Genomic DNA, 72089 nt, shown 5'->3' with positions numbered 1-72089 from the left:
CTTTAGATTCATTTATATTTGTGTTATTTGAGCCGGCTATTATTTCGAAAATGTTTTTTATATTTTATAATTTAAAAATTTGTACCCACTCCCAATTCTTTTTTATTGACGAAAAATCTTTTTTAACATATTCTCGCGTTGGGCATTTGTGCTCCCATTGTAGAAAACACCGGCGTAATTATAAGCAAACCATAAAAGAATCCATTCGAGTATTGTCGAGTTCTGAAACCATCTTTAAAAACAAGAGGTCTGCAATTTCCACAATTTCAGGCACGAAAATTCTAATATGCTAGAATTCAAAAAATTCTGTCAATGCGTGTGAGTATGGGGGTTACACACCTTCTGATATTGATGGGACCTTTGTGTGAAGAAAAAGTAACCACATATTTAACTATACACGACTCTGCTTTCGTGATTCAGGCTTTTGGATCCTCAAAACTTTGTCTGCACCTACAATTTAAGATCCAATATCAGAAAAAACCATCTGGACAGGGCTGAAATTATCCCAAGTTGAAAACATGTCATTTAAATTAGAGTCTATGGTATGTCTGAAAATGCATTCAGACATTAATTTTGGATTCAATTCTAGAAACCCAATTGTGTAGGGTCGAAATAATCCCAATATTTACATTACTTCTGATAAGAGTCTATAGCATGCCTATCCCAAAATGAAAGAAAATGACTTTTTAGGATTCAATTTAAGAAAACCCAATCAGGAAGGGCCGAAATTATCCCAATATGAAAGAAAATGGTATTTTAGGGTTCAATTTAAGAAAAACCCAATCGGACAGGGATGAAGTTATTCCAATAGGAAAGAAATCTCCTCACCAAAAGCCATTGAATCAAACACTGGGTTCCTTAATGGCGATGTGTAGGCAATATAATGGCAGAGTGCAGCCCTCTACCTGTGCGTATAGTTTCTATCTGCATGCCATAGTTTTGACGATAATCAGAACCAATGGAAACAAGAAATACAATGGCAGAGAAAGAAATGCAAGCAAGACAACTCAAGAAAATTTCAGACAAAGAAATGTGAATAGCTAAGAAAATGCAAGTGCAGCTATCTACCAGACATTGGAGAACGACCATACTATCAGCTCCTTTGAAAGCTCCCGTCCAAAGAGCTCAACCCCAAACCATTTCGATATCGGCAAGATGTAAATTTTTCGTCACAAGCAGTAGCCTTTGAAAAATCCGGCGGGCTCTAACCCTAGTCTGTACCGGCTAATTATTCTTCACAATTTGTTTGCTCTTTCTATTTTACCTCTTTTCGCTCTTCACACTATTTATATTTCTCTCTTTTATATTTTTCCTCCTTTGTTCTTCACAACATTTTTTCTCCTTCTTTTACATTTTCCCTCTTTTTCTCACAATAATTTTATTTTCCCTCCCTTTCTTTTTGGTAGAAGTTTATTATACAAAGAAACTTAAATTATATATTTATTTGACAATATATATTAACATCTATAAAAATATACATTTATTTTTACATATTAATATTTTTATCAATATAAAAATTATAAATTTAATATATAACAAGAAATTACAAAATAAAATATGTATTTGAATAATTTAAAATAAGATTTTTAATTATAATACAAGTTAAATAATTATAGTTTAGATATATCCATAAGTTCTAGTGTGTCACAATCTCCTATCAAAACTATATATAGAATTACAAAATATGAATTATATATATATAAACATAAATTTATTAGATTGGTCAAACATTTTATGCCTCTTTATGTGTTTTTTAAGTTTTAAAGTTCTCTTCGTATTAGCAAGGATGTCACCGCATCATAGACTAGCAGTTGCATGCTTTTGTGCTTGCAACGATAAGTTGATAGATATTTTCGTAATAAAATTATTTTTTAAATATATATTCATGTGAATAAATTAAATTATACTTATTTGAAATACATGAAATAATATGAGAAAAAATAATAAAGATAAAGATAATAGGAAAGAATAGGTATAGAGGCAAAAAAATAAATATTGAAAAAATTGCATGTTACCAAAAACAATTGTAGTTAAAAAAAGAGTAAGTTAAAAAAGGGTTTATAAAACTTTATTTTCAATGTTTGGTTAAAATATAAAATCTTATAATAAAATATATATAATATGTAAAAAAAATTCTATTAATCACCATTTAATAAATAATTGAAATAGTTTAACATACAAATTATGGTATGGATCCTCCCTCCACCCTGCTAAAATAGGCCCCAGATTTTGAGCAGTTGTGAAATCCCAGAATGGTTGTGTCATTCTTTAGGAGGACGTTTCTCTTTTGATGGAACCCGATGTCGTTCCTAATGACTATGCTTGTTTAGGCCCCAAGCCCTTGGGTGGTCCCACGATAATGATGACCCCAAAGTCAAATTAGTTGGGGGTTGTTGTTGGATCCAAGACTCCTATAGATTCTGGTGCTAAAACCACGTTCTCTTTAGTACCCACTAGACCTTTGATTTCCCTTCTTGATTCTATGGTGGATTTGATTTCCTCAGGGTTTACCCCATGACTTGTAGGAAAGTTTGTCTCTTTTTGACCTACGGTGGATATGGTTAGAAAATGGTGCTTGACAAAGTGGAAACTTACGGGCTTTGTTTCCATCTCTGCAATGACTGGGGCCCTCTTCTTGTTCATTTTCATGGCTGAAAAAGACAGGGATGCGATCATGGCTGGATTTTGGAACTTTGGAAAACATCACTTGATGCTGACGAAATGGATATTGGGTTTTAACTTGAGAGTGACCTTTACATATTCACCTTGGTTTGGGTATGCTTACCTGGGCTCCCCTTGGAATTCTAGGATGAGTGATTTTTCAAATGGATTGATAGCTCCTTTGGACAGTTCACAAAAATGGACTCTATGATTGGCTCAAAGATCTAACTAGGTTTCACAAGGATCTATGTGAACATGAGAATAAATAAACCCCTACCAACCATGATGGACCTAAATTCTAAATGGGGAACTTGGTCACAACTGTTGGTTTATGAGAAAGTTGCTCCTTTTTGCTAGAAATGTAATAGCTTTGGGCCTTTTTTTTTAGAATGCTCAAAGAGTGAGAAACTCAAGAACAAGGTCTCATCCCTAGGTGTGGAGGTGGTTGAAAGCTCAAAAAAAACTAAAAGGAATGTTGTACCCAAAATCCAAGAAAATATGGAACTGGGTGGTTCCACCAAAACTTTTGTGGGGATCCTGAGCTGAATGGAACCCCTTGCATGGATGAGAGCACAAGAACCTTGACGAAAGAGAAGGTTGTAGTACAAGGTGAGGAGATGACTAATTTAATGGATGTTACTGCTAATGAAGATGGGGAGATTGTTGACATGCAGATCTTGGGAAAACCACATCTGGGTGATGGTTTGTTGGAGAAAGAAATGGTTTCTGAGGGGGTTGGGAGCTACTACAACCCACCCCTCAACTTGGGGGTTGGCTCACCACTGGCTCACCCCTTGTGGTTTCCCTTCCAAGTATTGTAGAATTCTTTTCCCCTATTTTTGAGGGCCCAAGCCTTGATTTCCTTGACAATGAAGTTGAATGGATGGTCCCGAAAAGAAAGATTAGAGGAGGGAATAGGGTAGATGTTGGATCAATTGCAAGGATAAGGAGACCTCTGATCAGGAACATCCATCAAAAGGTAATAGAAAAGGATATTGCATAGGGAAAATAAAGAACCATGAAGGAAACCCAAAACCATAAAAGATGAAGATCATATCCTACAATGTGAGAAGGTTGAATAGTCCTAGGAAGCAATACAAAATGAAATAGAAGATCATTGAACTTAACATTGATACGATTCTTTTGCAGGAAGTGAAAATGACTATGCATGTCTTTTCAAGAGTGGCTAATTATATTTGGCCAAGTGCTAAATATACCTATAGTGATGCTAATGGAGCTTCTGGTGACATTGCTACGATGTGGAATCCTGACAATGTTGTGGGTGTGGGTATTTCCATTAGCACCCATTTTGTTGCCACAAATTTCACCACCCAATTTGATAGCTGGACTGCTTTTAATTTCTATGCCCCTAACACTCATAATGGTAGGCTTGATATCTGGAATGAGGCTACCATTGTGGTTGATTCCATGAGACAAGGAATTTTTTTGTGTATGGGTGACTTTAATAGCCCATTGTACAAGTCGAGGAAATTGGGGGGATTGGAGGATTTTTTTGGATACCATGCAGGACTTGGAGGATTTTTTAAGAAGAAATGATTTGATCGTTATTGATCTCCAAGGTTCTACTTTTACTTGGTCTAATAATAGACTAGGGAAAAACTTGATTCAAGTTAGGCTTGACAAGGCTCTAATCTCTTTAGGATGGGACATTCTCTAGAACACCTTGCTAAAGGTGTGTCTGAGGACCATCTCAGATCATTCTATACTACTACTCTCCTAGACACAAAGAGCTACTAGAAAAAGGCCTTGAGATCATGTGGCACTCACATAATAAATTCAAAGACTGTATTGCATGGTGGTGTAGGGATCTGGTGGAAGGCATGGCCATGTTTCGTATTGCTAAAAAACTTGACAGAATCAGAAAGGAGGTGAGTGAGTGGAGAAAATCCTCATTTGGGATTTTATCCAAAGAAAAGATGCTACTAAAAGAAGTTGGAAGCTCTCCAAATGCAACTTGCACAAAGAAATGTGCAGATTGAGTAGCAGCATGAGGAGAGGAAGTGTAGAGAAAAATGAAAAACCCTCCTGAATGGGGAGGAAGATTTCTAGAAACAAAGATCTAGTGTCCAATGGTTGAAGGAGGGAGACAAAAACACAACATTTTTTCATAGATCAGCCTTGAGAAGAAAAAAGTGAAACACTATCAACATGTTGATGGATGATAATGACCACGAGGTCACTAAAATGGAACAGATAGAAGATAAAGGTAATTCCTATTTCCAAGAAATTTACAACCCCCGAACTGCCTAGGTTAATAGCAAATTACAAAGTCATATCCTAAGGTCATTTCAACTAGTGATTAATGACTAGATGAATGAGAAGATGATGTGCAAGGTCAAAGAAGAGGAAGTCAAAATGGTTGTCTTCAACATGGATCAATATAAAGCCCTTGATCTTGATGAATTTCCTCCTAATTTCTTCCAAGAATTCTAGGACATTATCAAGTATGATTTCATCCATGTTGTTCTTGACTTTGTTAGGATGGGAAAGCTACTGAAGGAGCTTAACCAGATCTTCATTGCTCTCATTCCTAAGATGGAGGACAATTACTAGCACAACGTTAGCCAAATTGGAATAGCCAACAACCACAGCAACCCATGTATAGTGTTGATGCTTAGCAATATCCTACTTACACCTTGAATGTTGTTGATATACATCTGAGATCAGGTACAACTTTACCAGCACCTAAACTACCTCTTATAACTGAAATACTAGATTCTCCTGTGGCATCAAAACCTTCAGTTGCTGAACTTATTGACTCACCTAATGTCACCATGTTGAACCCAGCCCAACCAATAGTAGAACCTCCTTTTCCAGAAAAAATGATACAAAAGAAACTTGAACAAACTAAGAAATAGCCTTTTGACATTGTTGATCAGTTGAAAAATATACATGTCCAAATACCACTATTTCAAGCCATTAAGGATATTCTAGTCTATGGAAAAGCTATTAGGGAAGCCTTCTTGAAGAAACCTAGAAGGAAAAAGAAGGACCCCACCATAGTTCATGTTGTGGGACAATTGGCTAACATCATGCTAGGGAAAGTGATTACACCAAAATATTCTGATCCAAGAATTCCAGTAGCGAATGTCAGCATAAATGGTTAGTTTGTTAAAAATACTTTATTAGGCCTTGGAGCTGCTATAAATGTTATCACCAAAGATACCATGAAGAAGTTGAAAATAGAAGGACTAAGGGCTACTCCAACAATTTTATAGCTTGTAGATAGTTCTACTATCACCCCTGATGGGATGATAGAAAACATAGTTGTAAGCTTAGATTCTCTGGAGTATCCTACAAACTTCATGATTTTGTCCCCTAAAGTTAATCTATCTAGTTATCCTTTCATCTTAGATAGACCATGGTTAGCCACAACTGATGCAAATATAAGTTGCAGATCAAGGAATATGACTATATCAAATGGCCAAGCAACAAAGCAATTTGATTTGTATCCTCCAGCCCAACCATTACCATATTTGAGTACATTTGTTTGGCCAGATTTAGGAGATGAAGAAGAAGAGTTGAATTCTATAGTACAACTCATGATGTTGCATATACAGTCTTTTCTAAAATTACAAGAGGAAGATTTAGTACTTCAGAGTATCCTCACTAACACCTCTGTGGTAGAAAAAGATGTATCTGAAAGTCCTATGTTAGTATTGATCACATATGAGGAATGCGATAAGAATTATACGTTGCTCAAAGAACCCAAAATTCTTTATCCACTTTTACCTTGTGAATTAGAGGCAAGTCCAATTTCTAAAATTGCTATGATAGACTCCACTACTATTGTTGAATTGACTAAAGGTCATAAACTTCATGTTAACCCCAAATTAATACCCACATAGATGGAATAGTTAAAAGGATTGTTTCAAAGGCATGAAAAGGTCTTTACATGGGATTATAGTGATATGAAAGGGTTGAGTCCTACATTATGCACTCATAGGATATACATTAATGAAGGTTATCTACCACTCTGTCAACCCTTGTGAAGGATACATCTAAGCCTTAGAGAAATAGTTAAAATTGAATTGTAGAAATTACTTGATGTTGGTTTTATTTATCCTATATCTGATAGTGGATGGGTGTGACCCCTGGTTATATTTCCTAAAAAAGGAGGGGAAATGGACAATCTACGTAGATTATAGAGAATTAAACAAGGCTACTAAAAAGGATAATTTTCCTTTACCATTCATAGACCAAGTTTTGGACACTCTAGCTGGAAAGAAGTATTTCTCTTTTCTAGATGGGTATAGTGGTTATAAAAAAATTAGTACTACTCCTAAAGATCAAGATAAAACCATATTCATGTGTCCATGGGGTACTTTTGCATACTCTATTTTACCATTTGGTCTATGGAATGCTCCTGCAACATTTCAAAGAGTAGTTATTAATATTTTTGCTAATATATCACATGATTGTATGGAAATCTACATGGATGACTTCACAAAATTTGGAGTCACTTTTCAAGAAGAAATGGTAAATTTTGAAAAGGTTTTGGTAAGATGTCAAGAACATAATTTGGCACTTAATAGTGTAAAGTGTTTCATGCTCATGCAGGAGGGCATCATACTTGGTCATTTCATATCTGCTGCAAGAATAAAAGTGGATCCAGCTAAGATAGATGTAATTCAAACATTTCCCATACCTACAAAATCAAAAGATGTAAGATCCTTTCTAATTCATGCTAGATATTACAGTCATTTCATAAAATATTTCTGCAAAATAGCTAGTCCTTTGTATAAGTTACTCACAAAAGAAGCTAAATTTAGTTGGGCATCTGAATGTGATGAAGCCTTCCTATAGCTTAAGAAACTTGTGACCATAGCCCCAGTTTTACAAGGCCCTAATTGGAATTTACTTTTTCACATATATACAGATGCCTCTAATTATGCCATTAGTGCAATCTTAGCATAATAATGCCAAAATCTTTAAAATGCCATCTATTATACCAGTAAGAGCCTTCATGGTCAAGAGCTAAACTACACTGTAACTGAAAAAGAATTGCTAGCAATAGTTTATGCCCTCAACAAATTTTAGAATTACATAACTGGCTATTCCATATTTTTTCATACTAATCATGCATCAATTAAATATCTCATGAACAAACCTGCTATAATAGGTAGGTTAGCAAGATGGTTATTATTGTTGCAAGAATTTGATATAACTATTGTTGATAAGCCTAGAAAAGCCAATGTTGTAGCAGATTATTTATTAAGAATCCATCATGATGATGTTGACACTACTTTTTGTTGGATACAATTGTTTAGTTATGTATTGTCTTTGATGTTACACAAATGTCATATCAGTTATCAATCAGAGTCTATCGAGCTTAGTTGGTCAGCAAGGAAAAAAACAAAGTCTACAAAGTTCAGTTGGTTAGAAAAGTGAGTTTACATTATCTACCAAACTTACTTGGTCATCAAAGGACAATATGGAAAAAAATAGTTCTTACCAAGTTCACAAGGTTAGTAAAGGAAATTCAGTTCTTATCGAGTTAACTCGGCAACCAAAGGATTTTGCAAATATCACAAAGTTAATTGAGTTGAGATGATTAACTTAAGAAATTGTTTTTGGAGTAGTCTTTACCAAGCAAGGTCGGCCAATGAAGGATTTCATTTTTTTGAGAAATAAAGTTTATGTAATATTTGTAGCCGACTGATGTATGGTTTATTGGTTAATGTAGTTGTAATATAGCTGACTTGACAAACTTGTATGGTATAAATAAAAGGTCAAGTTGTGAATTCAAATGTATGGATGAGTGTAATGAAAAACATGCAAGCATATTGTTTAGAGAAAATTATTAGGAAGGATTAGATATCCTGAGGAGAAAAAAAGTTATATTTTATCAGTGAGGATCTATTGAAGTAGACAAGAGATCTGTATCAGCAAAGTTAAGTTGCATCTCATTCAGGTCACTTCATTATTACTTTTTCATCATTGTAGTAATGATTTCTAAATCTCTTAACAGAGTTGGTTTAACAAACATTTTACAAATCCTCTAACAAGATGATAGTTCATTTGAATTGATCTAAAGACCTCTAGCAAGGCCACTCCTAATAGGATGATTAAATCCTCTAATAGGGTCACACCTAATAGTGTGTTTTGTAACTTTTAACTAGGTTGGCTCCTAATAGAGCTCACTTTAGGAGAGTCAAAATTGGTAGCTAGTTACTTGGTGATTTTTTCCATATTGAGTTTCCACATTAAATCTGGTGTCTCTTGTGTTCATGTTAATTCTTTATGCATACATGTTAAATCTCTATGAATGCTTAATAAGTTAATAGTTCATCTACTGAGTTTCAACATTTTTTTGTCTGTCTACCGAGTTGCAGCAGATTATGTTTTAAGACATCTAAAGGATCTATGGATTTATTTTTGAAGTAACTGATTCATGGAAACCCTCCCCCCCCTCTTAGTTACTCCATCTATATTTACAAAAATTGGTATCAGAGCTTTTGTGCTTGCAAGAAAGATTTCAAGGATATAAGCTAAAGATCAAGATGCCTTACAAAAGGGAAATTATAAGACTTAATTGAGATAAATTTTCAGCATCGCAAGGTCTCATGGGACTCCATCTAGCTTCCATTGAAGATACATGATTGAAATATCTTGATGAAAAATATGTGACACCTAGTACTCTATCTGTCAATGACATTGCTAAGAAAAGGACTCATAACACCATGATGATAGATATTGCATCTGCCCTAAGCTATGAAGAATTTGATGATGTTAAGGACTGCAAAACTACTTTTGAAATGTGGAACAGACTGAAAGATATCTATGGAGGTGATGAGAATGTGAAAAGAGCTAATGTAGAAAGTTTAAGAGGACAATTTGATCAAATGAGAATGAGAGAGGATGAGAACATTGCTAAGTATGTTGAAAGAGTCAAAGCGAGTGTCAGTGCAATCAAAGCTTCTGGAGGAGATATCAAGGAGGAAATAGTTATAAGTAAAGTTGTTAGAGCCATACTTCCTATTTATGCAATTAGAGTTTATGCAATTTAGGAGAGAATATGTGAAGCAAATCATAAGATAAATTTAGAGGCTATAGTAGGAAGATTAACTGCATTTGAGCTAGACAACTATGACAACTATGTTTCAGCTTCCAAGAACATTGAATCAACATTTGAAGCCAAGCTTCCACTCAAAGATAAAGGCAAAAAGTTAAAGAAATTTCAGTCATAAAGTGAAGATGAATCAAAACAAAGTTCAGACAGTGATCTTGAGGTAATAGAAGCTCTATTATCAAAGAAATATTATAGAGGCAAAGGAAAATATAAAGGTAAAGTTTCTCTAATCTATTTTTCATGTGAGGAAATTGGTCATATAGCTACTAGGTGCCCAAACAAGCAAATCAAGGATGAAAAGAAAGGTCACAAATGGAATCGTGAGAAAGATTTCAAATCATTCAAGGACAAAGGTACGAAAACATATTTTATGGCTAAAGATTCTAAGAATTCTGACAATAGTGAAGATGAAATTGTCTATATTGTTGTGAAAGATGATTCTTATGATGATGAAGAAGATAAGATGACACTTATTTCTCATGTGAGAAAAAATGATACATGGATTATAGACAGTGGTTGCTCTCATCATATGACTGGTGATAAAACTAAGTTTGAACATTTTGAAGAGCATGATGGTGGTAGTTTGAGGTTTGGTAATAATGAAACTTGTTGTATAAAAGGAGGAAGAATCTCACTAACCAAAGAGCTTGTATGTAATAATGCCTATTGGGTAGAAGGTCTAAAGCATAATCTATTGAGTGTGGCACAACTACTCAATAATGGATTTAAAGTAGAATTCATGCATGGGAAAGTGAGACTACTGAATGGAAAAGGAAAGTTGATTGGATTAGGCATTTAGACAAAAGGTAACTTGTTCTATCTTGAACTTGGTGAATACTCATGTTTTATCACTCAAATTGAAGAAATTTGGTTATGGCATAGAAAATTATGTCATGTGAGCTTTGATAATATGGTAAAAATAAGAAAATTTAGGAAAGTAAGAGGCATTCCTAGAATAAAGAAACCTGAGATTGGTCTATGCAAGAATTGTTAGATTGATAAGATGGGAAAGACAAGCTTTAAAAGTAAAAACTATCAGTCTGATAATTTTTTGGAAATTGTGCATACTGATTTGTGTGGACCCATTGGAATTGAAAGTTATAATGGAGAAAAGTTTTTCATTCTTTTTGTTGATGATTACCCAAGAATGATGACTATCATGTACTTAAGAGAGAAATTAGGAGCATTTGAGAAATTCAAGTGGTATTTGGCTAGAGTAGAAAAAGAAATAGGCAAAAGACTGAAATGTTTGAGGTCAAACAAAGGTGGTGAATTCATCTCCCATGAGTTCAACAACTTTTGCATTGAAAGGGGAATCAAAAGACATGTATCAGCACCTGGAACTCTCAAGCAAAATGGTATAACTGAAAGAAGGAATAGATCTATCATGGACTATGCAAGAACCTTAATGATTGAAAGGAACATTGCTATCAAATACTAGAAGGAAGCTATCAGCATTGCAGTTCATACCTTGAACTGAGTACATCTGAAGAAGGACTCATTCAAAACCCCCTATGAGTTATGGTATGGCTATAAACCTAATGTGAGTTACCTAAAAGTATTTGGAAGAAAATGTTACATTCTGAAAGAATCTAGAAAAGACAAATTTGATGTGAAAGGTGATGAAGGAATTTCTTGGGATATTCTTGCAAAAGAAAAGCATATAGATGTTTGAATTTGTCTACTCACAAAGTCATAGAAAGTGCACATGTGAAAGTTGATGAGTTTGTAGAGAGAACTGAAAAAGAAAGAAAAAGGGAACCTAAAGACTATAGGAGATTTATTTTCATTGAACCTAATACAGTGTCAGTTACATTAATTAATCAAAAATCCTATACTCTTGAGTCTTCAGTAGCTAAGCTACAAGAAACTAAGTCTCATTCTGATGTTACCGAGCTAGTATCTACCAAATCTGAAGGACCTAAGCTAATGTCTACTAAGCCAGAACAACCAAAACCTGAAGATGAAGTGCAAGAAGATAACAATGTAGTTTGTTCAAAAGGTAAGGAGCCCATGTTAGCTAAGTATGTCAAGAAGCATCATGTACCAAATCAGATAATTGGAGATAAATCTGAAGGAACTATGACAAGAAGTAAGTTGAAAATTACTTGTTTACTTGCTAATTTTAAACCTAGAAGTGTCAAAGATGAATTATAAAATGAAAGTTGGATAGAGTCTATGAATGAAAAAATAGAGAAAAACAAAATATGGACTATTGTACCTAGGCCTAAAGGTAAAAATGTGATTGGAACTAAGTGGGTATTCAGAAATAAGTTAAATGAAGATGGTAAGGTATCTAGAAACAAAGCTAGACTAGTATGCAAAGGTTACTCTCAAGAAGAAGGAATAGACTATGGAGAGAATTTTGCTCCTGTTGTAAGATTGGAAGGAGTTAGGACCTTACTTGCATATGCTGCACATAAAGGATTTAAGGTATATCAGATGGACATCAAATCTTCATTTCTCAATGGTATTCTAGAAGAAGAAGTCTAAATTGAACAACTTGAAGGTTTTGTTGATCCAAAAAAAAAGGACATGGTTTGCCAATTACACAAAGCATTGTATGGTCTGAAACAAGCCCCTAGATCATGGTATGAAAGATTGCATAACTATCTTATTCAGATTGGTTTTCAAAGAACTAATGATAATAGTAGCTTGTATATCAAGGAAGGACCAGATAACAAAATTATTTTGGCAAAAATATTTGTAGATGGTACTTTGTTCACAGGTAATGATGATCTTTTTAAATAATTTTGAGAGAAAATGATCAAGGAATTTGAGATGTCTATGTTTGGAGAGATCAAATTCTTTGTTGGTCTTCAAATTCAACAAATTAAGAATGGTATCTACATTACTCAGTCAAAATACATCAAGGAGATACTAAAAAAGTTTGGTATGGATGATTGTAAACCAGTTGGAACTCCCATGTGTACTAGATTGAAGCTTACCCAAGATGATGAATCAAAAGAGGTAGATCAGACTTGTATAGGTCTGTGATTGGAAAGTTATAGTATGTAGTGCATACAAAACCTGATAATGCCCTTGCAATTGGTATTGTAGGAAGATTTTTAGCAAAACCAAGAGAAAATCACATGATGGCAATCAAAAGAATCATGAGATACTTGAAAGGAACTGAAGATTATGGTTTATGGTATAAATTTGGACATAATCTAGATTTGAAAGTATTTACTGATGCAGATTGGGTAGGAAACATTGATGATAGAAAAAGTACAAGTGGTGGAGCATTCTTTCTTGGAAAGAGGTTGGTTTCTTGGATAAGTAAAAAGAAAAACTGTACATCCCAATCTATAACTAAAGCAGAGTATGTTGTAGCAGCAGTAAACTGTTCTAATATTGTTTGGTTTAAGAAATTATTGGAAGGCATGAAGGTTGGAATCAAAGAACCTATTGTTATGTTTTGTGACAATACAAGTGCAATCAAAATTTCTAAAAATCTAGTGATGCATTAAAAAATCAAGCACATTGCAATAAAATATCATTTTGTCAGAGAATTGGTGCAGGATAAGGAAATTAGATTGGAATATGTCCATACAATGGAACAAATTGTTGACATATCCACCAAGCCTTTACCTAAGGATGCATTCTTGTACCTAAGAGGTAAGTTATGGGTCATTCCCCTATCTGAAGTTAACTAAAATATAGTTGTAGTGAGACATTAATAGGAACCGAATTGAAGATCTATTAGTTGATGTAGCAAAGAAATGAAGACATTGCATATGAATCAATACTTAAGGTACATTGAATTTCATTTAAGTTTGAAGTTGTATTGTCAAAGAGGGAGAGTTTACTGTCATATCTTTTTGAAATTTGTAAGAAAAAGAGAATTTATGCAAGAGGGAGACATTACTATGAAAGAGGGAGATTACTATATTTGAGGAGTTTTATGGATTGAAATGAAAGAAGGTGAAGCATTCTATCAGTGAAGACTTGTTTTCAAATTTCATTCTATTATGAAATGTTGTGTTGCCATCAATGCCAAAGAGGGAGATTGTTGGATACAATTGTTCAATTGTGTGTTGTCTTTGATGTTACACAAATGTCATATTAGTTATCAGTCAGAATCTACTGTGCTTAGTTGGTCAGCAAGGCAAAAGATAGAGTCTACTGAGTTTAGTTGGTTAGAAAAGTGGGTTTATAGTGTTTACTAAGTTTACTCAGTAATCAAAAGATAATATGGAAGAAAATAGTTCTTACTGAGCTCACAAGGTCAATAAAGGAAATTCAGTTCTTACCAAGTTAACTCAGCAACCAAAGAATTTTGCAAATATCACAATGTTAATTGAGTTGAGACAGTTAACTCAAGAAATTTTTTATGGAGTAGTGTTTATTGAGTAGGGTCGACCAATGAAGAATTTCATTGTTTTGAGAAATAAAGTTTATGTAATATTTGTAGCCAACTGATGTAAGGTTTATTGGTTAATGTAGTTGTAATATAGTTGACTTGACAAATTTGTATGGTAAAAATAAAAGGTCAAGTTGTGAATTCAAATGTATGGATGAGTGTAACAAAAAGCATGCAAGTATATTGATTATGTGAGAAAATTTTGAGGAAGGATCAAATATCTAGAGGAGCAGGAAAGTTGTATTTAATTAGTGATGATCTATTGAAGCAGACAAGAGATTTGTATCAGAAAAGTCAAGTTGCATCTCATTCAGGTCACTTCATTGTTACTTTTTCATCATTGTAGCAGTGATTTCTAAATCTCTTAATAGAGTTAGTTTAACATCCATTTTAAAAATCCTCTAACAAGGTGACAGTTTAGTTGAATTGATCTAAAGACCTCTAGCAAGGCCACTCCTAATAGGGTGATTAAATACTCTAATAGGGTCACACCTAACAGTGTGTTTTGTAACCTTTAATTAGGTTGGCTCCTAATAGAGCTCACTACAGAAGAGTGAAAATTGGTAGCTAGTTACTTGGTAGTTTTTACCATTTTGGATTTCCATGTTAAATCTGGTGTCTCTTGTGTTCATGTTAATTCTTTGTGCATGCATGTTAAATCTCTATGAATGATTAATAAGTTAACAGTTTATCTACCGAGTTTCAACATTTTTTTATGTGTCTACCAAGTTGCAACATATTATTTTTTAAGACATCTAGACAATCTGTGGATTTATTTTTGAACTAACTGATTCACCATGGACCATGCTCTTATGCTAGCTAACCAGGCCCTTTGCTTGTAGACGACCACCTAGAGTTTATGCTCTCTGCTTGAAAAAGAAATTTCTTTTGTTTCAATTAATGTTAACTCTAAAGAATGTAAATGTAGAGTTTAAATCAACACAGGAATTTTATGGACTGTATCAGACTCTGCCACCATGGTAGCAGAACTTATTGTGTGAATTATATGTTCATAATTTTGTTATTCCTTCAGAGACTGAATGGAATCCCTTTTTTTACATAGGAGATGTACATCTAAAAGCCCTTATGTCATGGATGTCTAATGAAGAAAATTATGATGGGTAGTTGAATAACTATAGGAATGAGGAAAGAATAGAACCTTTACCTTTAAGAGAAGAAAGTGGTAAGTTGTATGAAATGCTTAGGGATTGGTTTACATTGACCTATGGAAAGAAGAATCCAAAAGTGAGGGAGAAGATCTTTGCTGCTAGAACTAAGGTTTATGCTAAATATGAAAATTTTCTCTACTTTGCATTTAAAAGAGGCTTGACCAGTGCTAGGAGTAGGTGGGCCAGACTACCCGAATCTCTTAACAAGTCATAACCACATAGCCCTATTATCTTGAAAGCAACACTTTGTAGAGTTCTGAAATATTTAGAATTAGGGAAGTAGCCAAGACTGGAGTTGTGGTGTCCCTTAACAATGTCGCCTCCAATGTTCTTATGGCCCTTGTATGACAGTAATGTTGATAGACTTGACACATTGTAGGAAGATAATAGTAGAGAAGTGTGGGAGAGAACCAGAGGATTTTACTACACTTTTAAGAGCAACAAAAAAGGGGAGGATGAAAATCGGAGAGTTCAGGTCACTAACAAGGAAGTGCAATGCTTGAGGACAAGTATTAGTTTGGCAGGGGGTAGATGATGAAGCCAAAATTTGCCTTTATCTTATGATGTTTTAAGATACTTTTTTGATACTCTGTTCATCTTTGTTAAAACATTTGTGGACCTATGTTTACCGAACCTATGATAAACCTATGTGGTAGAAACTATGCCATCTTTTGCTAATATTATATATAGTATGCAGTATTTCATATAGTTATCAAAATTTGTGTTCTTATATTTGAATCTAATTGATAAATATTTAATTGCAAAAATATTTTGTGTTATAACTAACCTGTTAATGAAGATTGAAAGATGATTGGAGGAATTCAAAAGCTAAGTGTCAACGACATTTAAAGAGAAGAGAATGCCAAGGAGCAACCATGGTGGAGGAAGTTGTAACAGTCCCAAAAGACACAGTAGTGAGTAAGGAGGAATTATGAAGACTTGTTACCTTCTCTACATTTACTCTATGGTGGGTGGATTTTTAGACTTTATTATTCCCACCTTAAGTCATTATTCCTTCTTCTTGCCTTTAGTTGTTATCTTCCTATTTTCTCTCTTGCAGATTTTGAGCAAGGACATTTACTTTTCTTTTATGAAATAAATGGTGATTTCCTATATATATATGAATTGACCCAAGTGTGTTAATTTTTAGAACCAGTTAGAAGAAATAGTTCAGAGAACCAACCGTTAACTTTTATAGTTGTGTTTTTACAGTTCTGTGTTATGTAATGCATTTCTAAATTGAATGAAATAGTTTTCAGCTTTCATATTGTGTTAGTAACTTAGAGAAGCTGACCAAGGGGGCCCACTTGGAAGCTGGATTAGATTAGGATAGACTAGATTTATTTTCAAGCATTCATAGTATCTTAGTTAGAAGTTGTGAGTTCCTTCCTGTAGCATCACACTTTGTGAATGTTCTTGCAACATATGTGAGAACGGTTTTAGTGGATGAGCCAAGTTAGAATATTTGTTATCTTTTCATTGTATTTCCAATATTCATAGAGTTAAGTGTGTTAGTTTCCTGCAACAATAGTGTAAGTTCTTTTCCTTGTATTTTTAGTTTCCTCTAGCATAAGCTTAGTGACTTATTAAGAGATCTAGTGCACATACTGTGCTGACCATTTCAAGAATGCGTCCTTGGGTTGATAAGATTAAAGCATCTCATAGTGGGAGAAATAGTCCTTAGTTTGAATATATTATTCCTAAGCAAAACCTAGTGCATGACTATGATACACCTATTGTGAGGTAGGTCAAAACCTATACCTGATTGTAATCCTATTTATGGCTCTTGAATCTATACATAATCTCCATTTCCCCCCCTTTTTAGAGGCCAACACAATAGGAACTGCACATGGGCTTATTCTCTTTTGTATCAAGCCTTGTTCCATCAATTCTTGGACTTGTCTTGCTACTTCTAAATTTTGATCTAGAGTCAATTTGTATGCTACTTTATTAGACAAGGAAGCACCTAGAACAAAGTCAATTTGATGAATACAAACTCTCCTAGGAGGTAGACTAGCTAGAGTACGATCACTCACTATGTCCTTGTACTTTTCAAGAAAAGTTTGAAATACAATTGGTAAGGGTTCCTTGGTTGCATTCTCCTTTGCTTCAGACTTCAGTACTATTACAAAGCATTCCTTATCCTTGAGGTCTTTGAAAAACTCTTTCCCACTACAAAATAAAACACTAGACACTTTTGCTTGTGTATCTTCCCCTTCCAATAAGGACTCAATTTTGAAGGTCTTGCCTCCTTTCTTGAAATTTATTGCATTTTTCCTACCATCATATAAAACTCCTCTATCAAATTTCCAAGGCCTACCTAGAAAAAGATGACAAGCATCCATAGGCAAAACATCGCACTACAATTTGTCCTTGTATCCCACTATGGATAATTCCACCCAAGCTTGCTCATTCACCAAGATGTTGTGTCCCTTCTTAAGCCAAGTAACCTTGTAATGGTTTTCATGAGGTATCTTCTACAATTTCAACTTAGTAACAACCTCATTTGATATTACATTATCAATAGAACCGAAATCAACCACTACTTTGCACATTTTTCCTAGGATTTTGCATTTTATCCCAAACAATGCCCTCCTATGTTTAGGTTCATTAGGAGCTGGTTGTTTGATCAAAACTCTTCTAAACATGAGGTTCTCACCTTTTTCAAATTCAATTTGATCTATATCAGATTCTTTTCTGCAATCCTCTTGCACATATGCCATTCTTTTGTCCTAATTTGAGGAAGAAGGATTCTCTAGGCATCTGTAGGTTGGATGACCCAAGTAACCACATTTGTAACATTTCATACTTGCAAAGTATGAATTGGATTTTTCTGATACTCTCCCTCTACTTGATCCTCCTTGGTTTCCTCTTCCTTTATTATAACCACCTCTTGAGGAGTTATCACTAGCTTGCTCTGTTGGCTTGTTTTCACCTTGATTCTTCTCCTCACTACCTCTACCCTAGTAGCCTCCCCTTTTCCCTCTTTCATTTATTCCCTTTCCTCTATCCTTGAACTTAAAATATCCTTTCATTTTTTTCTTTTCCTCTAGCTTTAGAGCTAGCTATTGGCATTTTTTAACTATGGTAGGTGCCCACAAATTGAACCCCTCTTTGATATTCCACTGCAAGCCACCTATATATCTTGTTACTTTGATTGGTTCATCTTCTTTCTACTTGGATCTTAGACATAACCTCTAAAATTATTTAGTATAAGAGGTTACATCTAGGTATTTTTTCTTCAATCCTTGCCTTCTCTTGTGGAACCGAATTTCAAAGTCTTCAGGTAGAAAGTTCTCCTTCACTTTCATGACCATAGCCTTCCAGTTAGCTATAGGAGTCTTACCCATGCTTATTCTTTCATCTTGTACATATTTCCACCATGTTATAGTTGAACCTCTAAGCCTTGACTTGGAAACTTTAACCTTTCATGCCTCTGATAACCCCTCACACTCAAAATGGTTCTTCATGCCATCTATCTAGTCCATGACTGCATCCATGTCCATCTTTCCATTTAAAAGTAGTACACCTTCCAAATATTTTCCTCCTAGGGATTTGATAGCCTTAAAGAAGGGATCTTAATTCAATATAGGGTCAAGTTCAGGGATTATGTCCTCCTCTACTCTCCTTACCCCTTCCAAATTCTTGTTCTTCATTTCTCCTGGTTGCTTTTGCAAATGCATCTAGTTGCATTTTCACCTCTGCTAGGGATTCTTCAAGAACTCTATTCTTCTCCCTTTGTTCATCAACTTCCTTGGCTAGTTATATATTTTTCACCATTTTGGTTTCTCCTACTAACTCTCTAGTAGCTATAGACATCCACCAACTATTCCCAAATCTTTAATTTGCTTTGATACCACTCCAATGTAAAACCCAACCTTGCTCTCCTAGCCCAAGTACTCTCACGGTTTCCTTAGGTCATTGCCTAACCTATTAGGGCTACTCCTCACCCTAACATTCCTAGGACCTTAGTCAAGAGGTCCCAATCCTTCAGTTGGGTCACATCAACAAAATATCATCACCTTTCTTACTAGCCTACTTCGTTCCATACCTAGCCTTCAAGCTCATCTGAGACCCTAGGGCTATCAACCAATCCTCTAAGGTATCCTTTGATCCCTTACAACATCTAATTTCCAAAACAATATTGAGATCTCATGGGCACTTTCTTTCCTCAAGGGTTTTAAGACCAAAGTTTTGTAACAATGGCTACTAGGATTAGCCCTCCAAATGACTCAAACTTGAGATATCTTGTAAACATCCTTAACAACCCCCTAAAAAAGTTTGCGTTATGGATACCCTTTTTAGTCTACATAGATATTTTTTGAATCTCCATATCCCAACCTATCCGTATAGTCAAAATACTATTTTAGGCTTGAAATGAGGGTTTCAAGGGTTTGATGGTTGTTGGCTTCAAAAACCTCCTTAGGAAACTTTCCAAGACACCTCCCTTGGAATGGAGCTAGATTAAACCTCCTCCCTACTTGCCACATACCTAGATTGAGGTATCTACACTCTCAATCCCCTCCATCACTTGCTTTCTGATCTGTGATCCCTAGCCAAGTTGCGTTCACCTGCCTACTAAATCACCTTATAGAAGCTTACTGACATTTTCCAGGGCCCTACTTCTTAATCCATAGAGTACATAGACCCTAGTTTTGAATCCCAAAAGACTAGAGGAAACCAATGGTGAGAAATAGCCCTAAGGTCCCATATTTTCAACACTGCCCTATTCAAGCCAACAATCTAAAAAAACAGAAAAAAATTATAATCTACTACAAACCAATTATAATGAACAAAAAAACCACACATAGAGATGCAAAACAAAAATACAAAGCTTCTTCAACAACAACAACAAACTGGCAATCCCAAAATGTTGCACACAATCCATACATTCCTTTTCAAACTTGACCAGCCCATGAAAAAGGTTGTCCTCTTGCTTTCTAAGGTTCCTCCACTGGTTCCATAACTACTCCAAATAGTTGGAGCCTTCCTCTCTCAGACTTGCAAAAAGGTACTCTAAGCAAGAAAACATTGTCATGACAACATGACAACATTTCAACAACTTTTTCCCAAATTGTAGTTAGACCTCCAAACTTGTTCCAACTACCAAGTGGACATGTAATAAGCATGAAATGACCTCAAATAACATGTTTAAGGCCACATGAACCTTATTTGATCCTTTTATCTATTTTAGGACCTATGTTACCTAATTGACATCATTTTCCAATTTCTATTAATTTGGCCATGTTGGGTCTTGTCAACTCTCCTAAACACACCTAAGGACAAAATATAACCTCTTATTGGAGTAGTGATGTGGCCAACATAACTACAAGACACAAAACAAAAGAACCCTAGGTTACATACTAGCCTACCTAGGTGCTCCTGTGCCACTCATGTCTAACATTTTCATCATCTACTACTGCATGTGCATGATATTAAAAAATAAATCAAGCAATTTTGTAAGGGGATTGGTCTCTAAATTTAAAAATCAAAGATATATAGTTTTCCTAGACCTAGAAATCTAGAGAGAGACTATACTTGTGAGAGATGTGTGCATACATACCTATTTGAACTTGGGATGAACCTTCTCCAAACTCAATAGGTTCAATTGGTTGACTACGTGCTAAATAAATTCATAATTTAAATGAAACCTAATTCTAAATATTCATAATTTAAAAACCATAATGAAATAGACCCTAATCCTAAATATTCAGCTCTTTAATTTAACCTAATCCTAAATATTCATAATTGAAGAAATGCTTAATATTAAGTTCAACATCAACATCAACCTAACAAATGAGTTTCATTGCCATATCATTTGGTGAAGTTATTAAAAAAGTTTGGTTTGAAAACTTCAAGCTCAGTTTTGAAGGCCTAAATGGCTTTGCAACAATGTCAAACCTTGGCTTATAGACACTAATACCATTAGTTGTTTTAGAACAAGAGATGTCATTTCTAAGGGTTATAATAGACAATCAAGTCAACAGTTTATAAGTTATGGTCTTTAGAAGTTGGGCTACCAAAAAATGTAATTTGTAAATTTTATTGAGCTGAATCTATGTAATAAAGTGTAAGAAAATAATATAAATTAAGGTTGGTCAGCCTCAAGAGTTAGGGGTAAGTGTCTAGAACCTTCTTAGGTAGTGGAAAATGCCTATATAAGGAAGGCTCATAGATTGTGTATTGCAATTTTGGGTGGTGGTTCATAGATTTCTCTTGTTGAATATTTTAAGGAAGGCATTGATGTGGTTTTACATATTGTACTTCTGAATTCTATAATTCCACAATTTTGAAGATAATAAGAAGCTCATTCTAGTTCTTGCAAAAGTGTTGTTGTTCTCTATGTTGTGTTATGTGTTTTTGGTATTAAGGGTAGCACATTATGGATATGCATGTACATCATAGTCTAGATATAGATTACACCATACTTTGTGGCCTCCAAGTAGCCTAAAACTAAGCACAAAATTTACCTAGTGCATTCTAACGCCGATATTGGCGAAACCCTATGCAAGTTCAACATAATTACTACTAAGCCATGTATGAAGGAGAAATAAGTGAGGGAAATATATGTTGAGGAGGATGAGGATAAATTTGGCTCAAATAACAATGAAAAAAAAAAAGATCAGAAAGGAGGTTACTAATAACAAAACTAGGTCTACTGATGTCTTTGCCAACTTTAAGATATGATGTGGATCTCACTGGCATTAAACAAGAGGAGAGTAGTAAGAATCCCTCTCCCATGACTTCTATTTCCCCTTCTTATACCAAGGAAAAATAAAAAATTGGTTGTTGAGGATGCTAAGAAAAAGATTAAAGGCATGCATTGTGTTGTTGATGCAAGTGGAAAGTTAGAGGTCATTTCATGTGCAGGGTGTTTCAACATTAAAGAGATGAGTAAAATCAAGAAGGAGCTCAAAATCCTAGACAAGAGCTTCACCAAGATAACCAAATTTTCTTTGAGATTCATGCATTCTTGTACCACCAGTTTGTGTTTTCTCTAGCAAGACAGGGAGAATCAAGAGGAGGATATTGTTGGTGGTGCTACCAAGGAGCTATTTAGTTTCTCGTCCGATAATTGGATGCATTTATTTCCTTCCAAACTAAGGGATGGAAGAAGAATACCTAATGGTCACAATGTTGCTATTTCTACTTTTGTCTTTCCTCTTTAGTTATATTTGGTGGGTCTTTGGGGATCAACTATTCTAGACTAGCCTTGTGTTGCATTTTATTTTGGTTTTTAGTTTTCTACTAAAATGTTTATACCACCATAATGGTTGTAGAACTTTTAATACTCTTAGTAGAATGTGGTTAGATAGTAGTTTACTTGTGTTACTAGTTGCACAAGTTGTTTATGGGTGGGGAGGGAGTTATTTTTATGATATTTTCTTTTAGATAGTGGTAAGAGCTTTTGATATTAAGAGAAGGGACTGACTTTGTTCTTTGTGTCTCTTCGGGTTCCTAGTAATGTGTGGTACTATAACTTTTGAGGCTTTGCCCCTTGATGATATCTTGAATCAACCTCATTATTTTCATTATTTTTAATATCTAAAATAATAACACAATAAAATATTTGTTAATTTTTTAATAAAAAAAGGAACAAATAAAATAGTTACTTTAATAATGATAATGATATCATTGATCCATTTGTAAGCCAATAAGCTTCTCTCCTTCAAAGACTTCGACCAAATTGTTCGGACAATTCGACAGTCTTATACTATGAAGTGTAGAAAAATGGTGCCGATAAAGTGAGGGTGACAATGGAAAAGATCTTAGCAAGGGGGGACTGGAGTGGCCACTGCAGTGAAACAATGGAATAATAAGTTTCCATGCTGGAGTATAATAAACAATTGACTCTCGTATTAAAAATTTTGTTCAATTAATTATGCTTTCACTGTGTAGTATGAACACGACTACAATGTGACATAATAAAAAGTAACATCAATGCACTTGACAATGAGAGCTTTGAATTCCATAAGATAAAATATAAAATAATCGTACTATTCAAATATTTTCAAGAGTGAAAAGAAAATTGTCATCTTTGTACTAACCTTTGAGGATCACGTTTATCAATACTTCTATATTCAACCATGTGAAAAAAACTAAATGGACCGTAGATAAGGTTAACAACTCTATATATTAAGATTAAATATTAGTGTGCTTGAAAATTTAATAACTTCTAAAGAAAGCAAGAATGCAAAGACTTCATTTCATAAATTCAGATAATGTCCGAGATTGAGATCGTAAAAATGCCAACTTAATAGAAAACAAAAACTGAGAGAATCAAGATTACATGAGATCTTCTCTAAAACTTCACATGACACTCAATTCAAGATTGTTTTCAACTATGTAATGAAAGGTAAATTCATTTATAAAATAGACTTCATGTTGAAATTTCTTCATGATCCATTAAAATATTGTTCCCATATTCATTAATTGGAAAGTTAGTTTTGAGGTACGATATTTATGACAATACAAGCACACCCAATGTTACTTAAGATATTTGATCTTATTATTTATTAAATACTGAATAAATTTTTCAATTTGTTAAAAAAATAATAAATTTTTAGATTGCCTACATATTACAATTTGTAGGCATTTTATTCATGTTAAGCTCTAAAATTCAAACAACCAAATTATTCTCTAGTGTATTCCACTTTTAGATATCATACACATTTTAATCCATAATTGATTTAAAAATAAGCATATATTTGTTCTAAATATTAAATTAATTAGAAGCACACTCAATGTTGCACAGTAGTGAATGGTGCAAAAACATTATCCAACAAAAAATTATAGAATATATGCAAATTGTCAAAGATTGTAAACGTATATTATAAAATTTATTTATATTCATTTTATATAATCACAAGATTAACTACGGTTACACATTTTTAAATATAATCAAAATAAAATAGTTAAGGAATTTGTAGGGTTTTTACTTATAGAGTGGATAAGATATTTTTAATGGAAGTACCATGTTTTTGATGGTCTTATTAGGTTTTAATTTAAAATTACTTATTTAATAGTGTCTTATTAGATTTTAATTCAAAATTACTTATTTGGTAGTTACAACCATTGTTATTTATTTCTTTGGCATTCTTTAATATTTTTGAAAGCATTGTTTATTGCTTTATTTGGTAATGATTGAATAGATTCTTTAATGAAATTTGACTTAGTTATTTATAAATTTAATTGTGTGTTTCTATTTTTATCCTTCACTAGACTATAACAGAGTAGGATGGGATATAAAAATATAAATAATTAGAATAATAGATCAATGATCCATCATAGAGTATGATTGGAAGTCTTGATGGAAAATAATAACACAATGGAAGTTCAAAATACATAATGAGCCATGATTGAGTATAATTGGAAGCCTTTAGTTCATGTAGAAATGAAAATTACTAGATGCTAGGTTGACATTTAATATGTAGGAGATAGTTTTACTTCATTCCTTTTATTAGTAATCATAAATCCTTTTTTAGTATGGTCAATGGATTTAGGATATTACTACAATGTAGTCTATGATAGAAACACACTCTGCATAGGGATCTTAGGAAGAGAGATAAGGTGGCATAAATAAAGAGAGATATATGGGATGAAAAATATAGAGAGATATACAGATAAAAAAAGAGATGTGGGGAGGAATGTTGAAGAGATACAAAGCTACAGAGTAAGATAGAGATGATGAGATAAAGTCAATTTTGAATTATTTATAAAAAGTCAAGTTGTCCATTTCATATAGACAATGATAGTCAAAGGGACAAGGATATATATGGAGAGATGAGGGGAGGGATGAAGGGAGAGCAAGTAAAATGAAAAATAGAAAGAACATATCAGTAGAAATAAAAGTAAGGAGGAAAAAATATTGGGGGGGGGGGCTTGGGGGGAAGAGAGAGAGAGAGAGAGAGAGAGAGAGAGAGAGAGAGAGAGAGAGATTGGTCGAGAACAAAGCATGAGATAGAGAGGTAGTGAGAGAATGATGATAGGAGATACACAATTACATATTATAATATAAATATATTAATGTAGCCTTTTCTTTAATCCTTTCAACATAGAAAGGAATTCAAAACTTTAAGTTTGACTTGAAAAAAAATGAACCAAAATAAAAAAATCCACCTCTTCAAATAGATACAGTGAAAATGAGGAGGATGCACGATGTTTGAATTAACTTATGGCTTCTTTTGGATAAGGGTTAATCAACTCTTGCATGTTCAATATTTTTACATAAACAATATACTCACTTCATTTTATAGATATAACACTATTGGTATAATCCTTGCACCATTCAAAGGTGCAAGTGCTAGTATATAATATATCTAGAATATAAATACACTAGCTCTCTACTTGTCTACAAATTGTGAAGACTTTTTTTTTACCTATCTTTATTTTATAAAATATTGAATTAAATAGAATTGAGTTCCCACTGTAAAAATTGAGAAGCATGGAAATTTATCATCTTGATAGGAGGGAGAAGTTCCAAAAGGGAGGGACTTGCAGTTTGTGGAAAATTTGATTTCGGCATGGCAGATGGTAGCTATTTCACAATACTTCCCATAGGTAATTATGGAAAGAATGGGAGTGGAAATAAAATTTCCAGCAATATGTGGAAAGAATTGTACTTGAAATGGTAATGAACTTGGTGGAGAAAACTACAATCTTTTGTTGTGGTCCAGTCAAACATGGGATAGACTAATATCTAGGAGAAATGCACTAAAGAGAAAACAAAGTCAAACCTATTTTTTTCGGATTCACAAAGCACAATGATTTTCTTCCAATTTTTTTGTTGGTTTTGACTACAAACTACATAGATCATGAAGATCAAATGCTGAAATTTTCAAAAAAAATTAAAAACATTATCTATAGATGAGGTGTTTGGATCCTTGTATAATGACGAAGATAGGTTGAACAAGTGTAATGGTAATTCATTGGAGAATGCATTCAAAACAAAAATGACATTTGGTAGAGGCAGAGGAAGAAGAAATTCTAGATTTATAGGAAGAGGAAGAGTCAGATATACTTTTCAAAAAGAAGAAGGAAAGAGTCTAGATCTAGGAGGAAGGAGAAATTGATACTTCAACTCAAGGGGATGCAATAACAACTAGACATCACAAAGGTGTGATAAAAAAAAATTCAATGTTATTACTATAAGAAGTTTGGACATTTTGCAAATGAGTGTAGAAAGAAACAAGATGATATGAATAAGAAAAATGCAATTTTTTCTAACAGTAGTTTTGAGACATTGTTCATTACTTGCAATGTAGCCCAAGAGAGTTCAAATGATTTCTAGTTTCTAGTTAGAGGTTGCAATAATGATATGATAGGAAACAAAGAGTTTTTTGAAAGATTGGATAGATCAATTAAATCAGAAGTAAAGTTGGAAAATAATGAGATAGTGGAAGTAAGTGGAAAAGGTACAAACAATGTCATAAAAGAGCATTGTAACAAATCTATTTCTGGTGTATACTTTGTACCTGGTTTGAATCATAATCTTATAAGTATGGGGCAACTTAGTCAAAAAGGTTATAGAGTTATTTTTGAGAAAATTGTGTTCACTATATTTGATATGCCTCCTAGTAACTTGGTGATTGCAAGGGTAGAAATAACAAATAAAAAAATGTTTCCACTTTAGATGAAGAGCAATATGATTGATGAAATTGTAGCAAGTTTCAAGGCAACAAGTCAAGATCAAACGTGGATATGACACTTGAGGTATGGTCATCTAAATCTCAAAGGATTATCTTTACTGCAAAGAAAGGAAATGGTAAGAGGCTTACCCAAAATTGAAGCATCATTAAGTCCATGTGAAGGTTGTATTTTGGCCAAACATCATAAAGAGAGCTTTCCAAAAGGGATGTCATATAGAGCAAGGGTACCTTTAGTAATTGTACATTCAGATATATGTGGTCCAATGAAAATACCATAATTAGGGGGGAGCACTTATTTCTTAACATTTATTGATGACTTTAATAGAAAGACATGGGCTTACTTTCTTAAATACAAATTTAAAACATTTAGAAAATTTACAGAATTCAGGGCTTTTTCTGAGAAACAAAGTTGTTTTCATATCAAGATATTGAGATCTAATAGAGGAGGAGAGTATAAGTCAAGTGAGTTTTTAGATTATTGTAGGGATCATGGAATTAAAAAGAAATTTACTACCAGTTACACACCACAAAAAAATGGTGTTACAAAGAGAAATAATAGGACAATAATGGAGATAGCAAGGAGCATGTTGAGAGGTAAGAATCTCCCTAATGAGTATTGTGCTAAGGAAGTTTCTTGTGTTTTTTATGTCTTGAATAGGAGTCTAACAAAGATTGTGAGGGATATGATTCCATAATAAGCATGGAGTAGTACGATTCATAGTGTTTCTCATCTCAAAGTATTTGGTTGTATTGCATATGCACATTTTCTAAAAGAAACTAGAAGTAAATTAAATGGTAAGAGTGAGAAATTCTTTTTTGTTGGCTATGATTAGCAATCTATGGCATACAGGTTGTTTAATCATATCACCAAAAAATTCATTATGAGTAGGATGGATGTCATATTTAAAGAGGATGAATCTTGGGATGGAAATATAGATAAAATAGTTATAAGTGCTGCAACAATACCATATGATGAGAAGGATAAAAAGGATCATGAAGATCAAGAGGATCAACTAGGTGACCAAGAAGGAACTCCATGAAGTCCACAAGGAGATCACTTAGAAAATGAATTTGAACATGGAAAATCTTCAAGTTCACAAGTAAGTAATGATTCAAACCCTATACTTGCACAATTGAGATAAAGGATTACAAGCAAGAAAACTAGAACTTGAATGAGATTTATGATCAAGGAACTAAAATATAGATTTGCAATCAATTTTTTCTTTATTTTCTCAAGATGGTATATTTTTTAAGATGTAATTAAGAAAGGACATTGGATTAATGCAATGAATGGTGAAATAGAATCAATTGAGAAAAATGATACATGGGAATTAGTTTATTTGTATAAGAACACAGATTGCATAGGTGTAAAATTAGTTTATAAGACTAACTTTAAAGCTAATGGAGATGTAGACAAATATAAGGCAAGGTTAGTTGCTAACGGATTTTTTAGAAGAATATGGGGTCAACTATAGTGATACATTTGCACCTGTAGAAAGACTTGATATTGTTATAATAGTATTAGCTATTGTAGCTTAGAAAAATGGGATGGTTTTCCAAATGGATGTGAAGTCAAAATTTTTGAATGGATATTTGGAAGATGAAGTCTATGTGCAACAAAAAACAAGAAATGAAATAAAAGGATATGAAGAAAAAGCTCATAGGTTGAAGAAGACACTTTCTAGATTGAAGCAAGCTCCAAGAGCCTTGTATAGTAGAATACATTCATACTATTGGAAGCATGAATATTGATGACACTTCTATGGGGTAGTATTTTAGGAACATGATTAGATCATTATCATGATGATATGTTACATTCATGATTGTGTTTATCATTGATGTCCATATAGCATTTTTCTGTGGTATCTAACAGAAGAACAATGGTAAAGATCAAGTTGGTGTGGACAAATAGTTGAGAATTTTCACTAAGAAAGGTTAAAGGGAGATAATGCTAAGTGTCTAGTATATGCAACTAACCTTGGAAGCATAAGATATTAAGTCTAGAAGAAGTTATGCAAGTTTTGGTGAAGACTATTATGAGATAGAGTTTAGAGAAGCATGTTGTCATAAACTTGTTATATCTCTTAGCAGAGTTGTTATTCTAAGAATATGAAGTTAAAGATGTGAAGAAGATATTCTAGAGATGACATATCTAAGCTCGCTCATCATAATTTTACACATATGTAAATTTATTCAAGTTACAAGGTGAAAGATTACTGTTATTACTAAGTGTAATGTGTTCTTAATGAGGTCCTATAATAATTAATTGAGAAGGTGTAATAGCTGACTTAGAGAATTGTTTTATGGATTTAGTATAAAGGACATTTTCCTTTATCATGTATGGAATGTATGAATGATTAAAAGAAGCACAAAGAGTGGAATGAAGAGATAAGAAGAGCAGAGTGAAGTTGGAGAAAACTTCATTGTCAAGGTTTTATTATGAGATCCAAAGTTTGATATTTGGATATGAGGTTCATGACTTGGTCTACAAGGTTTGATAGTGATTGGTCTAGTTGAGAGGAAAAAGGAAAGAAGTTAAAGTATAGTAAAAAAAATTATTCTGAAAGGAATAATTGAAAGATCAGTTGGATAGTGAGTTTAGTGGTCTTGCCCTGAAAGCTATTTGGATAGTGGGTTCTTTTGCCTTCTACAACTCCTAATAGGGTTGACCTAACTCCTAATAGGTTTGGAATCTCCTAATAGGGATTCAAAGTCTCCTAACATGGACTTATATGTACTAAATATTGTAATAGGCTCCTAATAGGGTCCATCCTCTAACAAGGAATATTTATATTAGTACATCTTCTTATGGGAGTCATTCGCACTGGGGTTTTCCCTTTGATCAAGGGTTTCCCTAGTTAACAAATCTAGTGTAATTATGTATGTGCATTTTAGTATGGTTATTTTTTACTCTAATTAAATGGTTAATATTATTTGAGGTTGATAATTATTGGATAACTGATTCACCCCCTAGCTATCTTGGTGGACTATTGTTTCTAATAATTGGTATCAGAGCAACAAATCCTTGAAGATAAAGTTTAACAACTTTGGGGGATCATTGATGAGTTATTTTAGAAAAGATAGTCCTAAGTCTGATGGAGGAAATTTTGACACCTAGAAGATGGAGCTTCCTAGTGAGAGATTAGAATTATGTACAAAATAGAGCATTGAGTGTCTAGATAGAAGCACAAGAAAAGACAGATCCAAATCTAAAGAAGACATGGAGATCAAAGAAGGTATTGATCTACTTATTGTACACCAAAAAGAGTGCACTTCTCTCAACCATTCTATTCAAGGTTTTCCATGGATTGGAAAGCTTGAATGCCGACTTAGAGCTCCCTAGTCATGGAGTGTAAAAGCATACAATAAGTGTAAAATGGCTCTCAGCTGAGCCTTAGAGATGTAACCCTTGCTAGTGAACCATGAAATGGGAGATTCTTTTAGCAAGAGCAAGAATGAAAATGTCAAAGAACTCTTGATGCAATGCAATTATGCTAAAATAAAATGCACAATGCCACTAAGCTAAACATATGAAAGTATTACAACCATCCTAGTTAAATTATGTGATCTAAGCTACTTGCAAAAAAGGAAATACACTATGTGCAAACTAAGCTAAGATGCCATGCAAATAAAATGCCATGAATGCAAAGGATGAAAACAAGAAAATGATGCTCTCCACAAGAAACTCTCAAGCACTCCAATGAAAATCCTACAGCATAACAATACTCAAGAGTGTGGATCCCTTGAGGATGAAACCTCTCTTCCTTTTAAAGTCGTACGGATAGTAGAGATCAAGATTGAGATGGTGGGTGATCAACGATTGAATTCAAAAATGAGAGGAATCCATGTGCCCACACAAGTCAATCAATAGAATATAAGTTGACTTTTCATATGAGACAAAGCCTTTTTTTTTTAAATTTGAAAATTAGAAAAAGGACTTTATGTGTGCACTTTAAGTGGGTTAGAAGAATGGGGTCTTTATTTTAATTAAAAGGGGACATGTTCTTTTAATCAAATAATGAACTTAGGATAGCATAGTCAAACTATAGGTTATAATCAAATTAATTGATTATTAGCAATTTGGTCTAGATAAATGATTAATTAAATTAACCAAAATGCTGAGAAGGGGGCTAATAGTCTAGATTACCATTTTTGGGTGATTACACTTATGAAAAGAGAGAAAGAAAGTATGGAAATTTTTTATTGTTGGACTTGTAATGAGTTTGGCCATTTTTCATCTACATGCCCTAAGAGAGTAAGAAATACTAGAAAGAGTTCTCTTTCTGATGAAGATGAAGAATTTAAAGCAAGTATGGAAAGATTCTTGAATAATTATGATAAGGACAATGAGTTTAAATTGGTTAAGAAAGAGGAAGTATTAGAAGAGATAGCTTTGGTAACTATTGTTGATCCAAAAGCTAACCATGAAAATGTGGAAGTTACCATTAGCAATAATTTGTAGAATAGGAATCAGATTGAAGAGAAAACATTCAATCCTAAAGAAGAAGAAAGAGTTGAGTTGAAGACTCTTGAACAAAATGGCATTGCAGAGAGAAGAAATAGGTTAGTAACAGAAGTAGAAAGAGGTATGTTAGCTGAGAATGATGTATCCAAAATGTTTTGGAGAGAAGTTATAAATACAACAGTCTACACTATGAACAGAGTGCTTGTCAGGAAAGACAAAAAAAAGACCCCTTATGAACTATGGTTTGGTCACTCACCTACGGTTAAGTATTTTCATTTTTTTGGTAGAAAATGTTACATCAAAAGAGATGATGATATTGGTAAGTTTGATGCTAGAAGTGATGAAGGTATGTTTCTTGGTTATTCATTGAAAAGTAGAGCCTATAGATGTTAGATTCTGAGAACTAAGACTATTATGGAAAGTACAAATGTAAGAGTTGATGAGAAATTTAGGATACAAGAAAGAGTAGTTGATTACAATTCTAATGGTGATATTGTTGTTACTAAACCAAGGAATGGTGAAGTATTCTTTAGGACTAATAATGATTTGTAGAATGAAGGAGAGAAAAGACGTGAACAAAGCTTAGAGCCTTCAACAAAGCTAAGAGTTGAGATAACAACTCCTACTTTTGGTAAGAATATGAAAAAGAATCATCCACTAGAGCAGATAATTAGAAGTAGAGATAAAGGTGTGATGACAAGAAGTAGAATCAATGAAGAACTATGTCTGATATCTCAAGTAGAACCAAATAACGCAGATGAAGCATGTAAAGATGACTATTGGAAGCAAACTATGAAAGAAGAATTGGATCAGATAGTGAAGAATGAGACATGGGAATTTGTCCCTAGACCAACAGACAAGAATGTGATAGGAACAAAATGGGTATTCAAGAACAAGATGAATGAACAAGGTGAAGTTGTAAGAAACAAAGGAAGATTGGTATGTAAAGGTTACTCACAACAAGAAGAAATAGACTATGATGAAACCTATGCTCTTGTGGAAAGAATAGAAGTAGTAAGGTTATTCTTAGCCTATGCAGCACATAAGAAATTCAAAATGTATCAAATGGATGTCAAGTCAACATTTCTGAATGGAGAACTTGAAGAAGAGGTATACATAGAATAGCCTAAAGGGTTGCGTTTAACAAATGACAAGGACATAGTATGCAGATTGAAGAAAGAATTATATGGCTTGAAGCAAGCACCCAAAACTTGGTATGCAAGGTTGGACAAGCATTTAACAAAGCTTGGATTTAGCAAAGGTATGAAAAAAAAATCTATACTAGAAAGAAATAGATGATGGATTGATGATTTTGGTAAAATGTTTTGATGATATCATATTTGGAGGAAATGATGATGAAAGTGACAAGTTTGTAGAAGAAATGAAGAAGGAATTTGTAATGAGCATGATAGGAGAAATGAAATGCTTCCTAGGATTACAAATTGTGTAGGACAAAGAAGGGATCTTTATTTTTCAGACTAAATATTTGAAAGATCCACTCAAAAGGTTTGGTTTGGAAACATGTAAACCAGTTGGAACACCTATGGTAACTAGACACAAGTTATCTACAAAGGATGAAACACCTATCATTGAGTAGAAGAAGTAAAGATCTATGATCAAAGGGTTGCAATATCTGACTCACACAAGGCCAGATATAGAAAATGTTGTTGGAATTGTTGGAATATTTCAAGCTAATCCCAGAGAAGTGCATTATGCTGCAGTCAAAAGGATATTTAGATACCTTAAAGGAACACCAAAGTTTGGATTGTGGTATGAGAGATCTAATTATTTCACTTTATATGGTTATACTAATGCTGATTGGGTAGGCAGTATGGATGAAAAAAAGAGCACCAGTAGTGCATCCTTCTTTCTTGGAGGAAGATTAGTTTCTTGGTTAAGAAAGAAGTAGAAATGTACCTCACAAAGTACAAAAGAAGAAGAATATGTTGCTACAACAAACTATTGTAATCAAGTTGTTTGGATGAAGTAGATGTTGAAGGATATAAGGATAGAATTTAGTGAACCTATTGTCATACATTATGATAGCACAAGCATATTGAATATTTCTAATAATCTAGTATTGCATTCTAAGACTAAGCACATTTCTATCAAACGTCACATGTTGAGAGAGAAAGTTGCAGAAAAGGAAATTAAATTGGAGTATGTTAGCACCAAAGAGAAGATTGAAGATATTTTCACCAAGCTTCTTCTCAAAGAGACTTTTGAGTATTTGCGAGGTATGCTAGGGGTTATGCCCCTTCCTACATTAGAGTAGATTATGCAAGAGTGCATTAGTCTAGTCTAACATAGCACTATTGTTTGTCTAGAGTAAATGTTGATGCTTCCTATATGAGGGAGTATTTGTGATGGATAGAGTCATTTAGGACTCTTGTTGGATGTTATTTTGAATAGTGTCTTTGGACACTTGAGCAAGTCAAAGACAATTGTTGCAGAGATTGATGGTTGCTAAAACCTTTGACATTGATGTCAATGGGGGAGAAATTACAACATAAAAAATAGTTTGATATGGAGTACATTGAAGGGAGAGATTGTAGATGATATAAAGCACATTGGCGTATATCAATGGGGAGAATGATTGATGAAGAGGATTTGAAAAGAAAGGTTAAATGTCTTTTACTATTCGTATTTTTGGAATTAGATGTTTTTCATCAATGTTGCCATCAATGCCAGAGGGGGAGATTGTTGGAACCATGAATGCTGATGATACTTCTATGGGCAAGTATTGTAGAAACATGATTAGATTATTATAATGATGATATGTTATATTCATGACTATGTTTGTCATTGATGTCAACATACCAGTTTTCTATGGTATCTAATAGAAGAACATTGGTAAAGATCAAGTTAGTACTAATAGATAGTTAAAGGGAGATAATACTAAGTGTCTAGTATATTCAGCTAACCTTAGAAGCATACGATATTAAGTTTGGAAGATGTTATGCAAGTTTTGGTGAAGATTGTTTTGAGATAGAGTTTACAAAAGCATGTTCTGGTAAAATTGTTATATCTCTTAGTAGAGTTGTTACTCTAAGAACACAAAGTTAAAGATATGAAGAAAACATTTTGGAGATGATGTAGATAAGGTCTCTCATCATAAGGTTACAAGTGTAGAAAGTTATTCAAGTTACAAGGTGAAAGATTACTATTATCACTAAGTGTAACATGTTCTTAATGAGGTCCTATAATAATTAATTAACAAGGTGTAATAGCTGACTTAGGGAGTTATTTTATGGATTTAGTTTAAGGGAAGGACATTTTCCTTTATCATGTATGGAATGTATGAATGATTAAAAGAAACATAAAGAGTAGAATGCAAAGATAAGTAGAGCAGAGCGAAGTTGGAGAAAACTTCATTGCCAATGTTTTATTATGAGATCCAAAGTTTGATATTTGGATCTGAGGTTCATGACCTAGTCTACAAGGTTTGACAGTGATTGGTCTAGTTGACAAGATAAAGGAAAGAAGTTAAAGTACAATAAAGATAGTTATTCTACAAGGAATAGTTGAAAGATCAGTTGGATAGTAAGTTCGGTGGTCTTGCCCCAGAAGCTATTTGGATAGTGAGTCCTTTTGCCTTCTACAACTTCTAATAGGGTTGAGATCTCCTAACAAGGATTCAAAGTCTCCTAACAGGGACTCATATGTACTAAATGTTATAATAGAATCCTAACAAGGTTCATCCTCTAATAAGTTATATTTATATTAGTGCATCATCTTGTGGGTATCATTCCCACTAGGGTTTTGCCTCTGATCAAGGGTTTCTCTAGTTAACAAATCTAGTGTAATTATTTATGCACATGTTAGTATGGTTATTGTTTACTTTGATTAAATGGTTAAGATTATTTAAGGTTGATAATTATTGGATAACTGATTCCCCCCACCATAGTTATCTTGGTGGACTATTGTTTCTAACACATACATGATACAGAATGGATTCAATAGAAGGACTAGTGAACCTACATTATATACCAAGATCAATGAACAAGGTAAGATTTTGATTGTTTATTTATTTGTCAATGATTTGATCTTTATGGGCAATGTATAATTTGACATGTTTAAATCAACAATGAAAAAGGAATTTGAAATGAAAAATCTAGGATTGATGAAACATTTTCTTGCCATTGAAGTTACTCAACATGCTAAAGGAATTTACATTTGTCAAAGTAAATTTTCAAAAGATGTTTTAAAAAGATTTTGATTGATAAACTACAGTCCAATTTCTACACCTGTGGTATTAGGCACCAAACTAAACAGAGAAGATACTGAGAAAGGTTTTGACTCAATTATATTCAAAAGATTGGTAAGTAGTTTGATGTATCTCACAATAATTAGACCATATATTATGTATGGAGTGAGTTTAATCTCTAGGTTCATGGACTCACCTAAGAAATCACATTAGCAGACAGGGAAAAGAAAATTGACATATATTACAAGAACTATGAATCATGACATATTGTATTCTACTTTAGATTATTTTCAATTAATTGGATATACAAATAGTAATTTTTGATGGAATATTAAGGATAGGAGGAGCACATCTAGATATGCATTTCATCTTGGGATAGGTGTTGTAGCCTATGCATCAAAGAAGCAACTTGTAGTAATTCTCTCATAAGCTAAACTAGAGTATGTAGCAAAAAAACAAAAACACGTCAAATAGTATGGATGCAAAGGATTTTGAAAGATTTAATACAAGCCCAAGATGGACCTACTGCAATCTTTTGTGATAACAACTATGCTATTGCACTTTCAAAGAAGGCTTCGTTCAAATCCTTAGGCTTTGAATGAAGCTTACTTTATACAAAGCCACTTTAAGAGGTTCATTGGAAGCCCCCTCCATTAAAAGGTCCCAAAATATAAGTTTTTACAAACTCCCTAAATTTTCTATATATTTTTTCCCTTTTGACAGCTTAAACAAGGGCTAAATAGATCCATTTTCTAAAACTAAATATATTACATTTTTGTACTTTGAATAAGCTTTCTAATGATTATAATTTTAATCTACATTGTATTTATTGTGATGTTTTTTTGGTAGTTTTACTAACTATAGGTTGTTTGGCCATTTTAGAAATCTTTGTTTGAAGCTTTGGAAAAAATAGAAAATGGAAGAAAATATGTTCATCAAAGCTATGTGTGTTACCTTTCTAGCAAAACAAGAAAAAATCCAGATTTATACAAAACAAATTATATCGATCAAAATCAACCTATGTCTAATTTAACATTGACGTCACTTTACCACTGAATAAAATCTACTCTAAATTTTAATGTTACCATTCTAGCCTTGAAAGAATTTTTTCATTATCATACTTTAAAAAAAAAGTTGTGTTGATCAAAAGAACCATCATTCTTTAAAAATGCTGATTTTTCATATATACCACTTCTTGAAGGAGAAAAAAAAATGGACTTCAATTAATTCAAATTATAAAATATAAAATATTTTTGGAACTAGAAAGAAAATTCTACAAATCTCTAGTTTACATCATCTTCAAAATCTTTACCAATGTTTAGTAATAAGCATATGAAAGTGAGTTTTTTAAACAAATATTTTTTTTAGTGTCAAAGTTGGCCAAAAAGTGGTAACTAGTATTGTGGGACCACCAAGTCTACTTAGAGAGGAGTTCTCTCTTTTTGGCTCAAAGACTATCTTTGGGTTTCTTGTTCCCTATTCCTTTGTGGTTGTATTGTATTGAGGTGGATGTTCCTTTAGAGGTGGAGGTCAAGCCAATTTTGGTGGCTTGGTGATGGACCATAGAGGTTTAGAGTGGGATCTATTGGGCTTCTTTTTATCTGGACCTTTTGGTAACTAGTTAGATCCTTTCAGATATAGGTTTGTCTTTGGCCTTCCTTCCCATTGTTCCTATTGATGTTGGTATCTATTGTTTGGTGGGTGGGAGGATATCCTCTATTTGTTTGGGTTTACACCCATAGTTTTTGGTGGCTCTTCTTATGATCTATAATTGTTGGAAATATAAGAGGAGTAACTAAGAGGGGAGGGATGAATAAGCTACTACAAAAATAAATCCCAAATCCCTTAGATGTTGATTCAAATAAAAACATTTGAAATTCACTGCTATAACTTGGTTAAAACAAAAGTACTCGATTAACACTAACAATATGTTGAAACTTGACAAGCATTGAAATAACAACTATAACTCAGCAAAAACTTAACATACATATATTAAGATGTTCTATGTGATTAACTTTAATTAAATTACTTGAATACACATGAAAGAAATAGCATGAACACAAGGGACACCAAGATTTAACATGGAAACCCAATTTGGGAAAAGCTGCCAGTTGCAACTAGTTACTATTTTTCACTCTTCTAAGGTGAGCTTTGTTAGGAGCCAACCCTATTAAAGGTTAAAAAACACACTATTAGGTGTGATCCTATTATGGATTTATTCACAATGTTAGGAGTGGCCTTGTTAGAGGTTTTTAGACACTTCAATCTAGAAATGCAACCTTGTTAGAGGATTTACAAATAGGTGTTAGGCCAACTCTGTTAAGAGATTTGATTCACTACTAGAATGGTTTGAGAGTAATAATGACTTGACATGACGACATGTACAAACTTATCTTTTTTGATTTTAGATCTTAGTTCTGGATTGTATACTTGATCCTTTCTGATCAAATGAATCTCTACAACCCAACAATGATATTCTTCTTATCCTTCCAATTCACTTCTTCTAAGCATCTTCTTATCTTCCACACATTCTCACACATTTCAATCCTCAACTTGACCTTATACTTGTATCATTTGTTAGGTTTTAATATATCTAGAACAATATATGAATAAACAGTTAAATACAAAAACAAAAGAAGAAAACCATAAGAACACAAATAACACAGATTTAACGTGGTTCACCCAAAACCTAGGCTACGTCCACCTACACAGTTGTCCAACCTTTCTTATTATCTAGTAATTATAGTACAAAACCTTACAACTCAATACCACTGCAAGCATAACCTATCTCATTATACATTGCATTCTCACAATCCCTAACCCTAAGCTATCTTATATAATATATTCCCTCTTTAGGTTACAATATGCCTATCTAAATAAGGTACGATAAAATATAAAGTATTTACAATACTTATCTGATCAGTCACCACAAACTAACACCATTTACATTGTCAAGTTGGCTTGAATACAACATTAAAAAATTAATATTCATCTCCTTATTTGGCTAGAACCAACAACCAAATCAATTAAACATAATATGCTAAAAAAGGAAAATCCTTTGTTAGCTGACCTATCTTAGTAGTCACTAACTCAAAGAAAATTTTCATATGTTAACCTAGTGTACTCGGTTAACACTACAAACTTCCTTTGGTAATTGATTGAGCTCGGTTAACATTGGTTCTATCCAACTTTCCTTTATTACTCAAGTGATCTCAGTTAACACTCATCTTTTGTGATCTTTTGTTTAATGACCGAGCGAACTCGGTAGACATTGGAATGTTCAACATAAATAGGGAACTGTCTTCATTACTCTAGTGAGCTTGGAAGACACTGACTAATGAAGATTTGACATTTTTTGTAACATCAAAGACAATATTCAATTGACCAATTTTTTTCAACAATACCCCTCTTTGGTATTGATGACAACACAACATGTCATAGTATATTGAAATTTTTAGAGAAAAATAAAAGTAAGGATAATATCCTTAGTTTGCTTATGTTTCTCATCCATGAGAACTCCCTCTATTAGTGTGAGCTCATCAATCTCTTGTTGGAAATGATTGAAAAGATCATGAACGAAGAATAATGGAATTGGTAAAGATTGTTTTCAATCATTATTTTGTCATTGATGTCAAACTTGCTCCTTGCAGGAATGACAATTGCTTAAGTGATCCAAATACTATCAATTGGTTGATTGACAAGGAGGAGGCAATCAATAAGATGTAACTAGAGCACTTAGAGAAAGGTTGAAGTTATGATGTTGTAATGAAGTATAAGCATCAACTAAGCCATTGATGAAATAGTGTATTAATGATATACTCTAAGACACATCAAAGATGTAAGGTTTAACTAAGTTTATTTGTGAATGTCGAGCAAGCTAGTTAGTGCTGAGCAAATTCTTAGTTGAAGCTGAGCAAGTTCAACTTTAGTGTGTGCTGAGAAATCCTTTAGGTGCTGAGCATTAGAAAAAGGTAGTGGATACCGAGAAAATTTCTTCAGATGCCCAGCAATTCTTCAGGTGCTAAGCATTAGTAAATAGTAGTAGAAGTTGAGTAACCTAGTTAATGTTGAGTATCAGTAAACTAATGATGCCAAATTGCTACATTATTTGTTAAGTGAAAAGAATTCCCAAATCAATGACGATAAGTTTGTTACATTGAATTTTGTGAATTAGTTGGATGATAAGGATGATGAGTGGATGTCATAGAATTTTATGTAAACCATGCAAACCAATTCAAGGTGAATACTATTGGACGTATCATGAATTTTGTAGAAGAAAAAATTTGGAGGGAAAACAATATCATTTTCTCAAATCAAATAAAATTTATGAGCAAGAAGATTTGAGCGAGAAATCAACAACATAACTTCTTTATAAGGAGTTACAATTCAGAGATCAAGTAGTGAGAGAGGGAGTTGGTCATAAGTGTGGTTGTGTGAAGAAGCCAAGAGAAGGCTAGTGTGAAGTGTCAAGAAGAGGACATAGTAAGGAGTAAGCACAGAGCATCAAGACTCTGAGTTAATCAAGTGACCATAGAGTGCATTGCCATAATGAGTGGAAGAACTCAAGGAGACAGATCTTGAAGGGTGGACAAGCTATCAGCACTGCAAGGAAGAAAATCCAAGCAAAGAAAAGAACTGAAAAGTGATCTAAAATTTGCAATGTTAGAATTGCTATCTTTATCAGGTAAAAAGCTTTCTAATACTTTCTTACCATTGTATTAGATATTGAAATCCTACATTGCTAAGTTAGCTTAACAGCTAGGTGGATAAGCCTCAAGAAAAGGATAGAAGATCCTTAGGAGAAGGATAAGATATCCCTAGGAGAAGGATAAGATATCCTTAGGAAAAGGATATGAGATACTTAGAGAGGGATAAAAGATTCTTTTGAGAAGGTGACTGTAAATCCCATGGACTTTGGTTGGCCTAATAGCTCTCTGTAAATCCTTTAATAGGGTGGCATTCTAAGTTGAATGTTCTTAAGTCCTTTAATAGGGAACACTCCTAACAGGGTGTAGAAATCCTTTAACAGGGTCACATCTAATAGTGTGTAAAGCCTTTAATAGGGAAAACCATCATAAGTGGTTGAAATCAATTGCGTAGTTATTTTGTGGGTGTCATCCCCACCCCATTTTTACCTTCTTATCCCTAGAGGGTTTCTGGGTCATCAAAATCCTTTGTGTTATGGTGTGATGCATGTTTACTTTTCATGATTGTTTAATGTTTAACTGAATGCATGATAGTTTCAATTATGTGCCATTAAGGATTTGACAAGAAAGAAAAAATGCTAGTACTTCTGATTCACCCTTATTTTATTAAAAACTTGTATTGGACATTATTGGACCTTGAATAACTGATTCACCCCCCCTCTTAGATATTTTATAAGAATTCTAACAATTGGTATCATAGCTGACTGCTGATTTGTTTCAAGGTACTAGTAGTAGGAAGATCAAGATGTCCAAGAGAGAAGTTTCCAAGCTAAACAAAGACAACTTTTTTACATGGAAAAGTTTGATGAAGCTACACCTTGGATCAATAGGTGACTATGCACAAACCTCAATCATAGTTTATCATGTAGACCCTATAGGACCCCACACTGTCGAAGACATGAACAAGAAGAAGTAGCACAATCAAGCGATGTTAGATATTGCTTCAACACTAAGCTATGATGAGTATGATGACATCAAAGAATGTGGTACTACACATTAGATGTGGGAAACACTATCAAAAATCTATGGAGGAGATGATAATGTCAAGAGAGCCAAAAGAGAGAGCCTAAGAGCAAAGTTTAATGACATGAACATGGAAGAAGGAGAGAATGTTGCTCAATATGGTGCAAAGATGAAAGAAGTGGTAAGTTCCATAAGAAGCCTAGGAGGACAATTATTAGAAGAAATGGTATGTAGCAAATACTTGAGGACTTTGCTTCCTATCTATGCTATAAGAGTATCAACCATCCAAGAGCTAAGGTGTGTACTTGGAAACACATTGTCATTTGAAGGAATAATTGGAAGACTCACTACTTTTGAGCTATCCAACTTTGAAAACTACAAGCCAAAAAAATTTAAATATACATTCAAAGCCAAGACAACAATAAAAGACAACAAGGAGGTGCAAACAAAGAAAAAGAGTGGAAAAGAAAAGTATGTATCTAGTGACAGCAGCATTGATGAAGATGATGTAGACCAATTGGAGGCATTACTAGCAAGAAGATTTCACAGAGGAAGAGGCAAATTCAAAGGTAAGCTGCCAATTATTTGTTTCAATTGTAATGAAGTTGGTCACACTGTAGCCAGATGCACACAAAGGAAAAATTAAAAGGATGGAGGAAACCTCAAGAAAAAGAAAGAGGACAACAAGGACTATAGAGGTAAAGGCAAAAGATGCTACATTGTTGAAGAAGACTCTAATGAGAATGATGATGAAGTAGTCTATGTGGCTATGAAAAATGAATCAGATGAAGATGAAGCAACAACCCTAGTAACTTGCATGAACAAGAATAACAAATAGATCATAGATAGTGGATGCTCTCATCACATTGCTAGAGATAAAAGTTCATTTCCTTTACTCAATATGAAGGAAATAGTGCTAGATTTGGTAACAATGCACCATGTCAGATCAAAGGGAAAGGTAGTATTAGGCTTATTGAAAAGATATCACATGATAATGCATACTATGTTGAAGGCCTAAATTATAACTTGTTAAGTGTGTCACAGTTAGGTAACATAGGATGCAAGGTTGAATTTGAAAATGGAGTTGCCAAGATCTATGATTCTCAAGGAAGTCTAATAGGAAAAGGTGACCAGACTAGGAGTAATCTATTCTACCTAGACATGGAAGATGCTTCTTGTCTCATTGTTCAAATTGATGATGTATGGTTATGGCACAAGAGCCTATGTCATGTAAATTTTGACAATCTGATAAGCATCAACAATATGAAGAAATTCAGAGGTCTACTAAAGTTGAAGAAGCCTGATAACACCATGTACAAACAATGCCAACTAGGGAAGATGACCAAGTCAACTTTCAAAATCAAGGCTTATACTTCTAATAAAGTATTAGAGCTAGTTTATACTAACTTGTGTGGTCCTATTGAAGTGCAAAGCTACAAAGGTGATAGATACATAATGCTATTTGTAGATGATTATTGAAGGATGATGACAATCATGTTCTTGAAGCAAAAATCAGATGTGTTACACATGTTCAAATGGTACTATCAATTGGTTCATTGACAAGGAGGAGGCAATCAATAAGATGTAACCAGAGCACCTAGAGAAACATTGAAGTTATGATGTTGTAATGAAGTATAAGGATCAGCTAAGCCATTGATGAAATAGTGTATTGATGATATGCTCTAAGACACAGGGAATGGACACACTAAGACACATCAAAAATGTAAGGTTTAACTAAGTTCATTTGTGAGTGCTGAGCAAGCTAATTAGAGCTGAGTAAATTCTTAGTTAAAGACAACCAAGTTCAACTTCAATGTGTGCAGAGCAATCCTTCAGGTGCTGAGCATCAGAAAAAGGTAGTGGATGTCGAGAAAACTTCTTCAGATGCTAAGAAATCCTTCAAGTGCTGAGCATCAGTAAATAGCAGTAGAAGTTGAGTAACCTAGTTAATGTCGAGCATCAATAAACCAATGATGTCGAGTTGCTGTATTATTTTTTTAAGTCAAAAGATTCACCAGATGAGTGATGATAAGTTTGTTACATTGAATTTTGTGAATTAGTTGGATGATAAAGATGATGAGTAGATGTCACATAATTTTATGTAAACCATGCAAACCAATTCAAGGCGAATACTATTGGACTTATCATGAAGTTTCTAGAAGAAACAATTTGGAGGGAAAACAATATCATTTTCTCAGATCAAATCAAATTCATGAGCAGTAAGATTTGAGCGGGGAATGAAGAACATAACTTCTTTATAAGGAGTTATAGATTAGAGATCAAGTAGTGAGAGAGGGAGTTGGTCATAAGTGTGGTCATGTGAAGAAGCCAAGAGAAGGCTAGTGTGAAGTGTTAAGAAGAGGACATAGTAAGGAGTAAGCATAGAGCATCAAGACTCTGAGTTGATCAAGTGACCATAGAGTGCATTGCCATAATGAGTGGAAGAACTCAAGGAGATAAATCTTGAAGGGTGGACAAGCTGTCAGCACTGCAAGGAAGAAAAGCCAAGAAAAGAAAAGAACTGAAGAGTGATCTACAATATGCAAGGTTAGAGTTGCTATCTTTATCAGGTCAAAACCTTTCTAATACTTTCTTGCCATTGTATCAGATTTTGAAATCCTACATTGCTAGGTTAGCTTAATAGCTAGGTGGATAAGCCTTAGGAAAAGGATAGAAGATCCTTAGGAGAAGGATAAGAGATCCCTAGGAGAAGGATAAGAGATCCTTAGGAGAAGAATATGAGATCCTTAGAGAGGGATAAAAGATTCTTTTGAGAAGGTGACTGTAAATCCCATGGACTTGGGTGGGCCTAATTGCTCTATGTGAATCCTTTAACAGGGTGGCATTCTAAGTTGAATGTTCTTAAGTCCTCTAACAAGGCACACTCCTTACAGGTTGTAGAAATCCTTTAACAGGGTCACATCTGACAATGTATAAAGCTTTTAACAGGGAAAACCATTAGAAGTGATTGAAATCAATTGTGTAGTTTTTTTGTGGGTGTCATCCCCACCCCAGTTTTACCTTCTTATTCTTGGAAGGTTTCTGGGTCATCAAAATCCTTTGTGTTATAGTGTGATGCATGTTTCCTTTTCATGATTGTTTAATGTTTAACTGCATGCATGATAATTTAAATTATGTCCCATTAAGAAATAAAAAAGACTAGTACTTATGATTCACCCTCATTTTATTAAAAAATTGTATTGGACATTATTTGACCTTGAAAAACTGATTCACCCCCCCTCTCAGTTATTCTAAAAGAATTCTAACATCTCTCCCTCTGTTAGAAAAATCTCTGATTACTCTGTATTCAACTTCTTCATTTGACCAAGTTCTTTCATCTTTTTCATCTTCTATTTCATGTTCACTATGATATAATAGCAAGTTCTCCCACTTTAGAAAATTTCCATGATATGACAAAAAACTATCCCTCTTTGACATCTTATTCCAAAGACAATTATCAATGAATTTCAATGTACCTCATTGCATAGATTTATATGCAATCTACCCTTTATGCTACCTCAACTTGAGTGATCTACCACATGCTCTAGTTAAGGCATCACTAAACTTCATTGAGTGAGCTTCAGATAGGGGAATGACCCCTAGCTTACCTCTTAGATATAAAAATGCATCCTTAGGTAATGACTTGGTGAATATGTATGCAATTTTCTCTTTTGTATTCACATATTCCAATCTCACCTCTTTATCTTGCACCAATTCTCTCAGAAAGTGATATTTTATTGCAGTGTGCTTAGTTTTGTTGTGCATCACATGATTCTTTGATATATTGATTACACTGGTGTTATCACAAAAGATAACTTCTGTATCCTTGATTTCCATCTTCATACCTACCAATAGTTTCTTGAACCAAACAATATTGGGACAATTGATTTCCACAACAACATATTCTGCCTTTTCTATAGATTAAGAGATGCAATTCTACGTCTTACTTGTTGAAGACACTAATCTCTTTCCAAGAAACAATGCTCCACCACTAGTGCTCTTTCTATCATCAATGCTTCTTGCCCAATCATCATCAATAAAGAATTTAAAATCAAAGTTACCTCATTTCTTGTATAATAATCCATAATATTTAGTACCTTTTAGATACCTCATGATTCCTTTTATTGCCATCATATGATTTTCTTTAGGATTAGCTAAAAATCTTGCCACCATACCAATTGCAAGAGCAACATCGGACCTTGTATGCACTATAGACTAAAGTTTTCTAATCATGGATATATATGCTATTTGATCTACCTCATTAGAATCAATATTTTTGAAACCTTATGTCTAGTAGACATAGATGTTCTAACTGGTCTTGAGTCTTCCACTCCAAATTTTATTAGTATTTCTTTGACATATTTTTCTTGAGTAATGTAAATACCATCTTTCTTTTGTTGAATGTGTAAGCCACAAAAAAATTTTATTTCTCCAAAAATTAACATCTCAAATTCTTTACTCATTTACTCTAAGAAAGATTTTCACAAATCATCATTTCTAGTAAACAATGTATCATCCACAAAGATTTATGCCAACATAATCTTCTTATCTGGTCCTTCTTTGATGTAAAGGCTGTTGTTATCTTTTGTCCTTTGAAAACCAATTTTCATGAGATAATTACAAAGTATTTCATACCAAGCTCTTGGAGCTTGTTTTAGACCATATAATACTTTGTGCAGTTTACAAACCATATCCTTTTTGCTAGGATCTACAAAATCTTTTGGTTGCTCAATATAAATTTCTTCTAGAATTCCATTCGAGAATGCAAATTTCACATCCATCTAATACACTTTAAAACCTTTATGTGTGGCATAAGAAAGTAAAGTTATAACACCTTCTAATCTTGTAACAAGAGAAAAAGTTTCACCATAATCAATACATTTTTCTTGAGAATAACCTTTACATACTAACCTTGCTTTATTTCTTGAAACTTCTCAATCTTCATTCATCTTGTTTTTGAATACCCATCTTGTACTAATTACATTTTTATCCTTGGGTCTAGGAACAAGAGTCCAATTATTATTCCTTTCTATTTGCCCTATCTCTTAATTCATTTATTTAATCTAACTTTCATTATTCAAAGCATCTTTAACAATTCTAGGCTCAAATTTAGTAAGCAAACATGTAACATTCAATTTGTTCCTTGTCATTGTTCCTTATAATTTGTCTCCAATGATTTGTTCAGGTGCATGGTGCCTTCTAACATATCTTGCTAGGATAGGTACTTTGGGTTTAGGGCTTATTTCACTTGTCTCACCATGATTTTTTGCATCATGCTTGGGTTCTACTATCTATGATCTGGTTTGTTTAGAACCTGATTTGGGTTGCATTGGCTTCAACTTAGTTACTTTTGACTATGACTCAAGTCCTTTAGACTATTACTTGAGTTTCATTTCCTGCAACTTAGGTGCTTTGGAGATTTTGGGGACTCAGGAGGTGAAGTCTACTAACTTACAATTGGATTAGGAATTGTTTCAGGTTCAAAGTAAAAAAAACTTTATGTAATCTTTAGGTTCTTTGTTGCACTCTTCTTCACTCTTTCTCGCAAAATCATCAATCTTGACATGTGCATTTTTTATGATCTTATGAGTAGTCATATTAGAACATTCAATGATTTACTTCTATAGGAGTATCCTAGGAATATGCCTTCTTCACTTTTAACATCAAATTTACCTTTCCTAGATTCCTTCAAGATATAACATTTACTACCAAATATTTTCAAGTAACTTACATTTGGTTTGCCATACCATAGTTTATAAGGAGTTTGATTTGAGTCTTTCTTCAATTGTACTATGTTCAAGGTATGCACTACTATACTGATATCTTCCTTTTGATATTTGATTGCAACATTCTTCTCTATCATTAGGGTTCTTGCACAATTCATGATAGATCTGCTCCTTCCTTTTGGTATACCATTCTACTGAAGTGTACCAAGGGTTGATCCTTATTTTTTAATTCCTCTTTCAATGCAAAATTCATTAAATTCATTAGAAATGAATCGACCTCCTCTACCTGACCTTAAACATTGTTTCTTTCTCAACTCTAGCCAGATACCATTTGAACTTTTGAAAAGCTTCAAACTTGGTCTTCAAATTATAGTTATCATTATAGAGTAATCATCAACAAATAAAATGAAATACCTATCTCCATTATATCTCTCTCCATGCTAATAGGTCCACAAAGGTATGTTTGAACTAGCTTCAAGACTTCTTCTAAATGGTAGTTCTTGCTTCTGAAACTTGTCTTTCCCATCTTTCCAATTTGATAACTTTTTCATAGGCCCATATCAAGTCTCCTTAAACTAAGAATACCTCTTACTCTCTTGCTTTTTCTTATCTTGATGCAGTTATCAAAATTCACATGACACATCCTCTTATGTCATAACTAGCTTTCCTCTACTTGAGCAATGAAACATGAACTTTCACTAAGATCTAGGTAGAATATGTTACCTTTTGTTTGAATACCAAACCCAACTAGATTTCCTTTCCCATCTAGCAACTTGGTCTTCCCATTCATGAACTCTACATTGAATCCAATGTTATTCAACTATGCCAAACTTAGTATATTACACTTCAATCCTTCAACCCAATAAGCATTGTCATATCTAATTTCATTGGTTATAGAAATATAACATTTTCCTTTGACATAATAAGGTCATTTTTTCCAACTCTAATACTTCCTCCATCATAGTGTTCTACATGATCAATATATTTTTTTATCACTAGTCATATGATGAGAGTAACCACTATCAATAATCCATGCATCATTTTTTATAACATTAGAGAGAAGTGCCAACTTATCATCAGATTCATCATATTCATCTTTTACAAAAATGTAAACCATTTAATCATTATCACTACTATCAAAATCTTTAGCCATGAAACATGTCTTCTTAATTTTATCCTAGTAGTCTTTGTAGTTTTTTAAATCCTTCTTTCCTTTGTGCTTGCTGATTTTCTTTTCTTCTTTGTCTTCTCTATTTGTACACCTTGCAACAATGTGGCCAACTTCTTCACAAGAAAAATAGACCAGAAGAATTTTACCTTTGTACTTTCTTTTTCCTTTAGGATATCTTCTTGCAAGAAGGGATTCAATGGCTTCAAGATCACTGTTAGAACTATTTTCCTCTTCTTCACTTTTAGATTGTTTTCCTTTAGATTTTGAAGCTTTAGATTCTTGAGTGATAACTTTTCTTGAAATGCAAATTCAAGATTGGCAGAACTAGGAACATAATTATCATATTTATCCAACTCAAATGTTGTCAACCTCCCACTAAAGCATCAGAATTTATCTTATTATTGGGATCACATCTCATCTCTTGAATATCTAAAAATCTAATTGCATAGATAGGAAGTAGGGTTCTGAGTACCTTGCTTAAAACTATTTTATCATTAATTTTTCCTTCAAAGGCTCTGATTTCACTTACACTTGTTGTGATTGTTTCAACATATTTTGCAATGTTTTCATCTTCTCTCATCTCCTTTTAATGAAAGTGACCTCTTAGGGTTTCTACTTTATCTCTTCTCATATTGTCATCTCCTCCATAAATATCTTTTACCTTGACCCACATATCATGAGCATTTCCACAATCCTTGACTTCATCAAATTCAACATAATTAAGAGAAGAAGCAATATCTACCATCATGATATTATGATTTTTCTTTTTAGTAATTCCTTCTACAATCAATGTTCTAGTAGGAGCCTTGTAAGAATTATTCAAATATTCAAACCTGAATTGTTGATGGTTGCCAAGTGCAACTTCATAAGTTCCTACCATGCTACAAAGTTATCTTTGTTCAACTTGGGAATCTATCTTCCATAAGACATCATGATCTTTAGCTTAGGTCCTTGAAAACTTCTTTGCAAGAACCAAGTGCTCTGATACTAATTTTTAAAAATATAATAGGAGTAACTAAGAGGGGAGGGCTGAATCAGTTACAAAAAAATTAAATCCCAAATCCCTTAGATGTCAATTCAAATCAAAACATAAACTTCACTATTGTAACTCAGTTAGCATAGAAGTACTCATTTAACACTAACAATCTGTTGAAACTCAGCAAGCACCTAAATAACAACTGTAACTTGGAAAATACTTAACATGTAAATATTAAGATGTTATGTGTGATTAACCATAATTAACTTAGTTGCATACACATGAAAGAAATAACATGAACACAATTGACACCAAGATTTAATGTGGAAACTCAATTTGGGAAAAACCACCAATTGTAATTAGTTACTATTTTTCACTCTTTTGAAGTGAGCCACGTTAGGAGCCAACCCTATTAAAGATTACAAAACACACTATTAGGTGTGACCCTATTAGTGGATTTAATCACCCTATTAGGAGTGGCCTTGTTAGAGGTCTTTAGACACTTCAATCTAGAAATTCCCCCTTGTTAGAGGATTTACACATAGTTGTTAGGCTAACTTTGTTAAGAGATTTAATTCACTGCTACAATGGTTAGAGAGTAGCAATGACTTGACCTGATTAAAAATGTAAGCTTATCTTTTTTGATTTCAGATCTTAGTTCTGGATTGTATACTTGATCCTTTTTGATCAAATGAATCTTTGCATCCCAACAAGGATATTTTTGTTATCCTTCCAATTCACTTGTTCTAAGCATCTTCTTATCTTCTACACATTATCACACATTTCAATCCTCAACTTGGCCTTATAATTATACCATTTACATTATCAAGTTAGATTGAATATAATAATAAACAATTAACACTCATCTCCTCAGTCGGCTAGAACCAATAACCAAATCAATTAAACTTAATATGCTAAAACAAGAAAATCCTTTGTTAGCCGACCCAACTTAGTAGTCACTAACTCAAAAAAAAATTTCATGTGTTAACCAAGTGAACTTGATTAGCACTACAAAATTTGTTTGGTAACCAAGTGAGCTTGGTTAACATTGGTTCCATCCAACTTTTCTTTGTTACTCGAGTGAGCTTGCTTAACACTCATCTTCTAAAATCTTCTTTTTGATGATAGAGTGAACTCAATAGACATTGGAATGCTTGCTAGACACAGGGAACTATCTTCATTTCTTGAGTGAGCTTGGTAGACACTTACAGAAATGAAATTTTTGTAACAAAGACAATATACAATTCATCTATAATAACTCTAATCCTTTTGTGATTGGTGGGGCTAGAAACCTAGCTATCAAATTTTTTCTTTGTTGATAATTTTTCTATTAAGGTCATTTCTTTAGATTGGCTAGATTGGATGCCTTGTGCCCCCATTGTCATGGTTGAAGCTGGGATCTATGCTACTAACTTTATTTTCTAAGTCTTTCTTTAGATGGTTTTTTGTTTCCTTTTTTGGTTTAGGAGTAAGGATGTTGATAATTTTCAAGGGCCCTTCCTAGTGGCTAGGTTTTTTTGACTATAAGAGGTAGTTGGTTTTGGGTATTCTCAACTACTTGAGGAGTTCGGATCTTTTAATGAAAAATATTTTGAGGGAATTGATTGTTTTAGTTTGATGGCTCAAGAAGCCACATTATCTTACTTAGATGGTTTGGGGGACCTCAAAACCCTATTGATTTATACATGGTACAATGTCTTTTTGGGTGACTAGTACTATTTGTTTGTTTTCCTTGAGCAGTTTGGTCTTTCTTTTTCAATATTGTCTTGGTTGTAGATCAATGGTTTTTGATTAGTTGCTAGACTTTTGATTGTCATATTTGTGACAGAGTTCCATGTTTGATGGGGTTCTAGATCCTTGATAAAATCTATTTTTAAGGAGTTTATGGTCCCCTCAAAACTTGATTTAACCTTGTTGAAGATTGTAGCTAAGATAGAGATCTTTATCTCTAGAAAGATAAATTTATATGAAGTTGAAGAGGATGGAATGACACTAGAATAAAGATAAGTCTTCGGGTGTGTGCACCAAGATGGTGTACAATTTAGTGGACACAAAAAAAAAACTAAAAACATCAATAACATGATGGGATTATGAAGGGTTATTCATAACCCAATCGAGTTATATAAAATTTCAAAATGTGGCTAGGCTTGGTTACCAATCCTAGCAAAAATACATTAAAAAAAACTTGATCAGGTTATTGTAAGGAAACTTGGAAACAAAGAATATAACCGTTTCCACATAACCCATAATAGATCTGAAATAAACACGGAATTAAAATCCACATGCAAGAGAATAGACAACATACCCACAAAAAATTGTGACACAAGATATACCCTGGGAAACCCTCATTGAGGGAAAAACCCAGCCTCCAAAAGCATCCATCATCATGTATTATTTAGCAAAAATACCATTGCCATACAACCATGGAAGCCTTCATGGCCATAGCCACAACCGAGCAAACTATGTGAACAAGCACGAATCCACACATCCCATGCCATGCTTTCAACCTTCACAACTGCTCCCTTGGCTAACCTGTCAAGCCTTGTCCCGCTCGACTCTTTCCTTTTGTCTTCTCCTTGTCACTCTTACTCTCTCTCTACAACAACTACCCTTGTGGCTGCTTATATAGTAGCATGTCCCACAAAACCACTCAGTGGTATTACATAAACCATGTGCTACCTAACCCACTGACCCCACATTTAATATTGGGCATTTAATTCTTTTCCCCAATATTAAATAATTACATGAAATATTTTCACAATGTTACAATACAACTCATCAAGAATATTCTATGGGAATCTTTACATGTTGCACGTCCATCTAGGCACAACATTACATAATAAAAAATAAAATATAACAATATTATGCAATGTGTGCAACACCCATTATCTCAACAATCTACCACTTGTTGTATACATTGCATAGGGTCAATCCGTAGCCACATAAAATGAACAAGGGAATAATCCCTCCCAGCACATCCACCATCATGGATCAAAATACACCAAGTGCTCCATCCTGGTACCCGCAACAAAATCAAAGTATCCAGCATCTCAAACATGAATGATCTCACCTCCTATTATGCCACTACCACTAGACATACATAGAAGCCATCCAAAGAGAAAGCCACCCAACCTGTTGCATTAGAAGATCATAAAATCTTGTACCAACTAAAATTCCAAGCACAAAAAACCTGATCCAAAGGTAATCACATGTATCCGTAGTTGTCAAAAAATATCCATAACTGAAATAGCACCCACAGCAAAGTGCCAAACCCATCCAACTATCCATACCTCAAAGGTATGACAAGTGAATCTCATATCACCGACATATCCAATCTATAATCTGCAATCACAAGCCTCAAGAGAAATACCTGCCACATATATACCAAGAAGCTCCCCCTGCAAAAGATAATGTCAAATCTATAACCAATCCACTCACAACATCTCAAAGAAGTGAATCCATGTAGTATCAAGGACATCCATAATACATAAACTGATATCCTGCAAGAACAACTCTCATAACAAGTCTCCAATGCTCTCCCAAGTTCACCACAACCAACAAAGGAAAGAGAAAGAAATAACCATGTCATCTCTCACATGACATACATGAGCACAAACCAGTGATCACAATCTCTAACCAATCTCAAATCCAATGTAGTCAAAATTGAACATCCAGGAAGATAACCAAGACTAGAGAAACCATGCAAATCATAACCTGTATCATGTCCTTCTACACACACCTCTAGATGTAAACTATGCAAGTATGATCTCCTCAATAAAAACCCAAAAAGAAGCCTCAACAACACCCAAACCATACCATATAACTAATCATGGATGTAAGCCTCTCATAAGAAGATCAAACTCATAAAACCATTCCTAAACCAAGGAATAACCATTCCTAATCCAACGAATATGCCCAATATAAAACCATCTCCCAAACTCAACTAGCATAACAACATATGCAAATGGAGATAACCAATGTCAAACCATCTCTCAAATGAACCCTCCAAAACTAACTCATGTACCATAGCTCAAGATCCATATCCATGAAAGACAAGCATAAATATAATGCAACTGAGAGAAACAATGGGCTATACCTCTCAACTAGCAAACCGCCAAGTAGACCAAGAGTGGGGAATGAGAATGCTCATCAAGATACCCAAGTCTCCAACCAAGACTCATCTAAGAAAAATCTCCTCTCAAGTCCATATCAGGTGACTGCCCCTCGGACTTCCTGCTGAAACCATCAACTGTCCCAACAAATACTTCTCTAATCCAAGAGAAATCAGTGTCACCATCGTCTCTAAGTATCCATGAGCACCTATAACCAATCAATCCATGCCAACTCCAAATGCAACATAGCAATATCATGAAGTATCCAACTTATGATCAGTGTACTCAATACCAAGAAACTAAAGCAAGATCAATGTCAAAGTTCCAACCATGGCCTCAGGAAGATAAACATGACAACATGATCTTACCATCTCAACTAAAGAGATAAAATGCTCCATATGAACACACCATAACATGTCACAACTCTAAACGCATATCAAGAGTATACCATGACATAATAATGAAACCATCCTCACACCAAGGATAACATGTCAAATAAAAACATAAACCACACCTTTGCCAAGAACCCTGTGAGTCCTCAAGATGCAACCATCTCCACACACCATTAAGAAAACCATCTCCACATACTAGGAAGAACCATCTCCACATACCATGAAGATAACCAAGAACTCCATGAGTCCTCAAGATCTAACCATCTTCAAACACCATGAAGATAACAAGTGCACCATGCAAATGTCAAAGACGCTTCTGCAGCAATAGGATCTAAGACAAACCTCCAACATCTGCAAACACTCAATAAATATATCAATGCCAACAACGCCCACTCAACCGTGGTACCAAGTCACCTATGGCATCTTAAAATCCATCCTCTCCAAACCAAGAAGATATAAACCAAACCAGGAACTAATTCTGCACTGTCACCCCATCACTGTCACAAGCTCTCACTAAACCATGCATCCAAGCTATCCATGACATCATGATGAAAAACCATCTTCTAACCATGAGAATCAACCAAGGTATCAAACCATAAAAGAAATCAAAGTGCACATCATGAGCTCCTCAAAAGAAAACCAAATAACCAGGATCCTCAGCCAAGAAGATATACCACCATAACTAAATCAGAAATCCAAGCTAATGAACATCAAGGATGTACCTGTATAACCAATCATGTCATGCCAAAATCCGTGACACCATGATCACATTCATGAACTGAGCATCTATCTCTCAATATGTCCAACCTGTCAGCATAGTCAACCACAATCCTCTGCAATGACTGTACCTGGTAACAACATCTCATCCCTTCTACATGAAGAAAATAGTAAATCATGTGACTTAGGGCATAGAAAACTCAAATCCAAGCCACCAATCTGAATATGCATCAATAATGAAAGATCAATGGGCAAAGACAACCCATAACCAAGCTATAAATGCAACCTGTAAGTATAGACCGCTTACAACACTGCACAACTTGTACACCCAAAAAGTCATCATGCATATCCAAACCAAACAATGATAACCATATCATCATGAGACCAATCTGAAATATGAATTGAGTATATAATGACATCAAAACTTAAATCTCCAATGCCATAAACTCACAATGTTACCATAGTCAAAATATACCTATAAACTATTCAGATCAATATATCATCAAATAAATCATCCCAAACCTGCACCAAATCTAAACCAATGTGTAGAGCTCTCCAAGAGCTTTTTTTTGACTACTCGAAGTCCAAAATCTGACTTCGTATGCCCAAGTTATGCCCTAATCCGTGCTCAAAATAAATAACATCTGACTTTAGGGCTCTTAAAACTTGACAAAATTTTAAAATCATAGAACCAAACCTACACCATGTTGTAGTGCTCTGAATTAGCTTTTCGACACCTATAAGAACTCTGAAATCCAATATTCTAAGAGAAAGTTATGGCCGTTTTACTAAGATAGTCTTTTTACCATTTTCAGTACGATTTTTCATTTTTTATTTTTTTCCAGTGACGAAAATTCCGACAGGATTAAATTTGACGGCCATCATGGGCTGAAACCAAAAACTCTTTCATTTTCTCTGAACATGGCCAAACTAGGGCATATTATATATCAAAATTTATGGAAATGTTGACCCGGATCCAATGGTGAGGTCTATTTTTACCCAGGAGGTCATTTCTGCAAGCTACCCCCCAAAACCCTCGTTTAAATGAAACATCCAAAAAATCTTTTTGTCCAACAATTTCCCATGCCAAAATATTTTAACATCCCATCATAATAGCAAATCCAAAAACCTCAGACCTGCAATAAATCATTCATATATCTTGCCCTTTTCTTTTATCCTCTCATGCATTCCCATGGATTCAATCTAGGGTTACAAATAATAAAACCATAGCTCTGATACCACTTGTAAGGAAACTTGGCAACAAAGAATATAACCATTTCCACATAACCCATAATAGATTTGAAATAAACACGGAATTAAAATCCACATGCAAGAGAATAGACAACATACCCACAAAAAATTGTGACACAAGATATACCCTGGGAAACCCTCATTGAGGGAAAAACCCAGCCTCCAAAAGCATCCATCATCATGTATTATTTAGCAAAAATACCATTGCCATACAACCATGGAAGCCTTCATGGCCATAGCCACAACCGAGAAAACTATGTGAACAAGCATGAATCCACACATCCCATGCCATGCTTTCAACCTTCACAAATGCTCCCTTGGCTAACCTGTCAAGCCTTGTCCTGCTCGACTCTTGCCTTTTGTCTTCTCCTTGTCACTCTTAATCTCTCTCTGCAACAACTACCCTTGTGGCTGCTTATATAGTAGCAAGTCCCACAAAACCACTAAGTGGTATTACATAAACCATGTGCTAAAACCATGTGCTACCTAACCCACTGACCCCACATTTAATATTGGGCATTTAATTCTTTTCCCCAATATTAAATAATTACATGAAATATTTTCACAATGTTACAATACAACTCATCAAGAATATTCTATGGGAATCTTTACATGTTGCACATCCATCTAGGCACAACATTACATAATAAAAAATAAAATATAACAATATTATGCAAAACCCAATTGGGTTTTGAAGAAATAAAAATAGGCTCCACACTAAAAACCATAAGTTTCACATCTAAACTCCAATTGACTCCATTCGAAATGTGTTGGAAAAATATTGAAGAGATATGCAATGTAATGCAACTAAAATAATAGTATGAAATCCATATTTTCTTTCCCATCCATTATAATCAATCATGGTCTTAAAAAAGTAATCATTATTTTTCAAACATGGAACAAATAGATAGGTAAGAGTATTATCATAGTTTTTATCTTTCTATCATCACCCTCACCCCCTCTATCACTTTCTCATACACAAAATCACTCATTCATTCACTCACTAACTCCTAATCCCTCTCTTACCGACTCTTAGCTTCTCTCATTCTCACATGAACTCCTAACCTCTCTCTCTCTCTCTCTCTCTCTCTCTCTCTCTCTCTCTCTCTGTCTCTCTCTATGTCTCTCTCTATCTCTCCCTCTCTCTCTAACCTATCCCCTTCCTACTCATTCTCACTCACACACTCTCTATCATATCCCCTTTCCCCCCTCTCTCTCTCTCTCTCTCTCTCTCTCTCTCTCTCTCATATTTTCTTGTCTCTCTTACTCTCCCTATCCTATCCCCCTCACTATCTTGCTATCTTATTTCCCCTCCCTCTCTCTTGATATTTCTCACTCTCTCCATGCTATCCCCCTATTTATCTCTCACTCTCTCTCTATCTGACCCTTAATCCCTACTCTCTCTCTGATTTCCCCCCTCTCTCCATCCTAACCTATCCTCTCCATATTTTACATTATCTCTGTCCATGTACAATCCCCTTTTACTCTTTCCATCCTCTCTCTCACTCTCTCCCTCTCCCTCTCTATCTCTAACACCTAATCCCCCCCCCTCTCCCCGACCTTTGATCCTTGAAATGGGATATTCATGTAGAGATAGAGAGAGAGAGAGTAGGGGACTAGAAGAGAGAGAGGAGATAGAATAAGAGAGAGTGAGATAGAGATGGAGAGAGTGAGAGAGATGAAGTGATGAATAGAGAGAGGTGGGATATGATAAGAGAGAGTGAGATAGATATGGAAAGAGTGAGAGAGTGATGAAGTGAAGGATAGAGAGGGACATATGAGAGAGATTACGGGATATGATGGACATAGAGAATGAGGGAGGATGTGTGTGTGTGTGTGTGTGAGAGAGAGAGAGAGAGAGAGAGAGAGAGAGAGGTGGGGGGGGGGGCTTAGGGATTGTAAGAATTTGGTTCTGATAGCATGTAAGAATTTTCATTAGGGCAAAATGACACCAAGATCAAGAAGCACAAGACTTAGCACAATATGGACCAAATGATGTATGATCATAACAATATGAGAATGAATAATAGATTCTTTTGATATCATATTATTCAATGATAGATGATTTCCTCATGTACATACACACTAGAATTGTATGTATATAAAGACATCTAGAATGACTAGGAGTAAGCAAAGTGATAAGTCTCACAACTAAGCAGATGTATGGATTATCCTTCATTGAGCATAGGAGTTTGTACGATGATGAGAGGATAAGCTTTACATAGGTGTATCTCGTAAAGATATTTTGTAGAAACCATGTGCTCAATTAGAGTGTGAACAATTGTGTTGTCTACATGACAACTCAGATGATTATGCAAACTCCTGTGTTGTAGACACCATGTGCTAAAATGAGTTGCTAACTCCTGTGTTGTCAATAAGACAACTCATATGAGTACAGATACTCCTAGGTGTCTACATGATAAATAATAAAATAATGCATTTAACATAAGTAAACTTAAGTAGAGTGTAATAATAATTAATTATTTACACTAGTAGGGATTACTTAGTGAGAGACAACACTTAAGGGTAACAAGTTAGATAGATAGAGAGAGAGAGAGAGAGGATAAGAGTTAGTTAAAGAATGAGAGAGGTTGGGAAAAGTAAGAGAGATGTCTTTGGATTTATTTAGTTAGTGTGTGATTGTGTTTTATGCATTTTTTAGAGAGAGAGAGAGAGAGAGAGAGAATTAACACTATGTTATCATTCATGTTTACCTATTGATTATGCATTTGGAAAATAATGACAAATTTTTTTAGATTATGCTTAATTGAAATTGATGGAAAATAAAATTTTGATGATATAGAATCAATTTATCTACATCATGTTGTAGAGATATTGAATATCTTTCCAACACATTTTGAATAGAGTCAAATGAACTCTATATGTGAAAGTTATGGGCTTCGAAGTAAAGCCTACTTTTAGTTCTTTAAAATATGATCGAGTTTTGAATTACCTGATTGTGTTTTGAATGCACTTTTTCATTTCATAAACTGATTGGGTTATTTGAATCCTAGAAACTTGATCAGGTTATGGCTTGGTGATAGCATAGGGAAACAACCCAAATGCTGGGGAGACTATTTTCCCTGCAATTTTTTTTCCTTTAGGCATTTTTTCATCTTCTAAGATGAATTCTTGTCTTTGCCTTCATGAGGTTTTCTAATGGTGATGTGGGCATCTCTAAAACTTATACCATAATATTACATGTCTTCTTAGCTTTCTAACCATATATTTTTTTCTATTTTTGGACAATATTCACAATGCAAAGTTTAATTACTTTTACCAATGCCTTGGCATTCCTCATAGACATATGTCTACCATTTTTTTAATAAATTTTTATATAATTAACCAAATTCAAAATAAATTATATTTTTTTTTCTTAACTTTATTCTACACAATTTTTTTTTTCAAAGTTTTCATTTTTGATTATTTTCATACAAGTTATGCTTAGCACACAAACAAGCACCAAAATTTTAGGATGTAGTCAGTTCAATAATTAAGTGTAAAAAAAACACTAATCATAAAATTACACAAAAATACACAACTTCTAGATATGAATCTTAACTATCATCCTACCAACAAGATATGCAAGATACTAAATATAACTTGGTCTTTTGTGTTGCATGCGAAAATAGCTATGTTATATTTTCTAAAAAAATCAGAAACTATTTTTCATGTGTGTAGGGTTTGACCCAACTTATCTTATCCATTTGGTAAAAAAATCTAGTAGTTTAGAAAGTAGATTCAGAGTACTAAAATTTATATGTTTTACACATCTTGTTATTTTTAGTGGATGACCCTCAAATGTCTTGTCCAAGTTCAGGTTTGCTTGATTTCAGAAAAAAGGAGTGCACTTTTACCCCCCTTTTTGTACACCATCTTGGTGCACTCACCCATTCTATATTTATAAAGTTGGTATTAGTGTTTTCCTCAATATTCATCTTCTTATATGATAGATTGGCTTACTAATCTTTTTGTTGCAAGGTGTAACAAGAAAAATAATGATTAAGAGAGATTGCTTATGGAATCTCCATCATTCTCATATATGCTTGTAATACTTGTGATATTTGTAATATTTGAAACCTAAATGAAAGTAAATCTTATTTTGTTATTTGTATTCTTGTGTGAATAAATATAATTGTAAGATAAAAAATGATAACTCTTTCACTATGTGATAGTGAACATCATTTTGAGAGCGTCTATGATGTCATGACATTGCAAGATTCTATGATGGGACTTGGATGTCATGTTGAGAGATTCCATGATAGTTCACATTAAGAAAGTTTTTGATTAAAGACTTAATTGTGAGTCATACGAATCTATCATGTTGAGTGATTCCATGAATATGAAAAATTGTTATGGGTTTTCATGTTGAGTGATTCCATTAATATGAGCAATTGTTATAGGTTTTCATGTTCAGTGATTCCATTATTTTATAGGATCTATGTAATGAGATTTTATTATTGATATTTTGGTTGGAGCCTTGTGCAGTTGTGAAGATTAAGATCTCTCTTTGGCTAAGTTGGAGTTTTGAAGATTGTAGTTGCGATAGAGATCTAAATCTTTAGAAATATAGATGTTATTATCTTTATTGTCACCTTCAGCTGAAAATGACACTTATGTTTAAATTGTAATATTAAATGTAATGACATGAGTCATTCAACATGCGTTGAGGAATGAAAATTCAAAGAGTTGTAATTGTAATTGTAATTGTAATAAAGAGTCACATTTTGGGAATTTGGAGAGACCTTTGATTAGTATGTGAAGAGTCTCTCCTTAAGTTATTTTTATCACATCAAGAAATTTTCATTGCACACTTGAATGTTTATGATCAATAAAATGATATTTTGATTGTGTTGCTAGATTTTTCCCTTTGAGTCTAAAGGATTTTCCCAGAGTAAACCTTTGTGTCTCTTCTTTTAATTTCTAATTATTCCCTATTACTATTTATCATCTCTATTTCTAGACTCAAAACTTTACAAACCTTAATAAAAAACATCCTTAACATCAAAAACCATTTAATATTTAATGAATTTTGATGAAGCTACTCTCTTAACAACATTCATGTCTTCCATATTCATAGCTAAGTAAGATACACAAAGCCTATACATGTGCATTCAATGCAATTCTTTGTCTCCTGCAATGACCTTAGCATCTCTCTAAAAGACTCTTCACTTCTAAGGTTAGTTGGGTTGCTACACTGGGAACTGCCTCAAATCTACCTTTTAAACCTAAAGTTTTGTTTTATTTTAGTAAACTAGTTCCTTTTTATTGGCTGATTTTGTTTTTAAGATTCCCTATTGATTTCTAGTAGTAGAGTTGCCTTAACATTTTTATTCTTCCATGCGTTTCCTATGTGTCAATTGAAATGCATGATTAATCTACTGTCCACCTATGCATGTTATTCTTGTACACAAATCATAATTCTATTTTTTATGAGTCAAAGTTTCAAAATGCTTGTTTTCTTTTTCAGCATGAGACATCTTTATTTGATTAGGTGGGTGAAAGTGTTGCCAACAAGAAATAATCAGTTTGAATTGAAAAAAGATTAGGATGTGGTGCACATTTGAGAGTCTTGTCAAATCTAAAAACCAACATTTTTTTTTAAAGTCTACCTATTATTATTGCGATGCAATGCCCGTTAGCGAAGCAATCATTATGTGACATCATTTTTTTTGTAATGGTTAAGTAAAAGTTTCAAGTTTTTTTTTAAATATATATTACATTCTTAAATATTTTAACTCTATGTTCAAAATAATTTTTAATTATTATTTTTCTATCAATTATTGAATTCCCTTTGTAATTTTTTATTCACCATATTGAGTGGCCATTCATCTTGGCTATGTAGTAGGCCTTGGTGTTTGACCCTATTTTTGGTCAGTCTATTCAAATACTTTGTGGGGATGCCTCTATGTGCATCACTATTAATGGGCATCAATAAGAGGATTTTGGAATTTTTAGATCTATTCACTAGGGTTTCCCTCTTGCACCTTCCTTGTATGTGTTGGTTGTTAAAGGGTTTGGTTACTTTCTTGCTAATGTCATATTAGTGGGGCAAGTGTGGGACATTGTTCTCCCTCACTCATTTGAGAAGTTGGTCAATGGGAACTTTGTTGATGAATCCTTTCTCATTCTCCTTGAGGAGGAGGAAAAAATTTCCAATGCTTTACAGTGCTTGGATAATTTTTCCCTAGCCTCTGGTTTAACTATCTAGTGGCACAAGAATCTATGTTGTAGACAGTCCTTTCTGCTTGGCCCTCCTTGGCTTGTGCAATTTTAATAAAAATGGATTCAACACAGTGAAGTGTTTTGATTTCTTGGAAAACCTTTTTCCTTCCAAGCCTCCCCTATGGAGCTTTGGAATGGAGTCTTGACTAGGATTGAGAAGAAGCTAGAATACTAGATTACCAAACCCCTCTCAATGGCTTGCAAATTCTAGATTTTCTCCAAAGTGTTGGTTACCACTCATGTACATTGCTCCTATTATGCACTTTTTGCATGAGTTAGTCTCAACCTCATATGCCTCCCACCATGGCTTCCATAGGGTGGCATGGGATTTTTTTGTTTTCCTAAGGAGTCAAGGGGCCTCAACCTACTTTCTACCCAAAAGAAGGAGTTTGTCTTTTGTACCAAGTGGGTCATTCATGCCCTCACTCGCAATGAAGCCTAGAAAATCGTTTTTTGGAACTATATATCTTTAGGCTTTCCAATCAACCAGCTTGCCTAGAAGGGCATTAATTTTCAAACCCTCTTGGTTACTCTTAAACCAATTCAAATTCAAGGGACCTTTATTGCCAAAAAAAATTGGAAATCTTGGGAAGCCATTAAGCCTTGGTTTCACTAGGCTTGCGATTGGTTTAGAGATTGTCTCTCTATGAACCAAAATAAATTTTGATGGTTTCCCTTGTTTGGTTTTTAAGGGATGCCCTTGGCAAGGATCCAAGGAGCCAATGTGGTACATTTTTTCAAACATGGCATCAAGATCCTGAGAGATCTTTTTTCTAGAACTACCATGAGCCTTTTCACGTGGGAACATATGTAGGTGTATTTTAGGCTATCCCATCTAGATCATCAAACATTTGATCTTCCAATTTTTGTAGTGCCCTCACATTTCTTACAAGAGCAAGGTATTTAGTCCATTAAGCCTTGGCGAAAGGATTAAAAATGGTATCTTGCCACTCCTCTCTCTAATTATAGACCTAAGTTGGGTTATCCTTGGTTGGTCCCGCACCTACCTATGGTGGATGTTCTCAACCAACGTTGGAATTTACCTTCTTCTCAGCAAAGTTAGAGACATAGATTTGCCATTGTTTGGCAAGCTATCATTGAGCCAAAAATTATGCACTTTTCTTGGTGCATCCTTTTCCAAGGGTTTCCTTTAGACCGTTGGCTATGGCATATAGGTGTTCCAGACCCTAGATGCCTTTTTTGTGGATAACCTGAGACATTTCTGCATAGTTTTTTGGTTCTGTAGGCATGCTTAGTAGTATTGGCACTAGACTCATGACTTTTTCAATCCCTTTCATCTAGAATCCTTTTCTTAGCATATTATCCTACTGGGGTATTCAACCAAACTTCCCTATAAATACTATCAAATTTGACATGCTTTTAGAATGGTGATCTTATTTACTATATGGAAGGATAGAAATGTTTTATTTTTGCATAGCTCTCTTGATATAAATTTTGCTACGTATACTAAAGCTTGTGTCTTAAATAACGTAATGATGCAAATTTAAGTGCAAACTAATTAAGTAGCTCTAGAGGTGGCCCACCAATGAGTTCTTGTAACCATTCATTGGATCTAGGTGATTTTCTAAGAGGTGAGGAACAAAGACTTCTTTAATTGGGAGGTTACCCATTCCCATACTACTCTAGGTTGAGCATGCTTAACTACAAAGTTTCCTCCATGGTTAAACCTGTTGAAGTTGATGAAAGATTAACCCCACCACCCCAAGAGTCACTTGCATGCAAACACCAGTCATAGAAAGAGAGAGGAAAAAGCTATGGAGGTTGGAATTCCCATGAGATCCATAGATGAGACATTCTTGATGAGGAAAAAGAGAAATTTCTATTATCAAAAGTGAATTAATAAATTACAAAGAGATCAACCCTTATTAAGAGAGATCAAGACCCTAACAGGTAACTAACCTAGGTTGGATGATAATAATTAATAAAAGAATTAATTATTATATGCTCGAAGTTTAACTTAAATAAACTAGAGGTAATAAGTGACTTAATAATTAAATCAATGTGATTTAATTAATAAGAAAGTAATTTATTATTCTAATAGCCCCCCTTAAGGTAAACTTAGGGAGTAGCTAAAAACCTAGAAACTACTGTTGAAAGCAAATTTGAGTCCCAACAAAAAGGCCTGATGAGCTAACCAAGAATAACCAAATCTTTGAAAAGAGGAGAAATAGAGAAAATCATATCGGAAAAACCCTACTCCAAAAAGAGATGGAAAGAATATTCCAAAAGATAGGAACAAAAAGATGATCATGAAGAACATCACTGAAGCATGAAGCTGCAAACACTGCCAAGCTCCTAATCTAAAGAACCTCCATTGTATAGAGTATGACCAGGTTATAGAGAAGACTAAGCCTAAAGAGATGGTCAATTGAAGATGGAAGGTATTTTCATGGCCTCCACAAAAAGGAATGAAAGAATGTCTATATGGTAAATGATCCATCTCATCGAAATACATAGGTATCTAACCACTACAATAACCTATTACATAGGGTCAAATAATGAATACATAGCTCACTCCATCAAACCAAGAAAGAAATAGAACCAAAATAACCCCCCTATAATGCTAAGATTTAAGACATGAAAAATGAAACTAAACACAATATCTCTAGCAGAAAGAAGAACCAAGAGCATCAAGAGTCCAAAAGAAGTACAAACACCTATTATGGAACATGTCATCGACACATCATGAGGCTATTGTAATGGAAGGAACACTCACTTGACAAAGGAAGATGGAAAATATGGCCAGCATAAAACCCACCAAGGAACTTTATACTATGGTTCGAGTACAACAAAACATAAACATGTGCAAGATCTTGAAATGCTATAGAGTGACACTCTATCTTAGTGCATTAAAAAAAATACTACAAAAGGATGTCAACAAAGATCAAAAGAGACATAAGGCTAATACAAGAGTTAGTACAAGCCATAAAAAATAATCTAGAGAAACAAAATCAATCTCCAAACCTCAAAAAACCAAGATATTTACCATAATGCAAAAAAACAAAAAAATTGAATGGGATGTGCCTAGAGCATTATTAGGAAAATAGAAAGTCTCAAGATATGTCTCCTACAGTGCAAAATAGAACTTCTAAATTTTACTACAAAAATTGAAAACCAAACAGAATCAAAAGTCCCAATAAATAATACCGTCATGACGGGCTCAAAACTAGCTTTCTGTTGATATCTTGTTTGCAAAAAATGGAGTCTGGATGAGCAAGTTATGACCAAAAAAACACATGTTAAAAATAGAGTTAGATGGGTGAAAAAATTTCTGCCTCAAGATCCATGCCAAAATGTCTAGAGAAAAGTGTCAACTAGTACCATAAATTACCTTACGAAGTGTGCTATTTTCGTACCAAATCTGTCTCAATTTGCATGTAAAAAAATTCTTAATTTTTATCTCAATAATTTTGATTATATACTAAAAATTCATGATTTTTGTACTGAAAAATCTTAATTTTTGTAGCAAAAAATCTTGATTTCTATGCCAAAAGAACAAAATTAGTACCTCAGTAAATGTGCCCAATATAGGAGCAATATTTTTTTGCCTCCAATTTTAATTGTGTCCAAATTTGACAAATTTTATATGAATATAAGAACTTTTTCGTGCTCTGAGCTCAACGGTGATGTCTGTTTGGGCTCAAAGTGACCTAAAAATCAGTGACCCCTGAGAATCAATACAAAATAACTCTAAAAAATAAAACCCTATGAAAGAAAAAACATAGATCTGATAGCCAAGCCAAGTATTTCATAAATAGAACAAGGGCATGAAGTTTTGGAACTCTGATGCCATGTTGAAGTTGATAAAAGATCAACCCCACAACTCCCACAAATTATCTGCATGCAAACACCTGTCACAGAAACAGAGAAGCAAAAACTATAGAGGCTAGAATTTTGAGATCCACAAATGAGACATGATTGATGAGAAAAAGGAGAAATTGCTATTATCAAAAGCAAATTAATAAATTACAAAGAGATCAATCCTTATAAAAGGAGATCGAAACCTTGACAGGTAACTAACCTAAGTTGCGTGATAATAATTAACAAAAGAATTAATTATTATATATCCAAATTTTAGTTTAAGTAAACTAGAGATAATAAGTGACTTAAAAATTAAATCAATATGATTTAATCAATAAGAAAATATTTTATTACTCTAACAAAGCCCACTTGCAACCTCATTTACAAAACCTTTTCCAAGTATTGTGCCATATGAATCACTCATTTTCACTACTCATGAAACATGGGTCAATAAGTTTGACTCAAAAACTTCATAATTACATTCTAATAGCAATATCACAATGTAATTTTTTAAAGAATTCTTTTAATTAAAATTGCATAGATTTAGGCAAGATGCTACAACACAAAGATAAATTGTCAGCCTCTCACGGGGGAGGTCTTGGGTTCAATTCTGAGATTAACACATAATAATAATTAATATTAACAATAAAAATAAATGAATAGTAAATAATTTAGGTTTTGACCGATGCCTATAAAAATGCATAGATTCATGAATTTTTATTTTTCAAAAAAAGAAGTCTTAATGAACTTTACTCAATTATATATTAAAACTTTATTTAGTTTATTAAAGTGTTATTTAGATCTTATATTTTTTAATTAGAATATTCTTTAGCATTATTTTGTTAACTTTTTAAATTCAAACATAAATTTAAGTTTATATTATTTTTTTATTAATATTTTTTGTGTTAATATGATTATATATTTAATTATCAATATTAATAAATATATAAAAATATTTTACTTAATGAGGATATGATTTTTTCCATCATGTAAACTTTGATTCATTAAATTTTCCTTCATGAGTATTTTTATTTGATTAATTAACATGTATTTCACCCAATTATACTATATTGATGCATTGAAAACAAGATTGTTTTCATACATGGAATCTGGAAACAGTAATTATATTTTCAATGATGTCAAAGCAATTACCTTTTAGTGAGACAATTTCTTGTTTGGTCTGAATGCTATCATTTGTTTTGATTGATGAAGAGGATTTGATCAAATGTAATAACAAGAGCACCTAGAGGAAAGGTTGAGTTATTTGGTATAGAAAAGAAGTACTAAGACCAAGTAAGACATGGATGATATGTCATATTATTTATCTAATTAAATTTGACATTGATGGATACACTAACTAAGTATAAAAGAACAAGTAAGAAGAATTGTGTCTGCTAAGCTTGACTGAGTGAATAGCTGGTGTTGAGCAATGTTAGTGCAAGCTGAACATAAAATCAGTTTGTGTTGAGCAAAGTGGAAATGTAATGTATGCCAATGTAATGACCCCTTCTGGTCATTCATTAAATTTACCTCTCTTTTTTATTAGTATGCTTTTTCAATATTTCTTTCTGATGATTCTCCTTTCATTTGATGCATTGATATATACATACCATTAAATTATATTAAATAATTATATATTATTATACATATTTTAGATATATCCAATATATGTATATCACATTAATATTATTTATTTTGTTTGTTATAATTAATATTTGTATTATCATAATAATTTAATAATATTATTATTATATATATATATGTATATGTGTGTGTGTGTGTGTATATATATTTATTATCAGTACTTATATATGTAAATTTTTTAGAACTTTGATGATTTAATTCTTTATTCCTTACTAAAACTTACTTCCAAGTTGGGACATCATAGTTGAGTGATTTATAGCATGTGGGCAAGTAACTTCTAGACAGCGTTGAGTGAAAGTCTAGTAGATATCGAGTAACACGGTGTGTGCCAAGCATCAAAGGATAGTTATTGTTGAGTGATAACAATAAGAGAAAGATCAAGGATTCACCAAATATGAGCCAAAAAAGTTGAATTCTTGAATTGTGTGAACCATGTGGAAGATAAGCTTGATGAGCTAGTTGCACAAAATTCAAGGTAAACCATTTTGAGACGAATTCATGAAGGAATGTAAATGAAGTTTCTAGATGGAGAAAAATAGAAACATGGTTAAATTCAATGAATCCTACCTAATCCTAAAATGGACAATTGTTATTGAGTCGCAAAAGACCTAAATTATGTTTATAAGGGGATACAAGACATGAAGCAATAGTTGGCTAGTGGGGATGTGAGAAAACCCTAAGTAGACAAGGGGTCTAGGGCATTGCTTCATATGGAGGTCGAACAGGAGAGTCTGCAAATTGGCATGCAAAGCTAGAAGGCTTGAGATGATGAATGCTTGAAGGGTGAACAAGATGTTAGAAGTGAAGTGCGAAAAGCCAAGAAAAATGGAGGACTAAAATTGAGATATGTAATCTAAAAAGTGGTTTGTAATTTTTTATCAGATCAGGCCTTACGATTACTTTCTAACAATTGTATCAGTCTAGGGTAAATTCTTTGGATTAAGGTTGACCTAATAGTCATTTATAAATCCTTTAACCAAGTGGCATTTTAATGGAATGACCTAAGTTCCTCTAAGAAGGCTCACTCCTAACAAGATGATAAAATCCTTTAACCAGGTCACATTTAACAATGTGTATTATAACCTTTAATAGGGTTGGCCTTTCATGTGGCATCACTTCATAAGAGTGAGAAGTAGTGGCATGTTACTTATAGTTTTTCCCAAATTGGATTTCCACGTAAAATCCTTGTGTCAAATCATGTGAATGTTCTTATGTTGTTTTATGTTTACATTTCTACAAAGTTATTTTGATCTAGGATGGTAACCTACAAAGTTTAAGTATTATGGATGCATGTAAGATACATGTTATGGGTATGAGTTTTTTAAAGTGCTAAAAACATTTATTAGGACATTTGGACCTTTGATAACTAATTCACCCCCCATATCATATATTCTAAGGAATTCCAACAATTGGTATTAGGGTGTTGGTTTCTCATGAGAGATAGTTTGAAAGTACTATAAGAAGAAAAGATCAAGATGTCCGAAAGAGAGGTACCCAAGCTTAACAAGGAAAAATTTCCTACATGAATTTTTTTGATGAAGCTACATTTAGGAGGACTTGGAGATCATGTGCAATACACCATCACCATTGAGCATGTTGACCCTGCTAGAGCCCTTATTGCTAAGGATCTAAAGAATAAGAAAGAACACAATCAGACTATTTTAGAGATTGCATTTTCCCTAAGTTACGTTGCATATGATGACATCAAGGATTGTGACACTGCAAAGTAGATGTGGGATTCTATTCATAAGATCTATAGAGGAGACAAAAATGTGCAAAGAGCCAAATTTGAAAGTCTTAGAGGTAAATTTGATGATACAAGGATGCAAGAAGATGATAATATTGCTCAATATTGTGCCAAATCAACTAGTAAGATTGAAGATTACACTGTGATTAGCAAAGTATTGAAAAAACCATTGCCCATCTATGCTATTAGAGTCTCTACCATTCAATAACTGAGATGCACACTTTGAAATGATCTAATCCTTAAAGGATTGATAGGTAGACTTACTACCTTTGAGCTCTCAAATTTTGATAATTTCAAATATGAGAATTTTGAATCTTATTTCAAAGCTAAGTTGTCATTAAAAGAACCCAAAGTAAAGAAAAAGAAAAAGGTAAAATATGTTTCTAGTGACAGTGATATAGACAAGGAAGATGTTGAGTAGCTTGAAGCATTGCTTGGTAGGATATTTGACAGAGGAAAAGGTAATTACAAAAGGTAATTTACACATCATGTGTTTCAATTGTAATGAAGTTGGTCATATTGCTGCAAGGTTCCTTAATAAGAAGAGAAATAGGAATAGAGAAAAATTCAAAAACAAAAGAGATGATAACAATAGAGACTACAAGGACAAAGGAAAGAAATCCCATTACATTGTTGAAGAGGAATCTAATGGAGATTCTGATGAAGATGAGCAACTGCATTGCTGTCCTGTGTGAACAAGAATGATAAATGGATAATTGATAGTGGCCATTCCAACCACATTACTAGATATAAAAGTAAGTTAAAATCCCTACTGTATTATGATAGAAATAGTGTTAGGTTTGGTAATGATGCACCGTTTCTAGTCAAAGGAAATAGATAAATTAAATTGATAGATATGATCACTTGTGATAATGCTTACTATGTTGAAGGACTAAATTACAATTTGATGAGTGTGTCCTAATTGAATAGTGCCAGATATAAAGTTGAATTTGGAAATAGAAGAACTAATATTTATGATGCTAATGGAGAGATAATTGGAAATGGTGATAAAACTAGAGGTAATCTATTATACCTTGGTATGGATGATGTTGTTTGTCTTGTTGTACAATTTGATGATTTATGGTTATGAAACAAAAGTTTGTGTCATGTAAACTTTGATAATTTGGTTAGTATCAATAAGATGAAAAGAGCCAAAGGTTTACCAAAGCTGAAGAAACCAAATAATACAATTTGTATATAATGTTAGTTAGGCAAGATGGCTAAGTCAAATTTTAAGAGCAAGACTCAATCTTCAAAAGAAATTCTTGAGTTAGTTCATACTAATTTATGAGGACCAATTAATGTCCAAAGCTACAAGTATATTATCTTATTTGTAGATGATTATTCTAGAATGATGACTATTATGTGCTTAAAGAAAAAATTTGATGCATTCCAAATGTTCAAATGGTAATTGGAAAGAGTTGAGAAAGAAACTAGAAAGAGCCTAAAATGTCTGAGATCTAACAAAGGTGGAGATTTTACATCAAGTGGATTTGAGAAGTTTTGTAATGATAGAGGAATCAAGATACATGCTTCTGCACCTAGAACCCCTCCACAAATGGCATTGCTAAAAGAAGAAACATATATGTTATGGACTATGCTAGAACCCTCATGATGGAGAAGAATGTTGCTTTGAAATGTTGGAGAGAAGGTGTCAGTACAATTGTCTATAACTTGAACCGAGTACATGTCAAGAAAGATACAAACTCCACACCTTATGAGCTATGAGATGGATATCCACCTAACGTAAAATATTTTAAGGTATTTGGAAGAAAGTGCTACATTCTTAAAGATAAAAGGAATGGTAAGTTTGATGTTAAAAGTGAGGAAGGTATATTCTTATGCTATTCCACAAGAAGTAAAGCTTTAATTGTTTGAATACTAACACTAACAAAATTGTGGAAAGTGCAAATGTGAAGTTTGATGAATATACAAAAGTTCATGAAGCTAAACCTATGATGGAAATTAAAGATTAAAAATCATTTGTATACTTCTATGAAGACATGAACCAAGAGGAAGTTGTGAACATAGTTGTTAATCAACAACAAGTTTTAGTGACTACCAAGTCACACACAATGAATGTTGAGTTTCCTTTAGGAGCCAAGTTGCATTTAGATGTCAAGGCACATTATAAATAATGAGATAAGTGCACCTAAGATAAATGCTGAAATATCCAATAGAGAAGCACACAGTGATTTAGAAGTTTAAAGATCTATTGTTGAAAATAGAGCATAACCAAGATTGGCAAAATATGTAAGAAGACTTCACCCTATTGAACAAGTCATTGGAGATAAGGAAGTTAGACCAATGAAAAGGAATAATTTGAGAAGTCATACATGTTTTCTAAGAATGTGTGAACCTATGTTAGTGAAGGATGCATTGGAAAATGATGACTGGAGTCAAGCCATGAAAGAAAAGATTGATCAAATTGTGAAGAACAAAACTTGGTTAGTTTTACCTAGACTAGAGGACAAGAATCTTATTGGTACCAAGTGGGTTTTTAGGAACAAATTGGATGAGAATGGTCAAGTCACAATAAATAAGGCAAGATTAGTTAGAAAAGGCTATGCTCAAGAAGAAGGAAGTGACTATGGGGAGACATTTGCCCCTGTTGCTAGACTGGAAGGAGTAAGAACCCTGCTTGCTTACTCTGCATACAAAGGCTTCAAAGTTTATTAGATGGATGTAAAGTCTTCATTTCTAAATGGAATATTATAAGAGGAAGTCTACATTGAGAAACCAAAAGGATATTTTGATGCTAACAACAAGAACATGGTATGTTGACTACACAAAGATTTATATGGTTTAAAGAAAGTCCTAAGAGAATGGTATCAGAGACTTCATAATTATCTTGTGAAAATTGGTTTTGAGAGGACTGTTGACAATAGTAATCTATACTTTGAAGACTAAAGGAGGTAAAGATATTTTACTAGCTAAAATTTTTGTTGATGATATCATATTTGGAGGACAAAATGTACTTTGCAAAATTTTTTTTGATCTAATGAGGAGAGAATTTCAGATGTCTGTGTTT

Source organism: Cupressus sempervirens, chromosome 3, assembly GCF_028749045.1.
Source record: "Cupressus sempervirens isolate cs-2001-9-10 chromosome 3, ASM2874904v1, whole genome shotgun sequence".
Taxonomy (NCBI): domain Eukaryota; kingdom Viridiplantae; phylum Streptophyta; class Pinopsida; order Cupressales; family Cupressaceae; genus Cupressus; species Cupressus sempervirens.
This window is presented reverse-complemented; position numbering follows the sequence as displayed.